Source organism: Camarhynchus parvulus, chromosome 13, assembly GCF_901933205.1.
Source record: "Camarhynchus parvulus chromosome 13, STF_HiC, whole genome shotgun sequence".
Classification (NCBI taxonomy): Eukaryota; Metazoa; Chordata; class Aves; order Passeriformes; family Thraupidae; genus Camarhynchus; species Camarhynchus parvulus.
Genome location: NC_044583.1, coordinates 3,426,378 through 3,490,227, shown reverse-complemented (window position 1 = coordinate 3,490,227; position 63,850 = coordinate 3,426,378). Strand labels below are relative to the sequence as shown.

At 55.0% G+C, this 63,850-nt stretch overlaps 8 protein-coding genes across 10 annotated transcripts; 3 read left to right on the top strand and 5 right to left on the bottom strand.

Annotated features, from left to right (window-relative positions):
* Positions 1 to 7,322: 7,322 nt before the first annotated feature.
* DND1 (DND microRNA-mediated repression inhibitor 1) lies at positions 7,323 to 19,091 on the top strand. Of its 2 annotated transcripts, XM_030957601.1 has the most exons (5): positions 7,323 to 7,396; positions 16,277 to 16,394; positions 17,312 to 17,773; positions 18,379 to 18,489; positions 19,002 to 19,091. In XM_030957601.1, the coding sequence occupies exons 1-5, from the start codon at positions 7,385 to 7,387 to the stop codon at positions 19,016 to 19,018; spliced, it is 720 nt and encodes a 239-aa protein (XP_030813461.1). In that variant the 5' UTR covers positions 7,323 to 7,384; the 3' UTR covers positions 19,019 to 19,091. The 2 variants fall into 2 exon arrangements, with proteins under 2 accessions (XP_030813461.1, XP_030813460.1); XM_030957600.1 differs by lacking the exon at positions 19,002 to 19,091 and having other exon boundaries at positions 18,379 to 18,635.
* Positions 19,092 to 21,139: 2,048 nt separating this feature from the next.
* WDR55 (WD repeat domain 55) lies at positions 21,140 to 23,551 on the bottom strand. The gene is made up of 8 exons (XM_030957306.1): positions 23,513 to 23,551; positions 23,293 to 23,444; positions 23,086 to 23,186; positions 22,931 to 23,018; positions 22,605 to 22,784; positions 22,397 to 22,496; positions 22,128 to 22,297; positions 21,140 to 21,766 (listed from the first exon to the last, which is right to left on the bottom strand). The coding sequence occupies exons 1-8, from the start codon at positions 23,531 to 23,533 to the stop codon at positions 21,439 to 21,441; spliced, it is 1,140 nt and encodes a 379-aa protein (XP_030813166.1). The 5' UTR covers positions 23,534 to 23,551; the 3' UTR covers positions 21,140 to 21,438.
* Positions 23,552 to 24,349: 798 nt separating this feature from the next.
* Positions 24,350 to 32,966, bottom strand: IK (IK cytokine). The gene is made up of 20 exons (XM_030957668.1): positions 32,871 to 32,966; positions 32,128 to 32,194; positions 31,835 to 31,927; positions 31,367 to 31,426; positions 30,684 to 30,851; positions 30,487 to 30,601; positions 30,219 to 30,289; positions 30,062 to 30,108; positions 29,674 to 29,837; positions 29,447 to 29,555; positions 28,996 to 29,035; positions 28,398 to 28,617; positions 28,065 to 28,083; positions 27,513 to 27,591; positions 27,189 to 27,269; positions 26,607 to 26,664; positions 26,143 to 26,231; positions 25,333 to 25,441; positions 24,731 to 24,765; positions 24,350 to 24,587 (listed from the first exon to the last, which is right to left on the bottom strand). The coding sequence occupies exons 1-20, from the start codon at positions 32,884 to 32,886 to the stop codon at positions 24,560 to 24,562; spliced, it is 1,668 nt and encodes a 555-aa protein (XP_030813528.1). The 5' UTR covers positions 32,887 to 32,966; the 3' UTR covers positions 24,350 to 24,559.
* Positions 32,967 to 33,048: 82 nt separating this feature from the next.
* On the top strand, positions 33,049 to 34,608 carry NDUFA2 (NADH:ubiquinone oxidoreductase subunit A2). Of its 2 annotated transcripts, none has more exons than XM_030957681.1 (3): positions 33,049 to 33,178; positions 33,268 to 33,374; positions 34,412 to 34,608. In XM_030957681.1, the coding sequence occupies exons 1-3, from the start codon at positions 33,075 to 33,077 to the stop codon at positions 34,501 to 34,503; spliced, it is 303 nt and encodes a 100-aa protein (XP_030813541.1). In that variant the 5' UTR covers positions 33,049 to 33,074; the 3' UTR covers positions 34,504 to 34,608. The 2 variants fall into 2 exon arrangements, with proteins under 2 accessions (XP_030813541.1, XP_030813540.1); XM_030957680.1 differs by having other exon boundaries at positions 33,268 to 33,460; positions 34,412 to 34,586.
* TMCO6 (transmembrane and coiled-coil domains 6) lies at positions 34,549 to 41,715 on the bottom strand. The gene is made up of 12 exons (XM_030957679.1): positions 41,637 to 41,715; positions 40,602 to 40,726; positions 40,254 to 40,363; positions 39,962 to 40,145; positions 39,074 to 39,178; positions 38,405 to 38,490; positions 37,758 to 37,874; positions 36,992 to 37,103; positions 36,739 to 36,904; positions 36,559 to 36,653; positions 35,637 to 35,804; positions 34,549 to 35,046 (listed from the first exon to the last, which is right to left on the bottom strand). Exons 1-12 carry the CDS (start codon positions 41,713 to 41,715, stop codon positions 34,888 to 34,890), a joined length of 1,506 nt encoding a protein of 501 aa, XP_030813539.1. The 3' UTR covers positions 34,549 to 34,887.
* A 2,878-nt stretch (positions 41,716 to 44,593) lies between these two features.
* Positions 44,594 to 48,707, top strand: CD14 (CD14 molecule). Its single transcript, XM_030957576.1, has 2 exons — positions 44,594 to 45,178; positions 46,589 to 48,707. The coding sequence occupies exons 1-2, from the start codon at positions 45,166 to 45,168 to the stop codon at positions 47,950 to 47,952; spliced, it is 1,377 nt and encodes a 458-aa protein (XP_030813436.1). The 5' UTR covers positions 44,594 to 45,165; the 3' UTR covers positions 47,953 to 48,707.
* Positions 48,708 to 56,585: 7,878 nt separating this feature from the next.
* Positions 56,586 to 58,582, bottom strand: SLC35A4 (solute carrier family 35 member A4). Its single transcript, XM_030957277.1, is given in 2 exon segments — positions 56,586 to 58,329; positions 58,332 to 58,582. Coding segments are annotated over 2 exon segments (948 nt in total). The 5' UTR covers positions 58,549 to 58,582; the 3' UTR covers positions 56,586 to 57,598.
* A 39-nt stretch (positions 58,583 to 58,621) lies between these two features.
* Positions 58,622 to 59,686, bottom strand: LOC115908577 (SLC35A4 upstream open reading frame protein-like). The gene is made up of 3 exons (XM_030957278.1): positions 59,618 to 59,686; positions 59,415 to 59,513; positions 58,622 to 59,268 (listed from the first exon to the last, which is right to left on the bottom strand). The coding sequence occupies exons 1-3, from the start codon at positions 59,630 to 59,632 to the stop codon at positions 59,071 to 59,073; spliced, it is 312 nt and encodes a 103-aa protein (XP_030813138.1). The 5' UTR covers positions 59,633 to 59,686; the 3' UTR covers positions 58,622 to 59,070.
* Positions 59,687 to 63,850: the final 4,164 nt, after the last annotated feature.

Sequence of the window (63,850 nt, the reverse complement as noted above, 5' to 3'; positions counted from 1 at the left end):
GACAGACTTTCATGTGTCCTGCACAACCAATTCAGGCACCCTCCTATGGGTAGGTGCCTTTGCTGAGATTACATTGAGGAATTCCAAGTGTGTCTGTTTTTTAACAGAGACACTTCTTTTGTCCATTCTCCCTTTTCTGGTTGTGGAGCCTCCTCCCAAAGCTGTGCTGCTGTGATCCTTGGGCTCACTCCTCCATTAGGCTGCACTAAAGGTGGCAATTCCTGAGCTTCCTGGGCTGGTAAGAATAGGGGCACAGTTCTGAAGCACTGGGAAGGAAATTTCCTCATCTTTTTATAGAGAAATGAAATGCATCCCTCTTGTCCCCAGTCACTGAGGGCCTCCTAACCTCGTGTCTGCAATCTGCAGGTGTTGCACACCAGTGCATGTATTTGAGATCAAACCTACAAGTTTGCACAGTAAGAGCTTTCCTTTTGAAATTCAGAGTCTGATTTAAAGTAGTTTAGTTTTTTTTTCTGGAGAAATTCTGGTAAATGATGGCAGCATGGTGTTTAAAACTCCCTGAAATTAAACTGCTGTCACGGCTGTTCTAAGCAGAGCAGCATTTATCAAATACATGCTACAGCTGTGTTTTCTGGGTTCTTACTTGAAATTACCTGTGTGAATCATCTGAGGCATGTCCTGACAATATCACAGAAATATTATCACCTCTAGGTCTGGGGATGAAACAGGACTGAATGAACTGGTGCCAAAGAAAGGAAAAGTTGCTTTGCTGGTGCATTGTCAGCAGTGGTAAAGGCAAGGTTACAAAACTGCACCTCAGACATCCCATCACAGCCCCTGATTTCACAGGGAAACAAGCAGGGAGACAGGAAGAAGCCTGTGTTAAATTTCTAATTGTTTATTCTAAGATATGTTTCATTACCTTCTAATCTGGTGTCTATCCCAAAGCCAGCGTAGCAGATCTAATTGCAATTGTGTTACTCCTTATTTGTACTAATACGAAACTAATTAGTCTGGTCAAAATTTATGCTGGTGGTGTTATAGGAGAATTCCAGCATCATTTATTCTGATGCTGAGGAAGGAGGAAAGCTGTTACCTCTGAAGCGGATCTCCCAGGCTCAGAGCAGCTAACACAGAAATTCTAACACATGGATCTATAATTATTTGCTTGCATCCTGTCTGTGGCACTGAGTAGATCACAGCTACGTGCAGACTTCATGCATTTCTTGCAAAACCCTGCTGCACACAAACTCGAGCTCTGTCTTTCTCTACAACTTCTTTTGTAACATCATAAACACATCAGATGTGGTGCCCCAGTAAGGCTTGCTGAGGAAACACCACTTTGGATTTTCTACATTTGAATTTTCAGATATACTCCAGCAGCTGGCAATCTCATGAGATGGATTTTTAGCTCTTAGATTTTCAAAAGCTAAGGAACACTGACTTTACTGCCATTATCAGGTGCATATCTCTTTATTGAGACTTTTTTCCCTCTTTTTAAAGAACTAGGTGTTTCATAGGTATTTTATAGCCTGCAGTGACACAACCTTCACACAAAAAAAGTGTCTCCTCAGTAACAGCTGCCAATGGTAAGTTCTTCCTGATGCAGCGATGGTGTGGTGATTGATGTTTGAAAATGTGAGACTCAAACCATTTTAGGCAACAGAGGGGGGAAATTCACACTGCCAACATTCTGCTGCCTTCAAAGAGCAGCAAATTTTCCATTTTCTCTCACCTCTCTCTGGTGGTCTTCTGCCCCTGTTTTAAGAGGAGTTTGAACCACTTTCAGAAGGGTTTATTTTTCTAGAGTAACTCAGGTTAGTTGTCCATATCCTTAGAGCCAAACAAAAAAAAGGTTCAAACTTTGGAAGATTTCATCTTCATGTTCATCTCACTCCCAAAGCAAAGTGGATCTTTATGAAGGGGTTTTCTTTTGTCCTGCCCAAATTTGTTTTTAAAAGACCGGGGTAGATTCTTCCTTTTACCCTGGAAATGTTTACCCTAGGCAGCCTAGAGCTGCCCTTTGAACATGGCATGCCCTGAGTTACCTACCTGTAACTGTGAGAGACTGCAATGTCAGCATTCATTTGGTGCTTTGCTGAGGCCAGGCCAAAGGGAAGGAGAGTTTTGGATGTGTGGTGGACAAACCTCTGATCACAAGAACAGCCCTGGGGCTGAGGGGGTTTGGATATTTTCTGAAATTTCAGATATTTTCATCACCCACCTTGGGAGGATGAGCACAACAAACTGCCCTTTGCTTAGCTCTGGGTCCAGAGCAGATAAGGGAGATAAGAGAAGCACATTCTGTGAGGTGGGATAATGCTTTTCACCACCTCAGTGTCCTCCCTTACACACCTGGCTCAGGTGAAAATTAAACTCCCCCCTGGGGAAAGTATCAGGATATTCACAGTCACACGGAGGCCAATTTGAAAAAGCAATTTGTAGGAATGGAACTTTGAGGCTTCCTCCCCAGCCTGGTGACTGCCAGGGCAAGAGATGGACCCTGAATATGAGACTTTAATGGGAACAGCAGCTGAGATAAATGCAACCAACCTACCTGCCTCTGCAAGGAATGGCTTGAATAAAGCTGTGTCTGAAACAGTGGCTTCAAATCCAAGTTCACGTAAAGCGAACAAAAAAAAGTGTTCTCTATAGGAACTCAATCCTCAGCAAAGATTTTCCCAGATGGGAAAAAAATTTGTATACTTGAAGAAGCATCTTTTCCCTTGCCAGTGAATTGTGTTCCTCTGAACAGGTGTCAAGATGGAGTTTAGGCAATTCCGAAAGGCCTGAAATCCTAAAATCCAGCCACTGCAGAGTGCAGCTGGACTCTATTCAGAAACCAAAGAGAATCAAATATCTACTGAAGTCCTGTAGAAAATAAGGTAAATCCTTAGATATATTCTAGCAAGAGCAGTTTGCTCAGGAACATGTTTATTCCATTCTGTTTGGGTCATAAGTGACATAATGTGCCTGGTTTGTCCAGAAATGCTGCAAACAAATGCAGAGAACACTTAGGAGACCTCAACAGAGCTGTCTACTCAGGAAAGACTGAAAAAAATGCTTGCTAAGCCTGAGAAAGGGAAGTTGGAGATGAGGGAAGGAAAAAAAGGAGATAAACTTTGTGACAGCCAGCAGTCAGTTGTTCTCATGAGCTCTGAAGGGCTCTGCTAACCAGAAAAGCTGCTGCAAGCTTGAGAAGGAGGAATTGGGGACTGAAGAACTCTCCTGCAGTACTTGGGCTGCTCAGTGCAGCTCAGTTCACAGGGTCAGCTGTCCTGCGGCACAGAGGGGGCCAAAAGGACACCTGGAAATGTGCTGGTTTGGACATGACCTTCCTGAACTAACAGTGCCTTCAGGTACACAGCTCTGCCAGTGAACACACTGGGCTTGTCCCTGAGCTCACCAGTTTGATGGAGACATTGGAGCCTAAGGCAAAGCTGAAGCACGTTAAACACACACCCTTTTGTTCCCATGATATTTTATGAAAAATCCCTTTGCCCGGATTTCTTCACCTGGGAAGATGAGAAGCCTCAGCTTCTCCATGTTTTGCTCCTCTGGAATGTGATTTGGATAATTGTTTACCCAGCATGTGAATTGTTTTTAATTAATGGCCAATCACAGTCCAGCTGTGTCAGACTCTCCGGTCAGTCACGGGTTTTTATTCTTCATTCTTGTCTAGCCTTCTGATGCCTCCCTTCTCTTTCTTTAGCATAGTTTTAGTATATAATTATTCTATTCTATTCTATATCAGCCTTCTGAGAACTTGGAGTCAATTCTCATCTCTCACCTCGTCCTGGGACCCTCACAACACCCTTTAGTCTGGGCTGATGCTCAAACCCTCTCCAGCTGTGCTGTACAAAGCACAGATTCCCTCCCCCAGCTCCAGGCCAACACCTTGGCTCTGCAAGGCTCCAGTTCCCCCTGAGGTTTTTTTCCACCAGCCCAGCTCCTTTTGCCAGAACAGCTCCAGCTCTGGCTCCCGCCCCATCCGTGCCCCTCCTGTCCCCTCTGCAGCATTGGGCTGTGCTGGGGAACCTCCCAGCTCCACTGGAAACCAGTCTGTGGCAGCTGCTGTCCCTGGGTGGAGGTCTATTCCCTGAGGAAATCTCATTCAGTGCTTCCACAACAGCCTTTCCATTTGCTTTGCCTTCTTTTGGGTTTTGGTAGGGTTTGGGGGGGGTTTGGGGTCTTTTTTTTGGTTTTTGGTATAGGTTTATTTTAAAACCTCAAAATTGTTCTCTTTCAGTAACAGCAAAAGTTATGATCTTTGTTTCATTTTTTTAAACAGCAGCATTTTAAGTATATCCAACTATTCTGACCGCTAAAGATAACGATGTTTATTTTACCTCAACCCATTTTGCTATTTTAATCAAATGAACTATTGACACTCATAAGCAGCTCTGACATTGTTTCTAAGTGATCTCCTTTTATTCAGTCAGGCAGTTGTTTTCTAACCTAAACAAAGCTACTTTGTAGCTTCAGTTCTATAGCAACATGCAGAGTTTACACTGTAAACAGGTTGCCAATTGTGGGATTTTGGTCATTGTTGCAGTTGCAGTGTTCCTGTCCACACACAAACTCAGAACTGGATTCTGATCCAACAGATTTCCAATTCTCTAAATATTTCAATAGCTTGATGACCAGTAAGAAAAGCACTTGTGATTTTGCAATGCTGTGAAAAATAAAAAAGTTTCTACAACTTTTCCACTAACATATACTCATTTCAGACCTTCTCAGGAAAAGATTTTGTCAGTCCTGAAAGTTTTCAAGAGTGAATTTCACAGACCAGAAAATACACAGGTGACTTGGAGAAAAAAAAAAAAAAGGTGCTGCTAGCCAACATCACCTTCAGTATAGTTTTGGTTTTAATGTTAGTTTTGTTTTCAATCTTTATGTTTGTCTCTATGACTGGCTTAGAGTTTCCAAAGAGCTGAATTGCTGAACACCCTATGCTGTTCAACTTTTCATTGTTATGCTCAAATTAACATGAATAAGACGCTTTCTTTTTTCTTATAAAGAAGCAATTTGCATATATTTTAAACTGCACACATGTATTGTACTATAAGTGGGTGAAGACAATTCCTTTTATCCCCTGGCTCATGATGAAGGAGGGCCAGCACAGGCCAAGAGTCTTTGTCCATTGGAGCAGTCCTGATCTGTCAGGGCTCTTCTCTGAGACGTGGATTAAAGTGGCAGCAGTAGGATCTCACCTCGATTACACACTACACCTTCCCATTCACATATTGAATACCTGCAACCACTGTTTTCCAGACAAACGGCAGAGAGTTACAATGGATAAAAATATATTAGTGATTTTCTCTTTCATCTCCATCCAAGGAATAAAGTTTGAGATTGTGTAGGAGAGAAGATTCAGTCTCATTTTGCCATCTAGTGGCAACACCTTGGCTTGCTGAGATGCATCCCGGAAAAGGGAGCTGACGTTAGCTAGAGGTGGGAATGAGTTACTAATTCTTTGGAAAAATCAGTCATTTGTCTACTCAAAATACTAAGAAGCCTAGTTACATTTCATAGCAGCACTGCAGAAATAGCCACGTTGCTAAAGTGAGTTTCCATTTGCAGGTGCTTGGGTGAGCAGAGCCTATTTCAGCAGCCCACTGTGTTTGATCATTTTTATGAATCTGGATCACTAGTAATTTTTTTTCCTTGTGGATATAATTCATTAACTTCCCTTTCTAGTTGCTCTTAGATTTTTATCAAGACAGTGGTATAACCAAGCAGTTTATCTTTAGAAATATAAAGGACAGCTCAAGGCAGACTGGCTGGATGATCTACTTCTTCCTTCTTAAGGACAAAACCCAAAAACTTTTAAACATTTTTAAAATAATTACAATTTTGTATTCAATTTATAGTTCTTTGATATGACTGGGGGGCATGTCTGTATTTCAAGGTTTATAGTAGTTATTTTGTTACCTTTTTTTGTGAGATTCTGGTCATTATCTGGACCTGCAAGATCCTATGGTGTTGCTTTGGGGCCTTATGGAATAAGTGAGTATAGCCTGGCAAGTGACAATGCTGTGGAGGGTTGGAATTGTTCTTTGGGATCTGGAACAGGGGGCTGCATCCCTGTGCCAGAAATGCTGAGCTGCCACAGCAGAGGAACCAGAGTTGTGGTTAATGGATCCACTGGGGAGCATCAGAGGTGAAATGACACTGAATGAGTGGTGTTTGTAGATAAAAACATGCAGGGTCTATCTTAGATCTGTTTAGAAGCAGCGGAAAGCAGAGATGTGGCCACTGTGGTTGTTATCTGTAGCAATGCAGCGATATAAAAGCATAGGAATAACAGGTAAGAAAATGTGTGAGAAAGAAAGTGCAGGGAAGGATAAGAGTGGAAAGAGCTCATAACCTGTGGATCCAGTAACTAGACTTGATTGAAGAGATTTGATTGTTGCAGTTTAGATTTCTGGTGGTCTGAGTGATGGTCACAGTCTTGATCCATCAGGGTGAGGGAAAGCCCAAGGAACACCAGGGTCAGTGGGTAAATGCACATTTAGGTTTAGATGGAACACACGGGTACCTGCCCTGGGGAGGGGAATTTTGCACTGTCTGAAGGGTCTTTGGTGGTTTATAACCCCTTTTAAGCCATGACCCTGCCTGTCACTTCAGCAAAGTTAAGCCAGTTATGCCCCATCAGAAAGGATAAAAGCCTTCAGCCCCAAGTGGGTGAATGTTCCTCACCCTTCCTTGCAGGCAGGGGAGGACATGGGCACGAAAACAAACACCAAGGTCTGTCTGGCCTTCTCCCTAACCTGGCTCAACCCCCAGAGCCCCCGGTGCTGGGTGTGCACCCCTCTGGCTCGTGCAGATCAGGTTTCACCACCACGGCTCCAAAAAGTCTGGTCCTTGCCCCGGAGCTCGTACAGCAGAGCACGGGGTGCCTCCAAAACGGAGCCAAGAACAGCTCGGAATCTCACACAGATGCACTTCATAACACAGTGGAGATTGAGGCTAATGCACTCCCCTGTGCATCACTGTTTGAAGGATTTCTTTCAGTAGATGTTTCTGAACCCCCAAAATTCGCCTTTGTTAGCAGGTATTGGAACAAGCAGCACAAAGCCTTCCAGCTCTGCAAGTACGAATAGGTTCAAACCCGGACGTTGTTATCTGAGGTCTAATTACACTGATGATTGGACTACGTGAAGGTCTCTTCCAACCTTGACTCTTCTGTTATGAGAGTTTGGTGCTGCTGCTGTACCTCTTACAGCAACTCCTTGCCTTCCCTTGCGTACAGGTGGACAAGTACAAGAAGAAGAGGCAAAGCAGGACAAGGCAGAGCAAGGCCAGACCGCCCCGGGGAGGGGCGGTTCGGTGCGAGGGGAGGTGCTGCCTCCCTTCCTCCCCCGGCCCGGGCCGCAGCAGCGGCCAGAACGGCGGGAAAGGCACGGCCAGGAGCGGCGGGATGGACGAGAAGGTGAGCGCTGTCGGGGCTGCGGGGAGCGCCGCTGCGGGCACGGCTCAGCTCGGCGGGGATCCGCGCCCCCGGCCCCGGCTGGGAGCGCAGGCAGAGCTGTCCCCAGCCCCAGCGCGGAGCCGCCGCGCCCCGGGGTCACCTTGGCCGGGGGTGCGCGGGACCCCCGTTAGCGCCGGGGCTGTGCGAGCAGAGCCGGTCCTGCCTCTCGGCACAGCCCAGGCACCCGCGGGCCGCTTCCCTGAGCTGGGACCCGTCGCAAGGCCGGGCCACGAGGCTCTGAGGAGGGAATGCGGCGGGTTTATCCCGCTCTGAGCCCGTGTTCCCCCAGTGGGGATTCACACCCTCGTCCCGAGTTGGTTTTTAGTCTTCATAAAGGACGAGACCCCTTGGAGGTGGAGAGGTGCCATCACCTCGCGGCATTCACTGTTTGCTGGTGATCTTTTGTCCCCATTCTTTCCTGTAGAGGTATCTGATAAGGGCCATTGGCCAGTTCCTAATGCTGATAAGGAAGATCGAAACGGATGTTTCAATTAGTATAAATCACTTGTTACTGAGTTTATTTCGTTTGCTAGGACATCCGCGGTGGTTAGTGCTCCCAGCTCTGTTCCCAGGACGGCTCCTACCCCGATGGGTTTGGAGGGTCGGGATCCGGCCATGCCACCCTGCCGACCACCGTGCGCAGGGGCTAGACAGAAATGGCAGGTTTAATTGCAGAGGTATTAACCTGCATTGATAATTCCACCGCTTTGAGGACCACGAAGGATTAAATAGCACTTGTTTTGGCTGGTATATTTGACGGCATAGCATCCAATTTTAGAAATTTGTGGAGATACGATTTCCCAGGAGCCTGGGAGGTAGTGGAAAGCATTGTGAGGTTTAAATTCGTTTTTGTTATGCCAGTATGCATTACCCACTTACAGCTGTGGATGCATTATATCTCCACCAAAATTTCCCTTTCATATTTTGTGTCAGTATTGGAAGTTGAGTAAATAAATTTCCCCCTTTTTGGCTGAAAGTTGTGCTTCACGTATTACGGTTGTATTTCCCTCTGCCAAATTCATGTTATTAGGCTGAGCTCCTAAATTTGTACAATAATTAGCATTGCTAATTATTCATTAGCAGTAGTCATCGAAATGCATTCAGGCTTAAGCATGGTTTCAGCTATTAGCACAGTGGCCATTACAGAGGGAGAAAGTGAAGGTTTCCATCCGGTGGGCCAGGTTTGGTGATTTATGTGCTCAGTCTGGTTCATTCTGGTGCTGATTCCTTCTGTGAGGAGAATTAGCGTTCCTTCAATGGATAACTTGATTTTCAGTGGAGACATGCTGGCATCATTTCCAGTATCATTGTCTGAAAAAGTAAAATAATCCAAATCTCGGCAGGGTTTGCCCGGACAGGTTATTATCCCGTCAAAAACAGGGAAAAGCCACGGTGCACTAATTCTGTTTTGTACTTTTTGGAGACACTGCTATGCGTAGATTCCCAAGTGAGTGTGCCGCGAGGTTTAGTTAGTCTCAGGCATTGTTCTGTGCTACTTTTACCTTAACACTTTGTCCTAATTGCAAAGCTGTCAGACGTTCCCCTTGAATGGAAGGTGGAGCACCTCATTCAGGGTTTGCATAAAATGCACACGCCGGCCACAGCGATTATTTACCCTGAGCATGTCCCTCAGCCTTGTGTGGCTTCGGGCTCTTTTTCAATAGGCCATCAGCCCATTCTGTGCCTCCATTTGACTGGGGTAATATGGGCTATGGAAAACCCATTGAATTCTGCCTTTTTGGCCCATTGTACCTACTTACATGGGAAAGGTGAGCTCGTTTCACTGCTCAGACTAGAGATAAAAGTCCCTTTTCCCATTCAGAACATCTCTGTTCTGTCTCCTGAAATGCAGCCGAGCTAAGCAGTGAAGATGTCCAGGAACACATAATCACAGAATGATTTTATGCAGGTGCTTTTATTGAAGAGCTCTGGGTGTCAGGGGTACAGGCCCAAATCTGACTCTGACATGGGTTCGGGATGAACACGTTTTTATACCTTTATCATTATATAACTACATATTAATTATTAAACTTATATTGTTCTATTGTATTACATTGATTTCATGCAAGCATGGATTTTGTAATTTCCATCAAACCCCCTAAACATCGTTTCTCATGATTCTTGTTACCATTAAACAATAATTATATCCAATTACCAAACAATCATATAATTTATCATAGTCATTAAATGCTTATACAGGTGCAGCCTAACATTTTCCCAGGGCCGACCAGGCCTATCCTTCCTTTCTAACTCCCCTGAATGGTCCATGATTTGAGAAACATTTTATCCCTATACTATCAAAAGTACCCTTGGCCTGGGTCAGTTTGAAGCAAGTTACATTTAGGTGCCATGCTCAAGAAAACCCCATCCTGTTGTGACAGGATCGTGGGGTGTGCTGCTCCCATTGGAAATTATACAGCTTTTACATTTTCTTGCTAACTTTAGTCAGGGGTTGACACCAGCAGGTTATTTACAGACACGAACAGGACGGGGCTGCTAGGAGAACATCTTGAGCTATTTATTTTTCAGCATCAGTCTCATTACATGATTATGATAATGAAGTGATGTGAACAGCTCGCTGTCCCCGCAGCAGGCCAGAAAACTTAATGTTACAACATACCATAAACCCTTCTTAGCCAATGACACAAAGCAAAAGCATATTGACAGTAATTCTATCCAATCACCATAAGCACATGTAGCCTTGGTTAAAACAATGCTTGCTTATTTTCGAATACAATGCCCGTTTATAAGAGCCAATGCACAGAGCCCTATTCATAAGCTTAACCTTGCTAGAGAAACTTTTTGCAACTTAGAAAGCCTATACAAGCACTAATACACAGCTTTTATTGTTCTATTCACCCATATCTTTTCTACAGTTTAAATAATTTTTTCTGCTGCTTTAGCACTGTTCACAATTCTGCTGTATCTGAGGCCTGTCTCTTACAACCTTCCTAAAACCCTCTGATTTTATGGATTCCCACAATTCCCCCTCTGTGTTGACCCAAAAAGAAACCTTCATAACCATGTTGTTTATTACTTGCATTTCATAGCCCTACTGTAATAATTTTGCTTACTATCTGCTTAAGGCCTGTTCTTGCTGCCACTAAGCATTGCTATATTACAACAGAGCAACTTAATGCTGTGAAGGCCCAGTCAGTGAAAAGGATATAAATCATGTCTGACAATAGTTACAAGTCATTGTTCAAAAAACTCTTGTCAATTCCAGGGTCTTAACTCAAAACCCTCCTCCATTTCTATACCTTCATCTACCATCTCCGTGAGATTTTGAACACTTTCTGTGGTTCCACTTCCTAATTCTCTCTCTTGTGTGACAAAAACCTCTTTGACGGTTTTGTTCATCATTCGTCGCACACACTGAAGTATGCAGGGGATTACTAGTAATATTACTACCAGAACACCCAATACATAGAGACCTATCTTGCAAAGTTCCCTTAGCCAAGGTGCAAAGCTCCATTCTTGGAACAAATCATCTAACCAGGACCCACCATCTTCTTTAATTTGGGCTGTCAAATCTTTCAGTTTTTGTATGCTTTTGTGAATGGATTCAGAATGATCTGACAGGTTCATACAACACAGTGCTTCAAATTCCTCACAACCGTGTCCTTGTGCCAGCAAAAGAAAATCAATTGCTGCTCTATTTTGAAGGGTAGCATGTCTAACACTATCAACATCGGTCAACATATCACTAATTGCAGAGGATGTGGCATTTGTTAACTCAGCCAACATCCAACCCGATCGAATTGTTTCAATGCCATTGCTGAAGCCAATTGGGGTAAAAACAAACCTCCTGAAACCCTTTTTGCAGCCTTCCAAGGCATGAAATCACTTCTACAGTTCTCATCATAATGATGAGCAGATCTTGTTCTCCTTTGTTTCTTTTTCATGGCCTCTTTGGCTGTGGGCACAATTACAGTGAGCATCCCAATGCTACCTGGGCCACCTTCAAGGTGTGCTGGAACGCCTTGCCAAGCCCGATCTCCACAAATGAACCAATATCCCTTGGGCAATTGTTGTGGATATTGGTCAGCCTCGGAAAGCACATCCCAACTGTTTGAAAAATTACACCAAAAACTTAAATTTCTGTATGCAATATAATGAGGAGTAACATTGATCTTTGGAGGATCACCTTTTCACCAACCACTAGCTGTGAAGGTAAAGCAAAAATCCATTGTTAAAGAACCAAGGATTTCCAATTCTTGGGGTTCAGATACTGCTCTGGGAAGTTTTTTGGCCCAAACATTCCAATTCGGTGTTCCCATTGTCAGTTTCACCTGGCTTACCATTGGATTGCTTTTTGACCAAAGGCAACTCTTTTACTGGCACACCAACCAGACAGGTTGAGAAAGATTTTTCTGGTTCTGAATTAGACAAACATATAGTATCCGAGCCAGCTGCCTTGGCTAAGGTCACCCAAACATTTGTTTTTGGTTGTTCCACAGGCAAATCTGCATGACAAAAAACAATTAAAACCCACCAACACCAACATACAATTTGATTTTTCTTCATTCTGTTCGTGAGCTAAGTTTTGGCAAAATCCTCACATATAAACCAATTTTAAAAACTTTGCTTTTAGCCTTAAGATAAGATTTCACTTTGAAGATCCAATAGAGGGGATCTATGTCCTAACAAAAACAAAAACCCACACTTTTGCCAAAAATCAACTCTACTAAACAAACATTTGACATACAACTGACACACTTATAAATAACATTAACACAAAATCAGAGTTTGCAGGTTCCACCAATGCACAAGGAACATCAGGCGTGACCCGGGATCCTTCCAGTCGGCTCACGTCTGTGGACTTGCTTCCTCGGTTCTGGACTCGTCAACATGTTCTGGGGTGCGATATGGTTTGATGTTTTTGGCTGGGGCCCACTTAATTCCTGCACCTGTAGAGACAGAAGCATACCCTTTGCCCCAGGTGATTAATCGGAAAGGACCTTCAATTTGTCCGGTCTCAGGGTTTCTAATTAAAACAGGAGGATTTTCTTTCAGTTTTGCCTGAGAGCTATTTGAAAAATGCCTAAAAATCGGTGGATCAGGTTCTGCAACCGAAGTGTTTAAGAAATTAAAAACATACAAAGCTTTGTTCAACCTCATCTGTGGGGTGACCTCTACTCCCCCTCTCTGTTGATCTAGAATGCATTTTAAAGTCTGATGTGCCCTCTCAATAATTGCTTGGCTTGTGGGAGAGTGAGGAATACCAAAGATGTGACGAACAACCCATTCTTTTAGAGATGTGGCCAATTTTTGAGATATATATGCAGGGCCATTGTCAGTTTTTACTTCTTGGGGCACACCCAATGAAGCAAAAGCTTGCAAAAAATGATGGCAGGCATGATTGCCTGTTTCACCTGTGTGAAGGGAAGCAAAAATTGCACCAGAGAACGTGTCCACTGAAACATGAATATTTTTAAATTTACCAAAGGAAGGGTATTTAGTGATATCTGTTTGCCATAACTGCAAGCTTTGCAAACCTCATGGGTTGACAGCTCCTGTAGAAACAGGAGGCTGCGCAAGCTGACAGGGCAAGTATTGATGATAGCCTTAGCTTGATTTTTGGAAATTTGAAACATTTGCACCAGTGCTTGTGTGTTTTGGTGAAAAAAAGCATGACACAGTTTTGCTTGTTCAAAAATGTTTGGCAAAGCGTTTGAAATAACCATTGTCAGTTTTTCCGCTCTCGCGTTTCCTTCCCCTAAAAATCCAGGAAGTGAAGAATGAGCCCTGATGTGAGAAACAAAATATGGATTAGTTCTATATTGCAAAGTTGTATAAAGACATGAAAGCCAATGATATAAAGTATCATTACTAAAGTCCTTTAAAATTGACTCTTCTAATCTCTTAATCACACTAGCAACGTAAGCAGAATCTGTGATTAAATTAAAAGGTTGTGGAAAGAGCTGAAAAGCCCAAACCACAGCAGCAAGCTCAACAATCTGAATTGACCCTTCTACCATTTGAATGTCTGACTCCCAAGCATTAGTTTTTTTATTTAACCAAATTACGACTGATTTGTGACTTTTGCCAGAGCCCATCAGTGAAGAGAGTTATTGTGTTTAAAGGTTCTTCTCTTAACTTAGGTTTCTCCCTAAAACTCAACTTTACTTGCAATAATTTGTGAGCTGGGTAATGAACAGAACAAACACCTGGGAAGTCCAACAATGCATACTGCAAATCATCAGAATTTTGCATTGCCCAATTAAGATAATCTTTTTTCAGTAGTAAATAGATAACTGCAAATTCTTGACCTGCTAAAGTTAGCAGTCTGGTCCTGGCCTTAATTACAATTTGTGCTATCATCTCTAAAACCGTGAAAATAGTCTTTGGAAACCTGTAGGGAAGAAAAATCCATTCTATTATCAGCAAAGGATCTGTCTCAGAAGGGTCCCACTGGAAAATGAGATCTCAAAGTTGCATTTTTTCTCCTAAAATTGCAAAAAGAAAGGCTTGTCCAGAACACAGTGATGAGCTTGTCGTCTTTGAAGAGTTGATGTCGCAGCCTTGGATTTTTGTTGTAGGAATGTCAAGTCCAGCATTTTCAGTCACAATACTAGCACGGGTTGGCTCCATCTCTGTCTGCGTTGGAGCTGCGATGAGCAAATCATCCATGTAGTGTAGAGTCTTGGATCTTGGAAACTTCTGTCGAACTGAAGACAAAGCTTGTACAACAAGGTATTAGCAATACATATACATCATTACAACCATATCTTACAGGTAATGCAAGGAGTTGTTTCTTTGAATCCAAGTCTTTTTCTAAATTTTGATTAATATTAGACCAGTTAGGTAATAACAGAGGAGGTTCCACATCTGATCTAGGCTGCGTCTGATTTTTCCCTCTCATCACTGCTGTCTCTGATTCAGGAGAACAGATACTTTCACTGACAGTAGCTGTTCCGGGAGTCCTGCCAAACTTCCAAGTTCTTGGCGAGGGTGTTGCTATAGCAACAGACTTTCCCGGGAGCTCTGCCAGTATGGGCGGTGGAGGAGAACTCTGAATTCTTGGCAGCAATGCCACCTGAACAACACGCCCCCCCTGGAGTCCTACCAAGAGGGACAGAGGAGGAGTCAGCCAAAGAATGTGGTGTACTGATACCTGGAAAGGAGCCAGAATTCGACTCCTGTTCCCAGTCACTGAATTGGGTTTTGTTAGAATTAGACAAATTGGGCTGCTTTCGAGTTTCGAATCTCAAATTTGTATTTGCAACACTTTCTTATGCACTGTTACATGTTCTGCACCACAGCTGTGCCAGCGGTGAAACAGTTGGAGAGCTGCCAGCGTCAAGCTGCGAAATTAAAATGCTGTTTTTCCCCCCAGCAGCAAATGAAACAGACTTCAAGACTCCCATATTATCAGTTTGCGTTTCTACAGAAGCTTTTCTTGAGTTGCCTACTTCCCCCCCAAGCCTCTGCCTAGGCAGAGTCATCCCGATCTCACCCGGCTCCTGGCTGCCATCCGCTGCTTCTGTCCTCCCCCCCGCCCTGTGATCTGCAGGCAGAGCCGAATCCACAGCTCTCCCACTGCCTATATCTACTGACTGGCGTGTCACAGAAAATCCTGGGAGAGACTGAGGCCTGTCTCTTACAGCCTTCCTAAAACCCTCTGATTTTATGGATTCCCACAAGGGGTTTCTTTCACCTTTGCCCCAGGGGAGGACCATTGCAATTTTTGGAATTCTTGAAAATAACGCTTGATTATATAATTCTTTCCACCTCTGTTTTCTCAATGGATGAGCTGTAAATCCTAGTTCTTGGAAATGGTCAATTAGTGTGACATTGCATGTAGAATTCTTGGTATCACCATGAAAATTACTCTATCCCACATCTCACCCATATTACTGAGATATGGGATGGAGTGAATTTCGTGGTGATACCAGAAATGCATGCAATTAGTGTTCCACAAGTGGGGATTTCCTCGTGTTCTAAAATTTCAGTAGCACTCCTCAACAATTGTTCATTAAAGGCTGTGTCTTTTCTAATTTCATCTGTAATTTCAGTAGCACTCCTTGACAATTGTTTGTTAAAAGCTGTGTATTTTCTGATTTCATCTCGTTTTGTGACAAGACCAAGGATTTGGCCAATCTTCAGGAGATGCAGTTAATTTTCTAATCTCTGCAATGTCAGGAGCACTTGGAGCCCGTGTAAGCATTAGCTAATTTTTTTTCCTCCAACTTTTGTTTTCCTTTTTGTCCTCCTGTAACTGTCTCTGCAGCTGTTCTATTTTCAAGGACAGTAATAATAACTCAGCTGCTTTCCAGTTCAGTGGTCAGTTCTGGTTTCTCTTTAATATTATCTCTTCTGTGCTGGCAGGCAACCTTCCACTAGCCCAAGTTGCTCCAGGCCCCATCCAACCTGGCCTTGAACACTTCCAGGGATGGGGCAGCCACAGCTTCCCTGGGCACCCTGTGCCAGTGCCTCACCTCCTTCACAGGGATGATTTACTTCCCAATATTCAATGTAATCCAGTGTCTTTCCATTTAAAGCTCTCATGATGCAATGGGTCACCTCGGCTCTGTGCTCCAGCTCCCTCTTGCAGCACCAGGCAGCTGGTCCCTGTGTTTTGGCTTTCCAAGCCCTTGCAGGGCTGTAGAAAACTGTTGTTTGGGCTCTAACAGAGTTGCTGGACTTTGTGTCAGGTGGAGCAGGCTTGGAGAACATTGGGAGGCTCCTCGGGTTCCCTGAGAGCAGAGGGGTTCATTTGCCCCTCCACATGCTGGCCAGCAATGGATCTTGCAGTTCCCTCATGGGGTTGGGATGCTCCTGGCTGGGAGGCTGAAAGCTCTTTGCTCACACAATCACCACCACCATCTCCTCCTTCAGACATGGACCAACGGAATCAATGACGCCAGCAAGATGGCCCTGCTTGCCTGGGAGAAGGAGACGGGCATCAAACTGGTGCAAATCAACGGGCAGAGGCGCTACGGGGGGCCCCCCCCAGGTACGGCAGAGTGGGGCCCTGGGAGGGGATTCACCCTTGTTAAAAATAGGTTAGAAACTGCTGTAAAATACTTGATAATTGTTAATAATGTACTATAGTTTGGTTATGGTGAAAGGGGTTAAAAGGGTAGTTACAAGAAATGACACCTAAGTAAAGTGCATCTCTCCCCAAGCGACAGCAGCCAGCCTGGACAGAACTGTCATGGGCCAATCAAGCGCCTTAAACCTTGATGCAAATGAAGGATCCCAACAGAAACCAATCCAGAGGGACAAAAAACAGGATTAAAAGGGGCATCTGATCCAGGGAAGGTGGGTGGCCTCAGTGGGAAGGGGGGTGCTGTTGTACCTGTGTCACAGACACGTTTTATGAAAAATCCTTCCCTTAGGATTTTTTCTCCTGAGAAGCTGAGAGGCCTCAGGTACAAAATGTAAACAATGGTTATCTGCTGCTGTGGAATACAACAGGTGGATCTGTGATTAGTATCATGTGGTTGTTTTAATTAATGGCCAATCACAGTCAGCTAGCTCAGACTCTGTCCGAGCCACAAGCCTTTGTTATCATTCTTCCTTCTCTATTCTTAGCTAGCCTTCTGATGAAATCCTTTCTTCTATTCTTCTAGTATAGTTTTAATATAATACATATATCATAAAATAATAAATCAAGCCTTCTGAAACATGGAGTCAGGATGAGAGAAGAGATGAGGATCTAAGACCCCTGTGAACACCGTCACATACGTGGAACATTGGGACTTCACTGCTGAGCAGCCCCAGCACCGGTGCTGCAGCATCCTCGAGGGAACGCTCCTGCTTGGCCTGGGGCCCCCACACTTTAGGCCTTTCCTTTTTATTATAATGAATGCTGAAATCACTTTTAGTACTGGGAGTGTGGTGTTGTTTTTAACAGCCGTGTCCCCGCAGGCTGGGTGGGCGGCCCACCGCCAGCCGGCACCGAGGTGTACATCGCCAGGCTGCCGCAGGACATCTACGAGGACACGCTGATCCCGCTGTTCGGGAGCGTGGGGAGGCTCTACGAGTTCCGCCTCATGATGACCTTCAGCGGGCTGAACCGCGGCTTCGCCTACGCCCGGTATGCGTCCCGGGAGGACGCGCGCAGCGCCATCGCCACCTTCCACCGCTTCCAGCTGCGCCACGGCTGCGCCATCATCGTCTGCTGGAGCACAGAGAAGCGTGAGCTCCTCATCAACGGCCTGGGCGCCTTGGTGAGCCAGCAGGAGCTGGAGGCCACACTGCGGAGGGTCACCGAGGGCATCTGTAGTGTCACCCTGCACGCCAGCCCCTCCCAGAAACAGGCCAAGCTTGCTGTGCTGAAGTACAGGTCGCACGAGGCTGCTGCCCTGGCCAAGAAAGCTCTGGTGGAAGGTGAGTGGTGCTGAGGGATGCTGCTTGGGCTGGGCTTCCCACCTCCAGACTTGGCTGCAAGGTGACTTCAGCCTTGTGACACTGCTTGCTCTCTCCCTGTGTCCTGTGGGATGCCAGCTGCCCGTGGTGCAGTTGATTTCCAGCAGTCCTGCTGGTGGTGGGATGAAGGGGCTGCTGGAAGTCTCCAGGAAGCAGCTGCTCAGAGCAGGAGCATCACCAGGTCAGGGCACCCAGAACATTACCCAAGTCATTAAACCTTTCCAGTGGAGCTGCCCAAGCCCTCAGTGTCCCTTAAACACTCCTGATAGAGCTGCTCAATCCCTCTGAGTCCTGTCCCCTGACTGCAATGCCCTGATGGGACACACTTCCCAGACATCCAATTGGCACCTCCAAAATCTTGATTTGTACACACTCCTGCCCCAGCTGAGGAGCATTTGGCTTTGATACCTGTTCACCTTGACTCTAAAATCAGCTGCTCCTAAAATCCTGGAGACGGATGGGATGGGATGGGATGGGATGGGATGGGATGGGATGGGATGGGATGGGATGGGATGGGATGGGATGGGATGGTGCTGGAGGGTAGGTGAGCATCTCCTGTCTCCTAGGGAACCTGAGGCTCAGGGCAGCAAAGATGAGGGTGGAATGGCTGGATCCCCAACTGAAGCAGGAGCTGCAGCTGTGTGAGGAGGAGCCACCGTCCAGCTGGGTGCAGGGAGGTGAGAGCCCAGCAGTGCCCCTTCCTCTGTCACTGCAGAACGTGCTGGACTGCCTGAACACGCTGTGCTGGAAGCATCACCTGAGGACACCCCTGTTCATGGCCAAGTGTGTCCAGGTGAACCCCAACGGGTGGCAGCGGTTCTGATACCAGGTGGCCATCCTGGGGTACCAGGTGGCCATCAGTGGCCTCGTGTGGATCTCACCAGATAGGCAGGGCCAGAGCGAGCACGAGAAGGCCAAGGTGTTGGCAGCCCTGCACGTTCTGCGGGTGTTGGCTGAGTCCTTGGTGAGTCCTTGCACAGCCAGCGCCCTGCCTTTCCCAAAGGGTCCCCTGGGAGGGTGGAGCTGTGGCACTTCTGGGAGGGTGGGATGGGGCAGGGAGGGACCCAGGCTGGGTGGCAGGGCTGAACACTGTCAGCGCTGAGCTGAGGATTTCTGATTTAAGCACAGGATGCAAGAGGAGGGGGTTTGGGGCTGAGGGCAGAGCCTGACCCTTCTCTCTCCCCTGCAGGGTGCCAGCTGAAGTAGGCAGCTGCTCTGCCACAGCCACGACTGAGCCCCAGCCTTGCTGGGCTCCCGGCCCTGTTCCAGCTTGCATCGGTTTTGAGAGCTGGCTCTGGAGGATAAAGGCTGCTGTCCTGTTCCACGGCAGCCACCGTGTCCCCAGGCAGCCCTCGAGTTGGTTCTAGTTTTGGGTTGTTGGTTTTCCTGTTGCCAAGTTTGGTTCTGTTAATCTGGTTGGTGTTGCATTGGAGGGCAGATCCTGGAGAAGCAGCAGCAGCTCTTGGTGGGGCTGTGCCAGCACTGGATGCCAGTGTGATGGAGGGAATTCCTCCACTGGCATTCCTGGCTCCTGAGGAGCAGCCTCAGGGGAGAACAAGGCCACGCACAGGGAGTGTCCCAGGGGTCGCAGGCATCCTGTGGGCTGGCGGAGCTGCTGTGTGGGGAGAGGAGTGCCTGAAAGCTGTTTGCAGAGTGAGGAAGCAGCTGTGGAGTTGGCAGCTGTCCATGAATGATTCCTCAGCAGTGGCACATCTGGCCACGTGTTGTTCTTTTGGGATTAAAGAGTTCTGGAGAGCACCAGCTCAGTCATGTCATCTTTTCCTCCTGCATCCTCAGCTCCATGCCTGTCCAGTGCATCTCAGTTCTCTCCCCACACACCAGGAAAGGCAGGGAAAGGGACAGGGTGGGATCTGGAGCCTTCAGAGCCTGGTGGGCCCATTGTGTGGGAAGCAGCATTCCCTAACACCTTGATCTTTGGTGTCTTCTACTCACTGGGCTCTTTCTCACCAGCTTTTGATACCCCTCAGGCTCCTCCAAGTGCCTCCTGATGTTCTCCCATGTCTTTTGGTGGTCCTCTGGGATATCTGGCAGCACCTTGTTGGAGGTTTTTCCTTTTGTTTTTTTCTGTCTTAGGGAAAATTTCCCCCGTTTTTGTTGCTAAGGAACAATAACCATTCCAAGGGAGGCTCCTGCCTTCCTTAGCAGACACCTGTCTTTCAAACCAGGACACCTCTTTATGCTCTCCAGGGACTTCGGGTGTCTCAGTTTTGTTGATTGCCCACCCTCAGCTCCAGGAATGAATCCCTGGGCCAGCAGCACCTGGGGCCTGCAGCTGGTGCTCCAAGGGCTCCCAGGCAGTGCTGGGAATCCACTGGGGGATGTGAGCCACACCAGGAGTAGAAATGCTGGAACTGCACCAGATCCTCCCTGTTCCCCAGCAGGTGCAGGCCATGGCTGACACTGTTCCAGGCCCTGCTGCCCACTCTGCCCATCCCCAGGGAGGGACCCAGCCCGGCAGGGATCCCTCTACCTCTTCCTTTGGAGATCCCCAGGATCCTCCAAGAGCCTTGGGGTGCACTCTTTAGGTGCTTTCTTGCACTCCCTGGAAGTCTGTCTGTCCCTCCTGGCACACCAGGAGTCCGTGCCTCATGAGGATGAACCATCAGCACAAGGCACTGGGAAGTGAAAGGCACTGGGTTTATTTCTAACAGAGCTAAAGTCTTAATTAATTAACAAAGGGTAAATGACCTGCTGGGACAGCAGGGCAGGAAAGTGATGAACCTGTCTGCCCTGGCCAGGCACCCTGGGACCCCATGCCACCCCCTCACCCCTCCTGAGAACTGCCCTACCTCCCCCCACATCCCAAAACAACCCAAAGGATGAAACACAGCACCAAACCCCAGCATTACCCCCTCCCAGCACTGCATCCCCCACCAGAGACCCCCAGCCCTGTCCCTCCATATCTCAGAGCACCCCCCTCACCCACCAGGGATGTTCAATCACGACCCCTTCCCCCGTAAACCCTCCACCAGGAGCCCCCAGCCCTGTCCCCCCATCCCCGCACTGCCCGCACCAGGGACCCTCAGTGGCAACCCCACCCCAGTCAGTGACCAGAGCCCCCAGCCCTGTCCCCCCATACCTCAGAGTCCCCCCTCATCCACAGAGCCCTGCAGCCCTGCTCCCCACCTCAGAGCCCCTCCCCGTCCCTCACGGACCCGTCACGGACCGTTCCCAGTCCCTCTCGCCCCAGCCATGTACCCCCACCCCTACAGGCCTCCCCCGCTCCAGGCCCCTCCGGCAGGACCCTCACCCTCCCCATCCCCAGCTTGTTCCCCCATCCCGGGGCCATCCCCGGCTCCTCCCGCGGGGCCCCCTGACCCCCATAACCGCTGTCGCCTGCGGGACCCCCGCCCGCTCCGACACGCGCTGCGCCTTTAAGACCGCGCCTACAGCCCAGCTTGAGTGGCAGCCCTAGGAGCCAATCAGAACGCCAGCGTCCTGCCCACCGGCAGAGCTAGCATTACAATGAGGCCACGCCCTGTGGGCGGGCACTCCCGGGGGCTACGGCTCTGATTGGCCGCGCCCCGCGAGAAGGACGTGCAGAGCCCCGCCCCCGCGCCGGGCGGGGCGGCAGCGCTGAGGCGCCCCGGGCCCCGCGCGGCCGCTCAATCGCTGTCGCTGTCGCTGCTGTCACCGCCCTCCGCCGCCGCCGCCTCCGGCTCGGCCTCGTCCCGCAGGTCGGCGAAGAAATCCTCCCCGCTGCCCAGCGCCTTGCTGCTGAGGGCGCGCAGCGGCCCGCCCTTCTTCTTCTTCCGGCGGTAATCATCGACCACCATGGAGCCGAGCGCCGACACGTCCCAGAACTTCACCTTCTGGTCGTGGCCGCTGCTGGCTAGGAGCTTCCCGTCCGCGGCCACGGCCAGCTGCTCGATGGGCTCGCCCAGGTGCTGCCCCACGCAGCCCAGCACGCGGTTCGGCAGCACGTTCACCGCCCTGGGCACGGCACGGGGCACTGAGGGCCCTGCAGCGCCCGGGGACGCCGCCTGCCCGCCTGTCCTGTGAGCTGGGCAAGGCTGATCCTGTCCCACACCCTCCTCGTCCCGTCCCTTCCCATCCCACACCTCCCCTTGCACATCCCATCCCATCCCAGGCCATCACATCCTCCACAATTCCCTGTCACCCCCTCCCACCCCACCCCATCTCCAGCCCACTCTTCTCCCCTTCCTATGTCACCACCCTCCCCTCCCTCTCCCATCTCACCCCCCACAATCCCTCCGGCTCGCACGCCCTTCCATCCCATCGCTCTCCATTCCCATCCCACAGCTCCCCATCCCTGCCCAGCTCACCCCCTGACCTGATGACTCCGTCCAGGGACCCCACGCACACGATGCTGTCCGTGATGGGCACCATGCAGTCAATGGTCTCTGCCCTGAGCGCAAAGCGGTCGCTGGCGGCCCCGAAGCCGTCCCAGTTGAAGAGGTAGATGGTGCCTTCGCTGGAGCCACACGCCACCTTCCTCCCCCTCTAGGCACGAGGGAGGGCAGTGAGGCAGAGGCAGAACAAAAAACGGAGCGAGGACAGGGGGCTGTGGGATCCTGCTCCACGCTGGGGAGCGGTGCCAACCTTCATCAGCACCACAGAGGTCAGGTCGCCGTTCTGCGGCTCTGAGAGCAGCTCAAAGCGCCGTCTCTTCACGTTGAAGACGCCCAGGGTGCCATCACCACTGTGGGAGGTGGAAGGGACACGCTGTGAGCACGGGACATGGCACAGGGCACTCCAGCCATGAATGGACACACACGGCAAGCCCGACCCCACAAAGCCCCTCCGGTACCTGGCTGTCAGCAGGATCTTCCCGTTGCCATCCACAGCCATGGCACTGATGTACTCCTCCTGCTGCCGTGCCTCCAGGATGGCGCTGCCCCTGCGCAGGTCCCACACTTTCACTGCCCCACCGTCGTCACCCGTGGCAAAGATGTGGTTGTCGATGGGCAGCACGCAGTTGAGAGCTGCTCTGCAGAGACCCCGGCCCACGGTCACGGCTCCCGGAGCAGCGCTGCGGGCTCTCTCTACGGCCCGGGGCTGCGTGGCCGTGCCGCGGGACGGAAGGGGACAATGCCCCAGCCCTTGTGCCCGAATGAGCCGCCTGCACGGACTTACTCGTGGGCCTTGGGGAAGCGCGTTTCCAGCCGTCCCTCCTCCGCCGTCAGAATGTGGATGGACTTATCCTTGGACACAGTGAAAAGCTCTGGAGAGCCGCGTTAGTGCCCCCTGCCCGGCGGCCCCCGGTGCCACCCCACGTGCCCCGCACTCACTCTGCCCGTCCTGGGAGAACGCCACGTCCCGGCACGACTTGAGGTGATGTCCCGAGGACCAGAGCTGCCGGTTCTCCCCCTCGGTGCAGGAGTACGAGTACCTGCCGGCACGGGAGTGCTCGCCGGGGCCCGCGGGCGGCCGGGGAGCCCTGCTCAGCGTGTCCCAGAGGCGGGACCCCCTCCCCAGCCCGGGCCCCCTGTACTCACAGGTACACATCGCCGTCCACGTCCCCCGCGGCCAGCAGCGGCCGTGCCGGGTGCAGCGCGATGGCGTTGGCCGTGGCCTCCAGACAGATGTCCTCGGGGGTGTCCCGCACCCGCGGCTCCCGCGCCGCCGGCTCCGGGGACTCCTGGGGCTCCTGGGGACAGCGGGGCCGTGGGACCGGGCCCGGGGGCTCCGGGCTCCCGCAGCCCCACGCGTGCTCACCTCCTCCATGGCGGCCGCCATAGCTCCCTGCTCATTTGCATGACCACGCCTTTAACATTTACATATACCCCGCCCTTCTGTTTACAGGGGCCCGCCCGCCCGCGCCGCTCAGCGCTGCGGGACCGGCCCGGCTGCGGGATGGCAGCACCTCGGGGCTCCGGCGCCTCGGGACTCCCTCGCCTCGGGGCTCCGGCGCCTCGGGGCTCCGGCCTACCGGCGCCCCTGGCCCCATTTCACCAGGTCGCTCCCCGCCCGCCTCATGTGTTCCTGTTCTTTAGCGCTTCACCACTGGGAGCTCCACAGGCTCCTGCACCGCAGGCTCCCTAATTCGCGCCGTCATCTCCTCTTTCTGATCCCAGGGGAGGGGGCGGCCAGGGACCAGGTGCCACTTTGGCCCCTTGCAGGGTCTGGGGACTGTAGGGCCCCCCTAGAGAACCCAGCCCAGCCAGGGACCACCAGCACCGCCCCTGCCCGAGAGGCCCTGCCCCGAGGGAACGATCTTGGCCGGGTGCTAGCCCCATCCTACCCTTTGCCAGCGCTTAGAGCAACTCGCACATCCTCTGCTTCGGGTCATTGCTCTTGACGGTACCCAAGCTCAGGGTCCCATTTTTCCTCCCACCCTGAGGTACATAATGCTCAGCTAGGATTATTGCCCTCAAATTTGTTAATTTTATCCAGGGATGCTGCCCCCAGCCCAAAAGGCTCCCACAATAAACACACTGAGCAACGGTTTGCCCTGTCAGCCCCAACAGTGCCTGGTAAGTAGAAGACACCCCTGCTGCTCCAAAGGAGGCCAGAATGTGCCCAGGCCTCTCCTCTCTGCACACACAAACAGATGCTCACACACAAATTTAATGAGGTTTTATTAAGGCTACAACATTTACACAGCACAGGCTCTACAGCAAAGAACAGAGGGAGGGAAGAGCCCCCAGCCCTGAGCAGAGAGTGGACGGTGTGTGGCGCAAGGACAGCACACCAGCAGGCTCCAGGAAGGCAGCTCCCAGCAGGCCAGGATTCCAGGAGAGGGAGGAAGAAACTCAGGAGAAATCAGTACTTGGGACGTTTCACCTCAACCCTGGAAGAGAGAGAGGGGCAGGAGAATGGTGAGGATGCAGGGCAGGCAGCTGCACCCCCCACATCCAGAGCTCAGCACTGACATCCACCCTTTCACACCACAGGAGGTGGGTGCAGCTGAGCCACAGGGACCACTGTACTTACCCATCAGCCTCCAACTTCTTCCTTTTCTCGATGATCTGCAGAGAAAGCACAAAGTCCTGTTACTCTCAGGGGATCTGGCTGCTCACAGCTAGCAGAGGGGCTGGAGGGTGCCAGCTACACCTGGGGAGAGCTGCAGCCAGGCCAGAGAGAGCTGAGGTGAGCTACAGCTGGAGAAGCTTGGCCTGTTTGCCCTTTGCTCTTTTCTGGCCACCACAGACCATTTGTTCTGACCTTCCCCAGCCTGTCCCATACTGCTCACCCTGCCAGGACAACCCCCAGCTCTGCCAGCTGACAAACAGGGAGCCACTAAACATGTCCTGTCCCCTCCAAACTAATGGTTTTGGGCACATTCATCTGCTACACAGCCCAGAGCAAAAAGCCCCAGCCTGGGGCTGCTCCCAGGACAAGGGTCCCAAACAGAGCTCCAGCCACCTGTGCAATACTGAAACCCCAAATAATTGGCTGATGCTTCTGCAAGGAGCAAACCCAGCTGGTAGGAGCCAGCCCTGGTGCTCACACAGCCACTGGCCATGCCAGGACAGCAAGGACAGGGCTGGGTGGCAGCTCCTGGCACAGCAGCCCCAGCCCAGGCGGGCACTCACCGCGCTGATCTTCTTCCACTGCCGGTCCAGCTCCGCCTTGTCGTTGGTCTCCTTGAAGCGGCGCGTCTTGCGCCCCTCAGACATCTTGATGCCGTACTGGAAGGCTGCCCTGGAGAGGGAGCAAGACATGGCTCAGCACTCACAGGGGATCCACAGCCTGCCACAGGAAGGGACACGTCTCCCCAGCCACAAGCACATGCTCCAGAGCTGGCCTGAGCCCCCGAAAGCAGCGCCTGGGCCAGAGTCTGTCACAGACACATTTTATGAAAAATCCTTTCCTTAGGATTTTTTCTCCTAAGAAGGTGAGAGGCCTCAGGAACAAAATGTAAACAATGATTACCTGCTGCTGTGGAATACAACAGGTAGATCTGTGATTGGTTTCATGTGGTTGTTTCTAATTAATGGCCAATCACAGTCAAGCTTGCTCGGACTCTCTGTCCGAGACACAAGCTTTTGTTATCATTTCATTCCTTCTCTATTCTTAGCTAGCCTTCTGATGAAATCCTTTCTTCTAATCTTTTAGTATAGTTTTAATATAATATATATAATAAATTAATAAATCAAGCCTTCTGAAACATGGTGTCAACATTCTCATCTCTTCCCTCATCCTAAGACCCCCGCGAACACCATCACATGAGTCCTCAAGAGTGACACTAAAAGCAAACCACCAGGCCCAGGACCCACAGCTCCTCCCCAGGTTCTCACAAGGGAGCCCCCAGCTTGCTTTAAGCTGTCCCAGCACCCAGGCTTGGCCAGCATGGCCATCCCACCCAGAACCCTCGCTTGGCCCTTCCTGAGGGCTGCACTCACTTGGGCAGAGCCTCTTTGTTGTTCATGTACTCGCTGTACTCCTCCTGCGTGTCAAAGTCCCAGCGGCCCAGAGGCCCCTTCTTGTTACCCTGCAGGGAGAGAACAACTCAGAGCAGCTCCTCAGTTGCTGGGAGAGCTTCTCACACAGCCCTGCAGACCCAGCCACGAGGCTCCATCTCCCACCAGCCCCAGATCAATGGCCTTGGCTCAAGATCCCCCCTCCCCAAGAAGTTCCAGACAGATTTTGTGGAAGAGGAAGTCAGAACAGAGTAACATGCCTGTCAACACCGCCGGGTCAAGTGCCAGTGACACCTGTTTGCTCCCTGACACAACAGGGAGCAGATCAGCAAACCCCACAGCTCACTCAGCACCCAGCTCCAGTGCTGCCTTTTTCCCATGGGATCCTCTCAGCTGGCACTGGTGCCTACTTTGCTGGCTGCTCCTCAAGGCTGGTGCCAACATACCTGATCCATTTTGCTGTAGTCCACCTCCTCATCGCTGTCCACAGCCATATCATCCATTCTGGGGAGAAAAAAAGCAAGGAAAGGGTTCAGAGTGGGTCCATGAGATGGATTAGGACCTCGAAGCTGGTGGGAGTCATGTCTCATGGCCTCAGACCAAACACAGCTCCTGGGGCAGAGGGAAGTGGCCCCAGCTGCATGCCCTGCAGGTGATCTGTACCACAGGGCATCCAGGGTTGGAAATGCTTCTAGGATGACTCTGCAGGCTGAAAGATGTTCCTCTCCCACTGAGGGAGGCCACAGCTTCACAGCCACATGGATTAACTGGGAATGCAGCAGATTCCCTGCCACTTCAGCCTCCCCCTGGCTCTGAGGGGCAGCAGGTTCCAGGCAGCCACCCACAGCAGAGAGCAGCTAAGAAGGGCCAAGGGCTTGGGATGGTTTTCCCAGTCAGCTGTTGCCACAGACAAGGCCAGGCCTGCTCCCCAACAAGCAGTGGGGCTGATGTTCAAGTTATTGCTGCCAGAGAACAGCAGCCCCTCAGCACAGCCTGCTTCCAACCCACAGCTTCCCGCTGCTCCTTACGTGGCAGGGTAGCACTCAGCATAGCTGTTGGACATGCCAAAGAAGTCTCCCAGCTGCTTCTTGTCTTCTGGCTTCTTCAAAGTGGCAGCAGTTAAGGAAAGCACCACATGAGCTGAGCTTTACAGCTGCAGGATGGGCACAGCCAGCTGAAAACCCCCTCCTGCCCCAACACAACCAAACTGGGGGGTGCAGAGCTCTTGTTTGGTGTGGGAGAAGCATTTCCCTGCTACCAGGTGAGGCAGGACAGGCCCCCAGCTGTGCTTGTGCCTGCAAGGGCAGCCCAGCCCCACAGCCAGGCAGGCTGGCACAGACAGTAAAGGATATGCCTCTGTTCCCTCCCAGCCAGCAGCTCCAGCAAACTTCTCATTGATGGACTTGATGAGCTCCTTGGCTGAGCCAGGTCCTGGGGTAAGAAAGCAGCAGGTTACATTTGGTGGGGAGAACAGGTCACTGCAGAACACTGGGGCTGGGCAGAGACACTTTGGACACAGTAACAGACAGGATAAGCTGCCTCACATTAGGTACAAGAGGAGGAGCAAACCAGTTTGGCACTGATAGGCCCAGCTGATCCCAGGAGACCTGGAATCTTACAAAAGTTTGTGTTGGGAGGGATCTTGAAGCCCGTTTTGTTCCAACTCCCTGCCATGGCAGGGACACCTTCCACTATCCAAGCTCCATCCAAGCTCCATCCAACCCGGCCTTGAACACTTGCAGGGATGGGGCAGCCACAGCTGCTCTGGGCAACCTCTGCCAGGGCCTCCCCATGCTCACAGCGAAGAATTCCTTCCTCATATCTAATCTATATCTCTCCTCTTTTAGCTTAAAACCATTCCCCCTTGTCCCACCCCTCTCAGGTACCCACTACACTTGACTCACCTTTGTCAATGTCCGTGGGCTGCAAAGAAGAGGGAGAGACAGAGTCAATGACACAGAGCTGAACCACAAACCCAGCAGGCTGGTGCCAGGACTGCCTCACTTGCTGAGGGACAGGAGAAGCACCCAGCCACCCAGCAAGCTCTGGGGACAGGCAGAGCTCAGCAGGAGCTGACACTGGCACGTGCAGGGGCACGGCCAGAGAGACCCAAAGCCCCCTAGTCCTCATGAAGGACAGTCCCACCTGAGATCTGCCCTTTGTGGGAAATCTCAGGTAGGACAGCCCCACAAAGGGCAGATCTCAGGTGGGACAGTCCTTCATGAGCAGAGACTCACCTCATCATCAGCCTTGGGCTTCTCAAAGTAGCTGTGCCTCTTCTTCTCCTCCTCGCGCTCGCGGTCCCGCTCCCTGTCCCTCTCGCGCTCGCGGTCCCGCTCTCGCTCCCGGTCTCGCTCCCGGTCCCGGTCCCGCTCTCTGTCCCGGTACCTCTCCCGGTCCTTGTCCCGTGGCATCTTGGCAGTGGAGGGCACATAATCCCCAATGTCTTCAAAGATGCTACAAGTGGAAAAGAGCCTGGAGTTACATGTGCTGCAGGAAGAGAGGCCGTAACCACCTCCTTGTCACCTGGAGCACACAGGACCAGCACCAGGAGCTAAGGATACCAGATATGGAAGTGGTTTCCACATCTGTCAGAGGTATCACTGCACCTCTGCTCCCTTCTGCTGCAGGACCTGAGTTGTGTAGTCCAGACAACAGTGAGCCCTCACCTGCCTCAAGCCTGAAATCCAAACCAAAGCTTGCCTCCAGCCTTGTCCTACAAACTGCAGGTCCAGCAGCTCCAAACTCAGTCCTCTCTAAACGTGGTGGGCCAAAAAACCATTCCCTAAGGGACAGAGCTGTGACCCCATAGCCTGAGAGCAGGGAGGCACTTACTTCATATCAGCTTCAGGAGGCTTCTTCTCATCCAGCTTCCCTGCAAGGACACAAAAGCAGTGAGAGGCACATCATCCACTCTGCCCCCTGTGCTGCCCCCATCCCTGTCCAGGTTCCAAGCTGCAGGAGTGGCAAGCCTGGAGGATGTCACATCATATCCAGCCCCCCTAGGAAGCCATTGTGTCCCCCACAAGAGGAAGCATTTCCCCAAGGAACTGGGCCTTCATCAGGAACAGCAGAGCACCACGAGGTACCCTCCCTCACAGCTCTCATTTCCCAGCAACCTGTCCAATGTGCTCCTGCCTTCAGGACTCAGCACTCAGGAAATCACTGTTCTCCAAACCCACTGTCTCATGGCACAGGGGAATACCACAAACCAAAACACATCCCATTCCCTTGGGATATACTCCAAGCACTAAAATCCTATTACTTGGTTCCTTTCATCTCCTACCTTTGTCTTTCTTCTTGAGCTTCTTGTTGCGGGTGCCTTGCCTGAGATAGGAGAGGATCTGTGTGAGCTTGCTGATGACGATGTCGTTGGTGGTCAGCGTGGTCTGGGCCTGAAAGGGAAATCCACGAGGAAGCATCCCGCTCCCTTGACAGGGAACCCCTGCCAGAACAACCTGCTCTGGCCAGCTCAGAGCAGTGAGGTGGAGCAGGTGCAGGCCAGCTGGGTACCTCCATGGTGGGGCAGTCAGCCTTGCTGCGGATCAGCGTGGTGGGGATGTCGGTGTCGGCGTATTCGTCATCCAGATCCACCACGTAGGCCATCCTGCCCGGCAGGAACAGCTCGTTCCGCTCATAGGTCTTGTTCTTGAACAGGATGCGGTAAATGTTGCGGCCTGGGCAGAAGGAAAAGTGTGGGAAAGCAGAGGACAAGCCCAAAGTGAACCATCTTTAGTTTATCAGCAATATGAGATCACGTCCTAAGTACACACTTCCTTCAGTCCTCAAATGCAGGAGTCTCCCCCCGCAGTGGTTTTCATTCCTGCATTCACCCTCCAGGATTTCTCCCACATTCACAGCACAGACAAGGTGGGGAACAGCCACATCAACACAGTCTTACCCAGCCGGGTCTTAAATTCAATTTTGTTCTCAGGATCTTCATCTTTTCTAAACAGAAACAGAAACCAGAGTATTAGAGCCAAGTGAGCCAAGCTCCTCTGCATCCTCCTCTCTGGCAAGCAGCTGCACTCAGGAATGCCAAAGACTCAATCACTCACTTAGTTTCTTTCTGGGGCTTCTCCATCATTTCCTCCTCTTCCTTCTCCTTGCTGGCAATCTCAGCCCGTACCTGGATGCAGAGTAAATCCACACATCACAGCCCAACCCATGCCACTGCTGCCCATCTGTGAGCCCCATCAGATCCCCAGCCCTGCAGCAACCCTTCCCAGGAAGGGAAATCCACGCTGCCAGGACCAAGTGGTAACACCCAGCCTGTGTCTGAGGGAGGGGACAGGCCAAGAGCAGCACCGTGATATCTGCACTCACCTTCTGCAACAGGGCAAAGTCCAGACCCTTCACCAAGTGAGTGTGCTCCATGTCACCACCCAAGAACTTGGACTCCTGGATCAACTGTCTCCTCTTCTCTGCAGCAGATTTATCCCTGTGCAATGAGAGCAGTGGCAGGTGAGGGCCAGCCCCCCAGCCCAGCCTGGCCAGCCCAGGCCCCAGCACAGCCCACATACGCCTCAGCCGTGGGCCCCACAGCCCTGTAGTTGGCCGTGGTGCTGATCAGCTCTGTCTCCTCGTAGTCCTTGTTCACTCCATCCCTCCTCTCCTTGGCTCGGTCCCGGTACTTTTCGGCCAGCTCCCTCTCACGCTCGATCTCCTGCTGCCGCAGCTTGGCGTAGTAACTGCGGGTGGGACACAGCTCAGGGTTAACAGTGACCTGCTCACGTCTTTGGGGTCAGGTAACAGCCCCTGAGGCCTCACACACACCCACTCTGCTCCCAATCCCTTCCCAGAAACGCACTACAGCACCATGGGACACAACAGGCCTGGAGCAAACTGCTGAACTGAGGAGCTCCATCCTCCCTTCCAAAGGGAAGGGCTCCAGTGCAGTCCTGCTGTGCAGACATGTCCCAAAGCACACAGCGATCAGTGCAAGGTCCCACCACTGCCCTGCTCTCCCAGACACCCACAGGGCCTCTCCTGCTTCTTCTGCAGGTGAAGCTTCAGGCCCATCCTACTGCTGCCCTCCCGCAGCTGTTCCCACAAGCAGTGACAGCTCCTCAGCCTGAGCTCTTCTCCAAAACTCTTAAATAATCCACTCAAGGCCCTCTTTGGGAGCACAAGAGACCAGAACTGCTTCCCCTGGCAGGACATGATGCATAATGACAAGTCCTGCTGCATCTCTTTCCCCACTTACCTTTTCTTCTTTCTCCTGCGAGCTGCTGGATCTTCATCCTCATTGTACTCCCGGGGCATCCTGGAAAAGGGTGGAAAAACACACGTACAGTCTGCAGAGCCACACGGGTGACAGGTGGACAGAACAGTCCCTCAGACACAGCAGGGCACTGAGGTGCTCAAAGATGGAACAGAACAATCTCTCACCCTTAATTTCCCCTTAATTCTACACTGTCAGCAGGGAGAGGAAGGCAAAAGACTGATTTTCACTGAACCAAATCTGCCTCCTACACAAAGTGTCTTAACAGCCACAAAGCCTGCTCTTCTCTTTACAGCAGCCCTGACGCACCTGCTTCCCCCTTCCCACGCTCACTGGCAAAAGCCCCTGTAGATATTTCCCTGCAGAGTGCATGGGAGAGGGTCAGCTGGGCCCAGAGCCCCAGAGGGAAAGGGATTGTCCCATGGACCCGTGAAACAGAGCGCTACTCACTCATGGTGGCGAGATTTGGAGGGTGGCGCAGATGTTGGCGCAGCCCGCGGGGTCATGAGAAGCTTCCTGAAGTCTTCATTGGTCAGCTTGGATCTGCAAGGGAGGGAAGGAACAGCAACCATCACTCCCAAAGAGCTCTGGAGGAGGAGCACATCCTGTGTGACTGAGATGGGCACCAGGTACCCATGGAGGGGGCCCAAAGGCTGGAGTGCACCAGTGACTTCCATGGGAACTGGCCTGGGGTCCCTCGGTGCTGCTCCAGCCCCAGCCCAGGGCCCCAGGGCTGTACTCACTGGTGGAAGGAGTGCGAGTCGTCCACATCGTGGCCCTCGGGGGCCAGGGGGTTGGAGAACGGCTCATCTGGGGAATAAGAGAAGAAAGAGAGCTCAGGCACTGCGTGCACAGCTTCACACCCTCCCAGGAGCCGCCAAGGGAGCAGCGTCCGCCTGTGGCTCCGAGCTGGATCCCAGCCTGAGCTCACCCGGGCTGGTCTGCACAGGACACGGGGGTCCCGGGGCCACTGCCCCAAGCCCCGCGGCTCTGGGCCTTCTAGGGGGTGTCCCAGGGCCCCCCCGAGAGTGTCCCGTCCCCCGCACCCCGGGACTGCCGTGCATCCTCTCAAGGAACACCGGACGGTCCCACTCCCGGGGCGCCCCCGGTGCCACTCCCCGCGCCGAGGCCCAGCCCCGCCGCACTCCCGCCTAGCTCCTCACGCTGGGCTGCCCAAGGGTCCCGCGGGGTCCCTACCCGGCCCCGCGGGCTGTGGCCGCAGCCCGTCCCTCACACTGGCCCGGGGATCCCGCAGCCCGTCCCCCCGCAGAGCCGTCCCTCGCACCGGCCCGGGGATCCCGGGGGCAGCCTGGGCCTACACCGCCCCCACTGGGCCTACACCGCCCCCCACTGGGCCGCTGCCGCCCGCCCCGCCACAAGCGCCGCGACAGCCCCGCGCGGGCCAAGTGTCGCGGCCCGGGGGTGTCCGGGAATGCCCCGTGTCCCCTGTCCCCGTCCCTGTCCCTGTCCCTGTCCCCAGACTCACTGTCGCGGTCCGGCATCGCTGCGCTCCCCGCTCCGCGGCGCGACCCTTCCGCTCTGCGCGGCCCTCCCAGCGCACCCCGCGGCCGCCGCTCCCATTGGCGGGTGCGATCACGGCGGGCGCTCGCATTGGTGGACGCGCAGCAGCGGGCGCTGCGATTGGCGGAGGGGCCGCGGTCCCGCCCCCGCTGTTGTCCGGGCAGGGAAGATGGCGGCGGTCGCTGTGAAGAGCATCGGGGGCAGGCTGGGCCTGGCGCTGAGGGAGCTCCGCATCCACCTGTGCCAGCACTCCCATAGCAGCCAGGGCGTCAGGTCAGCGCGGGGATGGGCCGGGCCGGGGCCGGGGGTGCTCCTCCAGGGGAGGAGCCAGAGGGACCCGCCGCTCCTCTTTCCCTCCGCAGGGAATTCATCGAGCAGCACTACGTGACCCTGAAGAAGGCAAATCCCGACTTCCCCATCCTGATCCGCGAGTGCTCCGGTATCCAGCCCAAGCTCTGGGCTCGGTATGGTGAGTGCTCGCCGGAAATACCACGGAATTATCAGGGCATGGTTGGGGTTGGAAGGGAGCTCAGGGACCGTCAGTATTTATGGGAGGTGCGTGGGGAAGGGACAGGCACGGGAGGACGGGGATGGGAGAATCACTGACTGGGTTAGAAGCAATTTTAAAGCTCCCCTGCTGCCATGGCTGGGACACCTTCCACCGAGCCGGCTGCTGTGGCCCTGTCCGGCCTGGGCACTGCGGGGCTGGGGCAGCCACAGCTGCTCCGGGCCAGCCCTGCCGCCCTCCAGGCAGGCAGTGCAGCTGCGGGCTGCAGCACGGCAGTGCAGGGGTTACAGCAGGAGCGTGGTGGAGAGGGAGCAGCTGCCCTCGGCACAGACTGTGGGGTCACTGCAGGGAAGGGACCCGGGGGAAGCACAGCAGGGCCCAGTGCTCAGCAGGACCTTCCCAGCCTCTGGATCTGGCTCATCTCCCACCCCCACCCCAGTCACTACACAGAAATGTGGCTGTTCCTCCTTTATTTTCACTGCCTCCTCAGTGAAACAGCAATAAAAATGCAGAAAAAGCCCCTCTGGAAAGGATTTGTTTTCCTCAAAGGTCATCTGGGCCAGAAAAAATTAATTTAGGAACCTGTTGAAAAGATGCAGTGACTCTTGAAGCACAGAGCAGGGCAGTCTCGTGTGTCTGGGTGGGACTGGCAGGGAAATGGAGCCCGGGGTCAGCCCAGGTCGGGGCAGCTGTACGAACAGGTTTCCAGGCTGCTTTCCTGAGGGGAGCACCTTGCTGGGATGAGGCTGAAGGCCACAGGGTTGCTCTTGGATGTGTGTCTGCCCAGCCAGAGCTAACAAAAGGAGAATGGGAAAGGTGTTGAGCTGATTTGAGTTCTTTCCAAGGGAATAGAGGAGAATAAGAAGGTGGAAATGATAACTTGGGCACTGTGGAGGAACACTGGGATGTGGTGATGGAGCCTGGGCTGTGACATCAGTGCCTTGCAGCAGGAAAGGACCCCACACCTGCCCCCTCTCACCCTGCCTGTTTTCCCACAGAGTTTGGGAAGGAGAAGAGCATCCCACTGAGCTACCTGAGTGTGGATGAAGTAGGCAAGGCCTTGGAGAGTGTCGTGAAAGGCCATGCATGACAACAGACAGGAAGTACACACCTGCTGGAGACTCGAGTGATTATCTTTAATGTCAAAGATGTATCTTTAATTTATCAGTTCATAAACACAATGTGCTTACCTTGAGCTTGGTGGTGGCTGAGAGCCCAAGGAATGGCTGATGCAGCCCTTCAGCCCTCCCTGGCACAGGAGAGTGTCTGCCTGGGCTGCAGCTCAGCTCTGCCCCTGCTCCACGCTCTGGGGGGCACCAGGCTGGTGGCTACTGGGTGGTGACAAGGACCAGCCCCCCATGCAGCCAGCACTGGGCACATCAGAGCCCTGAGCAGCCCTTGGGAAGCTGGGCACTGGGGTGAACAGTTTATTCCTCGCCTGGCAGTTCAGAGGAGGGAAGGGAGGGGGCAAGGCCTAGGAGGAGGCAGCCAGTGTGGCCTGGCAGGCACTGGGGGCTCCTGGGGGCTGCCTGACCATGACCAGCAGTGCCTGTGCCCGCTCCTGCAGCTCTGGGGTGCTCTGGTGCTGCTCCAGGGCCTGGTGCCCTCCTTGCCTGGTGAAATCAGCAGCAGCCTGTGTGAGAGGAGAGGCTGAGAGCTGGCTGGGTGCTGCAGCTGATCATCTCTGCCCAAGCCACCACATCCCAGGGAACAGGGCTGAAGGAATTCCCCAGAGCTGCATTCCCAATCCAGGTGAACCCTGCCATGCTGGTGGTTGGCTGGGAAGGACTTTAAAGCCCCTCTCATTCCCACCCCCTGGCACAGGCAGGGACACCTTCCACCAGGTGCTCCAAGCATCCAGCTGCTCTGGGCACCGTGAGCCAGGGCCTGCCCAGCTCACAGAGAATTCATCCCTGTGAGCTGCAGCAAGGGGAACAACCTCAGCAGGAGCAAAAGAAAACTTGGGGTAGAAACAACCTGCCCCAACACCAGTCCTTGCCAATAAGAAAGGAACTCTGCAGACACAACAAGGGCTTCCACCCACCCTGTGCCCCAGAGTGTCCCTTTGGGCAGGGGCCTGACTGCTGGGGGGTGGAGGGTGGTGTGGCAGTCCCTGAGGGCACTGTGACTCAGATGATGACAATAATCCCACTCCACAACAACAACAACCCCCACAGTAATCATTCCCCATCCCCTCTACAATCCTGCCCCCTGAGCTCTCACCTCTGGGCAGTGCAGGAAGAGGAGGTGCAGCAGCTCCAGGCACTGCCCCACAGCCTCAGGGTCGGGCAGTGTGAGCAGGGGCAGGAGCTGGGCCAGGAGGGGCTGCTGGAGCAGCCGCTGGCACTGGGACTGTCCCTTCTCTGCCATGTTACACAGCACAGTCAGGACCTGTGGGAAGGACAGGAGGGAGCAGTGAATGCCCCATGGGCACATTCCTGACAGGCTTGGGAGGGATCCCAACCACTGCCCATGCCATGGAGTTGTGGAATGGTTTGGGTTAGAAGGGACCTTAAAGCTCACCCTGCCATAGCCAGGAACACTTTCCACTATCCCAGTCTGCTCCAAGCCCCATCCCTTCTCTGGCAACCTGTGCCAGGGCCTCACCACTCTAACAGGAAAGAGTTCTTCCCAATGTCCCATCTAACCCTGCCCTCTCAGGGTGAAACCATTCCCTGTTTTGTCACTCATGTCCTTGCCCAAAGTCCCTCTCTCCACCTTTTTTCTTGCCCTGCCAGGTGCTTGCCCACCAAACCTCTGGATTTGGGAAGCCTTCTCCACACCCACCCCAAGGCACTGTTCATCCCTGTGCCAGGCAGACCCAGCCTCACCACCCACTCCTGGCAGAGTCCCCAGTCCCCTAAAGCTTTGGGGTCTTGCAAAGCAAAGGCAGGAGCATTCCCAGGCCTGCTCTGAGGTGGCCCCAAGCTAACACCTCCCTTGGGACCACTCTTACGCTGGGACAAGGCACACACAGCTGGAGTGGCTCCAGGGGAGGTGGCTGGTGACTGCCACCACAGAGACCTCCTGCCAAGCTGTCACTGCTGCCCCATCCGCCCCCCAACTCAGCACTGCCAGTGTGGGATTCATGTTCCTGAAACTCCAGCGCTCCCCCAGCACTCCCAATGCCTGGGGCAGGGTCTACCAGCACTGTGCCCATCTGGGAACATGTCAGGAGCTGCAGCAGGGCCGGCAGCAGGTCCAGGGACAGCAGAGCAGAGCAGCAGGAGGGATCATCCGCTGGGTGGGCACAGAAGGAACGTGTGAACAAAACCAGGGCAGTGCCAGCAGTGCCCAGCTGTGCCAGCAGCTGTGGGACACTGACCTGTGAGGTTGTTGAGCAGCCACAGGCACTCGTGGACGAGGAAGGGGTGCTGCTGCAGGAAGCACTGCAGGATGAGGAACAGGGCGATGAGCAGCCGTCTGTCCGGGCTCTGGCAGTCTGTCTGTGCCAGCAGGTTACTGAGACACCGCAGCACGGGGCACACCAGCTGTGACACAGGGACACAGCAGGGCTTTGGCTGAGCAGTGTCCCCCCAGCCAGCCTGAGAACAGCCTGCCCCCTGCCCACCTCTCACCAGCTCCAGGCCCTCGGGAGCCTCCTGGGGGATTTGGGCAGCCAGGTCGAGCAGCAGCGAGGTGAGCGCGGGCACGGCCCCCAGTGCCAGCAGCAGCTCGTTGTCTTGGTGCCTGCACAGGGAGGGACAGTGCAGTGCCCTGGAGCTTGGAGGGGGGAAACTGCCACATCCCCACACCAAACAGCGGGGCCTGGAAGTTCAGAGTGCTCTCCTGAACCACCACAGGGCTTATTTCATGTTGGAACAGTGACTTATTTCCTTATTTCACATTGGAATAGCAGGGTTTTTTTCCTGAGCTTATGAGAAAATTTAAAAGCCCATGAAAAACAGATTCACTGGAATTATCTGTGTGGGTCTGGGAATAACAGCCCTGACCCTTGAGTATCTACTCATTCCTTGGCTCCAGTGGCAGGCAGGGATTGCTGGCACAGCCCAGATGGGTGGCCCTGGGCCAACCCCACAAGTGTGAGGATTCAGGGAGCTTGCCTTGGGAAGGGTGGGGGACAACTCCAGGCATGGGAAAGCAATCTGGGGGCATTTCAGAGGACTAGAAACAGCCTCCTCAGGTTTATCACCCTTTACCACCCTGTAAAAGAACTCAGTGATCCTGCTCTGCAAACAGCACGTGCTCACACAGGAGAGCTGGGACACCCAGGCTGGCTGGGGAATTCTTTCCCAATCCAGATCCCCTCACAGGACCATGAGCCTTCATGCCTCTGTTTGGCTGCCCCCCGGGAACTCAAAATGAGGAGAAAACTGCATTTACCTACAAATGATGTAGTGGAGACACCAGGCAAACTCCACAGCTGCTCCCATGGCAGCCTTGAGGCCAGAGCAGACCAGCTGGAGCATGTGCTGGGGCAGAGCCGAGTCCAGGACCAGCCTGGGGACAGAGGGCACAGTTAATGGAGGCACAGGCTGGAGCACAGGTAGGACACCAACAGGGACACACAGACCCTGAGCAGGGAACTGCTGTACCCATCCTGGGGGCCACAGGGTCCAAGCACACACCTGGAAGGGACTCTGAGCCTAGGGCTGCAGCCTTGGGCTCTCCCTGTCCAAGGCAGGGCCTGGGGACACTCAGGACACTGACTGAGGTCACATTTTTGGCACTGGGGGCTGTCAAGTTGATCTTTTCCTTTGCAAGAGGAACACAGCCAGAAGTCCCTGTGAGCCTTCCCTGCTCCATGCTGGCCTTTACTGAAATACCAGAGCTGTCTGCTCAGATGAGGCTGAGGGAAAGGAGCCAAGCCCTGCTCCCTGATCTGTATCAAAACTTGCACAGTTCTGGCAGGATTGTGCCCTCAACTATGAATGTCACTGGGATGGGGAAGGCATCATGCCCCCAGTACACAAATACCACTGGAGACCCCAGGGCCTGTCCTGGTACAGGGTTCAGAGGCTCAGACTCACGGGATGATCTCTGTGGGTGCTTCCTTGGCTTGGAGGAGCTGTGAGAGGACATAGCCCACGCCTTCCAGCACTGCCTCGTGAGGGGACTGCAACAAAGAGAACAGAGCTGAGAGAGGACATAGCCCACACCTTCCAGCACTGCCTCGTGAGGGGACTGCAACAAAGAGAACAGAGCTGATCCCCCCTGGCACAGCCAGGGCCCCAGGGTGCCAACCAAACCCAGCTGAGTGGCACAGCCCCGCTGTGCTTGGAGAAGAGGGGGCACACAGGGGACCAGGAGGGACACAGGAACCTGTGACCACAGCAGAGCTGAGCTGTTCCCCTCCCCACATTCAATGGGCTTAGCCCAAATGCAGCAGACGTCCTGGTTTGAGCATTTGGACCTGCAAACCACAGCCCTGCTGGACCCAGGCCAGGCAGAGGGGGCAGCTGTGCTACAAACTGTCCCAGGCAGCCACTGGATGAGGGGATTCAGCTGGAGAAGAGCACAAGGTGCTGAGCTGAGCCCTGAGAACGAGCACAGGGAGCCCACAAGTGACCCTCAGGCTCATGGGAGCAGCTCCCTGCAGAGCTTCCCCAGAGCTGGAAGGAGGGCTGGTGACTCAGGGCTGTCAGCCAGAAAAGTCTCTCCAGGGCACAGCAGAAATGTGGCTGAGCTGTTTCACCCACCTGGATGCAGGATGCCAGCACTGGAATAATGCCCTGAGGCAGCAGTTGCTTCCTCACAGCCTCACTTTCTACTACGAGGTTCCCCAGTGTGTACAAACACAGCTCCTGCAAGGACACAGCAGAGCAGGAGGTGACCCCTGGGCAGCCAGCACAGCCCCAGGCCCCACACAGTTTGTTCTTTTTCTGGCTGAAGCTGGGATCTGATCACTCCCACTGTGGAGGTTTTTCAGGGTGACATTTCCCTGAGCCCCCTCTGGCTCTCCTGGAGCCTGCCTGTGTGCTGCACTCAAATGGGATCAGCAGTGGGGTCACTGCCCACCTCCCTCCTGAGCTCTGAGGCTGGCTGCTTCCCCATGGAGCAGCTGGAAAACCCCTGGCCATCCCACAGCTACTCCAGCTGTTGGCTCCTTCCCACATCAAGCTGCACAGCGCATTCTATCTACTCTTATCCTACTCTTACCCTTTCTTTCTTTTCCTTATATATTTTCTTAAGTGACATCTTTGTACTTTTATATTGTGTCATTTCTACAGATAACAACCAAAATGCTTACATACCTATAAACCTACCATATATATATATATTTTTTTAATACACATATATGTACACAAACATGGGTCACTCAGTGTGGTTCCACTCTACTCCAACCCAAGGGATCTGTGATGAACAAGAACTCAGTTACCCCAGCTCAGGGCAGGTTGTAACACCTGGGCAGTGGGAACAGTCCTGCTCCAGGGGTAAGGCTGTGATGCCAAAAGATTTTTGCCTCCAGAGGCTTCCAGAGGGCCCTTCCTCAGCAGCTCCCATGTGAGCCACGTGTGACCAGAAGAGATCAACACCAAGCACACCAAAGAACTCCCAGGTGGGAATGGATCTCACATGGACCTCACCGTGAGCTCCAGGCTGTGTCCCGACAGGTAGGTGAGCAGGTAGGAGGTGACAGGCAGGCACGCCTCAGCCACAGCAGGGACACTGGAGTGGGACAGCTCGTGCAGACAGCGCGCAGCCTCCAGCTGCAGCTCGGCCAGGCTGCTGGTGAAGAGCCCGGTGAGTGTCCGGATGCTGCCATCCAACCTGGGGACCCAAAGGCTGCTGTCACCTCCCAGCTCAGCCACCCAAGCACAGGGACACAGGGCCCTGGAGACATGCCCCTGATAAGAGACACAGCAGGCCTGGGCTGACCTGACAAACTTCTGCTGAGTGTCCTCGTTCTGCAGAGCCCAGCGCAGGCGGCCGAGCCATCGCTTCCTGTCCTCAGAACCCCTCTGCACACCCCTGAGCAGCTCCAGAACCTGCCACGGAATTCAGATGTGGGTGAGCTCCCAGCACTGCCAGCATTAAGATTTCACCCCATTAATCCTCGAGGCAAAGGAGCCCAGGGCATAAAGGTGGGCACAAGGAGCCTTAACTGTGCCTGGCAGTGACCCAGAACCATTCCCAAACCCAGCCCTGCTCAAACTCCTTCACATGCTGAGTCTGGGGAAGACCCCCCAGGACCCCCATTGCCACGGGTAACGTCAGGTTCTTCACCTCTTCCTCTGAGAGCGGGTCTGGCACACCATCTGCTCCATCCTGTGTCCCCTCCTGGGCGGCGCTGTCCTCCCGCAGGAGCCGCTTGCTGACCAGCTGCTCCTGCCGCCGGGCCCTGCGGAGAGCTGCAGGGCACGGCACAGTCACACCTGCCCTGCCCGGGCAGGACGCTCCTCCAGCCCCCCAAGGGCATCACTCCTCCCTTAATCCAGGGAGGAGCTGCCCATTCCTCCCTGGGCAAGCCTGGAAGGGATGCACGGGCAGGGCTGCGGGTGGGGCACACAAAGTGTGAAACCACTGCTGGGATAAGGGCCAGCTGGAGGGACCTGAGGCAGGATTTCACACAGGATCAGAAAATCATTAAAGTTGGGAAAGACGTGCAAGATCATCAACTCCAGCCTTCAACTGAACACCACCACGGCCACTAAGCCATACCCCAAGTGCCCTATCTATTTGGTTTTGGAAAACACTTCCAGGAATGGTGACTCCACCTGTTCTAATGCCTGACCAACCTTCTGATGAAGAAATTTTCCTTAATATCCAACCTAAACCTGCCCTGGCCCAGCCTGAGGCCATTCCCTCTCCTCCTGTCCCTGTTCCCTGGGGCAGAGCCCGATCCCCCCGGCTGTCCCCTCCTGGCAGGAGCTGTGCAGAGCCACAAGGGTCCCCCGAGCCTCCTTTGCTCCAGGCTGAGACCTTGGAAAACCCAAACAGTGCGGGGGCTGTGGGAGAAACGGGGAATTCACGGCAGAAACAGGGAATTCGTGGAAGAAACGGGGAATTCGTGGAAGAAACGGGGGAATTCATGGAAGAAACGGGGGATTCATGGAAGAAACGGGGGATTCGTGGCAGAAAGCCCAAGGGTTAAAGCCCGAAGCTGTAAAACGCTTCCCCGAGCGGGCAGCGGCGCCGCTCACCCGGCGCATCCCGCGGGACGGGGATGGGATGGGGATGGCAAGGGCTGAGCTGGGGGGTCCCTCCCACCCCCGGGGGACCCCGCACACCCCCGGCTGTGCCCGCTGTGCCCGGCCGGACCTGCCTCTCGCTCCCGCCGCCGCGCCCGCAGCTCCTCCGCGCTGTGGCCGCCGCGCCGGGCCCGCCGCCGGCCCCACATGGCGGAGCGGGGAGAGGAGGAGGAGCAGGACGAGGAAAAGGAGGAGGAAAAGGCCGTCCTGGGGCCGTCCTGGGGCGGTCCCGGGGCGGGGAAAGCGCGATCCTGCCCCCTCTTCCCAAGCGGAGCGTGCAGCCCGCTCCGGGCATGGGCGGCTGTGCCACGGAGGGGTAGGATGGGTGGTGGTTGTGCTGAGGGCAAAAAAAGCCCTCAAAGGTTCACCAGAAATGCGGAACAAGGCGGGTCCCTGCCCAGGGACCGAGGGCAGAGCAGTTCCCCAGCGAGGTGTTTGGGGAATTTGCAACTGGAGGGCAGAAATTGAAGGTGCCAGCCCGGGCAGAGCTGGGGCCTCGTCTGACGGGGCCAGGAGGAGAGCTCAGAGGGCAGCTGGCGCTTTTCCATCATCACTCAGCAGCAGTTTCATGGAATTCCAGACCCTTTTGGATAGAGACCTTAAAAGCTCATCCAGTTCCAACCCCTCCACCATGGGCAGGGACACCTTCCATTATCCCAGGGTACTCCAAGCCCTGTCCAGCCTGGCCTGGGACACCTCCAGGGATGGGGCATCCACAGCTTCTCTGGGCACCCTGTGCCAGGGCCTTCCCACCCTCACAGGAAGAATTCCTTCCCAATATCCCATCCATCCCTGCCCTCTGGCAGTGGGAAGCCATTCCCTGTGTCCTGTCTCTCCAGGCCCTAATCCCAAATCCCTCTGCTGGAGCCCCTTTAGGCCCTGGCAGGGCCTCTGAGGTCTCCCCTGAGCCTCCTCCAGCAGCTCCATGTCCTTCCTGTGCTGAGGAATTCCGTGTAACGCAAGGATGTAGGAGAGGAATCACGGAATTGCTGAGCACCTCTGCACAGGAGTCCCAGAGAGCGAGGGACCCCAGCCCAGCTGTAGAGCCACATTACCTACAGCAAACTGGGAGTTGCATTGTCCGGCCCTGCAGTTTCATTGTTGGAACCCTGGATGGTGAGAATTTTAAACTTTCTGTGCTGAAAGGCACAGACCCTTAGGAGAACACTGCATTTGACCTGGGGCTGTGGAGAGGGCTTCCAAAATTTATTAATAGCGCTGGGATTATGGGTGTGTAGTTGGTTAGAAGTGTGGTCTCACAGGGCAAAAAACTTAGATTTGGGGTTTTAATATATGGTGATAAATGGGAGCCAAGATGGAGAATTTGGGGTGTGGGTTAGTTGTTTTTTGCACCTTCTTCTTCCTTCTTCTTCATGAATCTGGGTGCTTTTCTCTAATTGGATGAAGGATGTCCTCATTGTGGGTTTTGGGTGATCATAATTCGGTTAAAAGCATAAATAATATAAATGTCAGCTGTTTATTGGGTAATTGGGACTTAAATAGCCTTGAACAGACACCATTGTAGCTCACTTTCCTGACTTGTTAGAGAGAGCTCGCATCTCATGAGTTTGTAATAGATAAGGATAATAAACTTCAGAGTGAGACTTCAAAAACAACATCCCCTGAGTTTTATTCACCCTGACCTTGGAGCAAGAAAGAGCCGGAAATTCCAACATTTCCTTACTTTTCTGAAGCCCTTTCTGAATCCAACATAGGCAGAGAAATCTCTGGGAAAGAAAAAATTCCTGACAGATCATGGAATCACAGAACCTTTTAGGCTGGAAAAGATCTCCAAGATCATCAAGTCCAAGCTTTGATCACCACCTTGTCTCAGAGCACTCAGTGCCACATCCAGCATTTCTGGAGCATTTCTGGAGCATTTCTGGAGCACTTCTGGCTCCTTCTGGTGCAGGAGTGCCCTGTGCAGCTCTGGATACTCAAACAATGGATGGGAATCGTGTCATCCCCATCCTTCATGGAACACAGGCCCCTGGGCATGGTCTGGGTGAGAAATACCTACTCACTCCTCATAGTTTAGGAGGGTTTATTAAACCTTATCAAAAATACAACAGAAGACTGAAGAAAGAAAAAAGGTTACAGCGCTGGGAGCAAAAGATTTTCCTCGCCATGTGCTCAGCCCTCTCACAATGGAGGTTTTCCCTTTTAACCCTTTAACCCCTCCCAAAGTTCTGTCCATCAACCCCTTCTTCACTGTCCAGTGGTGGAGATCTCTTCCTCAAATCTTGATTGAGGTCAGATGTCACCACAATGACAAGCCAGCCCTCCCAGATGTCCCAACCCCGGCTGTCCCTTGATAACCACGCAAGGGGGTACAACATAACTACAAATCTATAAACTTTTCTTAACCTAAATACATGATATTTGTCCATTAACTGTGAGAGCCAATCATGGCATTACTCATCTATCACAGTCTGGGTGCCAGGTGTGACAGTCCTGTCCCTTCTGCATTGCCTGCAGGGTGCCCAGCACCTGGGGAGCCCTGAGGTGTCACAGACACGTTTTATGGAAAATCCTTTCCTTAGGATCTTTTCTCCTGAGAAGCTGAGAGGCCTCAGAAAAATGGTTATCTGCTGCTGTGGAATGCAACAGGTGCATCTGTGATTGGTCTCATGTGGTTGTTGCTAATTAATGGCCAATCACAGTCCAGCTGGCTCGGCCTGTCTCGGTCTGTCACAAGATTTTATTATCATTCCTTTCTATTCCTTGCTAGCCTTCTGATGAAATAATTTCTTCTATTCTTTAGTGTAGTTTTAATATATCATTTTCTTTTAATATGATATATATATCATAAAATAATAAATCAGTCTTCTGAAACATGGAGTCCAGATTCTCGTCTCTTCCCTCATCCTGGGACCCCTGCGAACACCATCACACTGAGGCACAGCAACACCAGAGCATCTGTAAGGGCCGGTCCCGACGATGCATTTGGGGAACCTTGGCCACGCTCTGTTCCCTCCCCCTCCCTAGGAAAGCCAGCGGCGCCGGCGCTCCGGCCGCAGGGAAGCCGAGCAGAAGTGCCTCGGGTGGCTCTGTCCTCTCAGGAAGCCACTGAGGGAGCGAGGGCTGTGCCCGGGAGCCGGGCTCGAGTGGTCTGCCAGCCCCGGCCCGGGCAGTGGAACACAGCTGCACACACCTGGACACAGCTGGAGCACAGCTGGAGCACAGCTGCACACACCTGGAGACGGCTGGAGCACAGCTGAACACAGCCGGAGCACAGCTGGAGCACACCTGGACACAGCCGGAGCAGCGAGGGCTCCCCCGGCGGGGCCCGGGCAGCAGCAGCGGTGCCGGACGGGGCTGAGCTGAGCTGAGCTGAGCTGAGCTGAGCTGAGCTGAGCTGAGCTGAGCTGAGCCGAGCGCTCGGAGCCTTTGGCGGCTTCCGCGCGGGGTTTGGCAGCGGCTGGAGGAAGGAGCGGAGCAAGGAAGCGTTGGGGTGTGATCTGGCCGTGAGTCACCGCACAGACACACGGACACACGGACACACGGACACACAGACCCGGCCCGGCGCTGCTGCCCGCGGCGAGGGGCGCTGCTGCAGGTGCGGGCAGAGCGGCGGGGCAGGGCGCTGCGGCCCCGGCATGGCACGGACAGGTAGGGACAGCTCCGGCCTGGGGGGGCTCTGGGATGTGGCCAAGGAAAGCTGTGCCTGGTCAGGGCTGGTGCCGGCGACAGAACTGCTCGGAGCTGGAGGCTGGGCTGGGGACCCCCAAAAACTCCCTTTGGGCTGAGTCAGCATATGTTTAGGAGCCTTTAATCTTTGCTTGCTGCTTCTTTTGCAAATCTGGTGATCAGGGATCAGACTGTGTCAGCTGACCGGCGTCTGGCGCTGGCAGGGATGTGTTCACACCTTCAGGGGTCATTTTCTAGCACCCCTCTGGGGGCTGGGGATGAATCAAATTGCTGGGTGAGAAAGGAGAAAACATGAAGCCGCCTGTTGCAATTTCCTGCCCCAGATTACAGAGGAACAAACAGAGCTGGGGCTCTCCCTGGTCACGCTGATACATCTGGCTTTGCTGTCTGCAACTCCGCATTTGTAGTTCCTGCAGGCATTTCCTGCTCGGTCAGGAGCGGGAGCCTGGAGCGAGGCAGGGCAGGCAGAGCCTCGGGAGGCTCCCTGGGCGGGCAGGGTGGCACAGGTGGCACAGGTGGCACAGGTGCATTCCTGGCGTTTGGCTGCTGGCCTGAGCGCTGTCCCAGCCGTGGCTCAGTGGCCAGGCGGGAGCAGGAGGGACGAGGGCAGTGCCCCGTCCCCAAGGGGTGGCTCTGCAGGGCTCAGCCTGCCCCAGCCACCCCTCCAGTCTGGGCCTGTAAGAGCTGAAATGAGGGATGTGGGACTCCAGGTGTCTCTTCAAAATGCAGTTTATTCTATTTAAGAGGTTACAGCAGTCCAGGGTCGTGGGTGACAGAGCTGTGCCCACAGCTGTCAGCTCCAGCTGCAGGCAGGCCTGGACACCCTTTGGTTTTGGTTACATTGCATTATAGACTTTTCTTTGCTTAGCATTTAATACAGTAGAGCCAATCTATACCTTAACTTTTACCTATAGCCTATCATAACTACTATAATTTCATATTTATGTTACTATTCTCCAATCACTAAAAGTTAGTACATTACAGTTTAAGCTAGAAGTTGTTCTTCAGTTTTCTTGCAGTGGAAAATTCTGAGACCTTTTTTCTCCTTGCAACTTTGCTGCCTTGTTTGCCTGTGCTATTTTTCTGCTTGGTAAAAACATCTTCTTGTTTGAGGTGGGTTTATCCTTTGCTCTAAGCCATAAAAACCCCTTCTAACTAACTTTGCCTCCTTAGTTATCCAGTAAGACTGGCTCAGCAATTATTTTCTTCTATATCAAAATTTGCTTCCATCTCTGTTCTTTCATCAGATTCTACATTTAAAAATCTTTCTGCTAAGCACACATATCTGTGAGACTTTCTTGTCAAACTTTCATCCTTCCCAACATGGGGCACAGTGCTCCCCTCAGCTGCCATTCACCGTTTCTCCTCCAGTTTTCAGGCTGTTCACCATGAGCGTGGCTGTGCTCCTGTTGCTGGGGCTGCAGGTGGCTGCAGAGGGCAGGAGGAACAGATGTTTCTTCAACCGCACCCAGGAGATCTGTGTGTGCTACAACCTGTCCGAGGAGACGGCTGGCAGCATCATCCAGTGCCTGCCAGCTCCTGTGGTGGAGTTCTGGGGTGGGGATCTGCAGAAATACGCAGACTTCCCCATCGGGGACCTGGATGACTCCATCATTGACACTCTGGGCTCCCTTATCATCCAGAAAATCATTATTGGAAATGTCCTGGTACCTGAGGTGCTCCTGGCCCGTGTGCTGAGGTTCTTCTCCTACACCCACGTGCGGGAGCTGGCCTTTGACAGCTGCATTTTCCAGGGCACGGGCGACTGGAGTGACATGGATGGGCAGGACTTGCCCATCCTGTCCCTGAGCTTCCACAACGTGACCTGTGCCCCTCTGACGGGCCATGAGCCGGCCTTCTCCAGCCTGGGCAGGTGGCTGGGGACCCTGGAGCAGCTGGCTGTCACCAGCTCCCGTGTCACCAGCCTGCCCTGTGCCATCGGGAGGCTGCTCAGAGCCCTGCACTCCCTGAGCCTGGCACACAACAGCCTCGGGGACGGGAGCCTGGCCCCTGCCTTCTGCCAGGGAGCTTTCCCTCAGCTCCAGCAGCTCAGTCTGCACCACAACAACCTCAGCTCCTACCAGGGTGTGTGTGAGGGCGTGGGGCTGCTGCCACAGCTCCAGCACCTGGATCTCAGCTACAACGAGCTTAGGGCAGAACCATCCTCCTCCTGCCAGTGGCCACCATCCCTCCTGCACTTCAACCTGTCCAACACTGGCTTGGATGAAGTGCCAGCCCCGCTGCCTCCCCACCTCCAGGTGCTGGACATGAGCCACAACCACCTCCACGCTGTAGACATCTCCCTCAGCTCCATGAGGAAACTCTTCCTGAACCAAAACCTGCTGCAGGCCGTGCCCTCCATCAGGAATTACCCCATGCTGGACACCCTCCACCTGGACAACAACTCCATTTCGGAGCTGCCCAGGGCTGAGGTGAAGCTCCTGGGGCGCCTGCAGGACGTGGCTGTGGCTGGGAACCCCTTCAGCTGCTCCTGCTCCGGGGCCGGGGGGCTGCAGGCGCTGGCAGCCATGGGGCACCTGGGCCAGGGCTGGCCCGGGGACTACAGGTGCCACTCCCCAGAGCAGTACCAGGGCTGGCAGGTGGCACAGGTGCCCGTGTCCGTGCTGCACTGTGACCCTGCCGCCGTGGTGGCCCCGCTCTGCGTGGCCCTGGCCCTGCTGGCTGGGGCTGGGGCCATGTGTCTGGCCAGGAGCAGGTCCTGCCGCAGAGCCTGACGGGCACCGAGACCCTGCCCGGCAGTGCTGTGCCCAGAGGGGCTCCTGGGCAGGCCCTCAGCTCCTGTTCTGCTCTTGCTGCCCCACAGGGGCTCCTGGGCAGGCCCTCAGCTCCTGTTCTGCTCTTGCTGCCCCACAGGGGCTCCTGGGCAGGCCCTCAGCTCCTGTTCTGCTGAGGGGCTGAGGGGCTCCCTGGTGGAGCAGAGCTGTCCATGGGGTTTTCCTGCTGTGCCTCTGTCATAGCAGAGCCCCTGCATGGGGAATAATGAACGTTGACTCCATGATTGCAGAAGGCTGATCAATCACTTTATTCTTCTGTATGAAACTACACTAGTAAGAAAAACCCCATTGCCCTTGCAGACAGTCTGATACAGCTTTGGTCTAACTGGTCAATTAACCCAAACACCATCACCAGTGGCCAATTAAGGATTGGTAAACAACCTCCGTAACACGTTCCACATGTGCAAAACAACAGGTGCAGCAAGTGGAGATAAGGATTGTTTCTTATCTTTTTTCTGAGCTTTCTCACAGCTTCCTAGGAAAATCCTGAGAGAGCTGTGTCTGTCTGTGTTCAGGGAGCTGTGTCTGTCTGTGTTCACAGGATATGTGATTAGCACATGCCTGTGCCCAGCAGGTCCTGGGGCACCCCTCACCTCAGTCCTGTGCCATCTCCCACTGGGGATGTCCCTGTGGCCAAGTCCAGCTCCCCAAGCCCAGCACGCCCCCCTGTCCCTGCCATGTCACCTGGCCTGGACAAGCTCAGCTCCATCAGATCTCACTGGCAGCACTCAGGCGTCCCCAGCCCTGCTGGGCTCTGCTGGTGCCTGCCCTGAGCTCCCCACACATTTCAGCCCCTCCAGTCCAGGCATCCTTGGAGCCTCCATGGCCCCTGGGCTGATCTTCCCTCTCCTCACCCTGAATGTCAGGTTTGGCAGGATGCTGCTTGGCTGCTCTCATGCCTAAGGGAAAAACCAAAAACCCATGAAAACCAGGAAAATGACTAAATTAAACACCCTGTGCACAAATGCTAATGGGCTGGAGCAGCTCCTTACACCTCGACCTGAAGCACTGGAGGATGGGTCCAAGTGGGACCTTGAGGAGGTGCAACCAGAAGCTTTTTAAGTGATTAAAAAGGAAATTAATTTGTTCTGGGTTATTCAGAGAATCTCTCATAGTAAGGAGAAAATGGATTATTGGGATGCAGGACTGGGGAGTATTCAAAGGAAAGGGGTGGGTGGGGAAGGGACAGGCTTGGGGAAAAGGGGATGGGGGAGAATCATAGAATCACAGGGCAGTTTCAGTTGAAAGGAACCTTAAAGCTCATCTCATTCCCACCCCCTGCCATGGCAGGGACACCTCCCACTGTCCCAGGCTGCTCCAAGCCCTGTCCAACCTGGCCTTGGGCACTGCCAGGGATCCAGGGGCAGCCACAGCTGCTCTGGGCACCCTGAGCCAGGGCCTGCCCACCCTCCCAGGGAGGAATTCCTTCCCAATATCCCATCCAGCCCTGCCTCTGGCAGTGGGAAGCCATCCCCCCTGTCCTGTCACTCTGTGTCCTGGGGCTGGTGGCAGGCAGTGCTCACCTGGCCAGCCCTGCTCCTCTCCCCAGGGCCCGTCCTGCCTCTGCATTAAACCCTGTGCCTGGGTGTTCCCTGTGTCCCTCCCTGTCTCTGTTTGGGCACAGGTACACCTGACCTGAGGGCAAACACAGCCTGGGCTGCCTGGGGGTGGGGGAAGCACCAAGGCTGGAGCTGGGGAGCTCCTGAACAGGGCAGGGGGTCCAGGTGTGGGTCGGGAGGGACTCAGGGTGTGCCCTGCCCGGGTGGAGGGGCTGTGGGGCTGTGCCAGCAGCGCTGGGCAGCCCCAGGGAGGATGGGCAGTGCCCTGGGCTGTGGGAGGCTGGGCAGTGCCCTGGGCAGCCCCAGGGAGGATGGGCAGTGCCCTGGGCTGTGGGAGGCTGGGCAGTGCCCTGGGCTGGATGGGCAGTGCCCCTGGGGGGGGCTGGCAGGGCCCTGTTGGGAGGAAGGGCAGTGCCCTGGGCTGTGAGGCTGGTGTTGCCCTAACCCAGGGTGCATAAGCAACAGGGTGTCCCTGCACCTGGGGAGTGCTGGGCTGGCTGGACATGGAACAGGGAGCAGCAGCTGCTGCTGATGGATGAGAAACAGAAATCAATCTCTGTCTCCTGAATCCTGGGCTTTGCTGTGCCTTGGGAGCACCGACATGGGGACAGCTGCCTGGACAGGGCCAGACCCTGCCCCAGAGCAGGAGGGGGTGTGTGACCCTTCCCACCAGTGCTGGGGAGGCTCACAGGACCCTCCAAGTGCTCTTGGAGTCCCAGCCTGGGCTCCCCTCTGGAGCAGGGCTTTCCCCCAGCATTATCCCACTGTGGCTGTGCCCAGCCAAGGGCAGGGGAACCCCTCCCAGCCCTGTGCCCTGCTCTGACCCAGGGCTCCACCCTGCCTAGGGGTTTCCTTCTGGCCTCCTGCAACTCCCCAAGCCCCAGCATGTCCCTGCTGTCCCTGCCATGTGAGCTGCCTGCTGCTGATGGAGCCCCCAGTGCTGCTCCATCTGTGCCCAGCTGGCATCAGGCTCACACCCGAGGCACAGCTGAGGGACTTTTGGGGGGCAGGGGCGTTGGTCTCACAGGGCAGAGGGACTCGTGTGCATCTGCTCCTCCTGCTCCTGCCCACAGCAGGGCAGGGGCTGCCCTGGGCCCTCTCTCCTGGTGCCCACCTGTGGTGGTGTTCACAGGGGTCTTAGGATGAGAGAAGAGATGAGGATCTGATTCCATGTTTCAGAAGGTTTGATTTATTATTTTATTATATATATTATATTAAAACTATACTAATAGAATAGAAGAAAGGATCTCATCAGAAGGCTGGCTAAGAATAGAAAAGGAATGAAATGATAACAAAGGTTTGTGTCTCAGACAGAGAGTCCAAGCCAGCTGACTGTGATTGGCCATTAATTAGAAACAACCACACGAAACCAATCACAGATGCACCTATTGCATTCCACAGCAGCAAATAATCATTGTTTACATTTTGTTCCTGAGGCCTCTCAGCTTCTCAGGAGGAAAAATCCTAAGGAAAGGATTTTTCAGAAAATATCATAGCTACACCCACCATCTGCACTGTGGGGACCCTCAGCGCTGGCATTTCCTTCTGTGCTCCCTTGCTATGGCTGCTCTCCAGTGGTTCTGTGCTTTGTGGTCACTTGGGACACCCTGTATGGCAGCCCAGGGTCCCTCATGTCCCAGGCATGGCTGAGATGTCCCTCTTGGAGCTGGGAGCACCCCAGTGGTGTGAGTGGCACCACCTGCCCTCTGTGGCCCCGCTGATCCTTGGCCAGCAGGCTCAGCCCTGCAGCAGGGTGTCTCCAGGCTGGCTCTGGCTCTGGCTCTGCCCACATCCATCAATAATGCAGGAGAACCAGATGCCCAGGTAACCCCATCCCTGCCCTGGCCAGGCAGCAGCTCAGGGGCTCTGCTGCCACACTGCCCATGGAGCAGGTGAGTGCTGTGCTGGGGCACAGCCCAGCTTGGCTTGCAGGGATCTGCCAGGGGTCTCCTCCAGCTCCTGCTGCTGCTGAGTGTGTGGCTCCTTCCCCCTCTGTGCCTGCAGGCTGAGCAGGATGTCAGCGTGCGAGCAGCCCTGGGACTGCAGCAGGCAGCAGGTAGAGCTCAGGGCACCCCAGAGCCCTCAGCTGGACACCAGGGAACAGGGGACAGGCTGGCATCACGGCTGTGGTGGCACTGGGACACCAGGGAACAAGGGACAGGCTGGCATCACGGCTGTGGTGGCACTGGGACACCAGGGAACAAGGGGACAGGCTGGCACCACGGCTGTGCTGGCACTGGGACCAAGCTGGTGTGGGCAGTGCTGACCGGCACAGGGTGTCCTCCCCATCCTGGTGGCTCCGAGTCATCCTGGGAGGGCTCAGGAATGGGGTGAAGCTCTGGGATGTGGCTTCAGGTGCAGGGGGGGAGGACAGGGCTGGGATGGGGGGTGACCCCCCACACCATGCCACCCTCGGTGTTTGCAGGGCCAGGACAAAGCTGGCTGGATGGCAGCAAGGATGCCCTACAGCTCCTGCTGGCTGGGAAGGAGCCCCAGGTGAGAGCTGCAGGCAGGGACAGCTGGGGTACCAGGGTCCCTGGGGCACCAGGAGGGAGCAGGGCTCTGTGCCACCCCCTGGGACACCCCTGATGGGAGCTGAGGCCCTGGGCTGACCCTGCCCTACCCCCCTATGGGCCCCTCCCTTGTAGGGACTCCTGGGGGCTCCTGGGGGAGGGGAGGGGGTCTCTCCTCAGCCCTGCCCATGCCAGGCCCTCTGTGCCACCCCTGCCATCTCCATCCCAGCGTGCCCAGTCCCTCTGCCCTGCCCTGGTCATGCTGGCATAGGGGAAAGCTGAGCATTATCCCTCTCCTCACACCAGCAGAGCTCCCTGACTGTCGATGGGGTTTTCCACATGGATGCAGGACAGGTACCCCGAGCCCCAGGTCCTCCCTGAACCCCAACCCCAGCCACATGGGCCATGCCATGCTGTGCCATGCTGTGCCATGCTGGCTGTGCCATGCTGTGCCATGCTGGATATGTCTCTCCTACAGGAGAAGGTCCTGGATCTGGCAAGGCCCCAGCTGGCCCTGGTTCCCCTTGGCTACAGCGTGTCCCTGCTGCTGTGGGACCCCCATGGCCCTGGGACACAGCTGCCCTTCCAGAGTGTCATCTGGCAGGTGAGGGCACAAGGGACAGCTGGCAGGGAGAGGGGACAGCACAATGTGCAGTGCTGGGCTCCTGGGTCACCCAGCAGAGCCCAGTCCCAACAGGGCAGGGCTGGGATCCAGCCATGGGTCTGGGAACCAGCAGCTCCCATCTGGTCCACAGGTGATTGACACCGTCTTCCAGGAACTGGAGGCCTTGGGGGATGACACTCAGAGCCTGCAGATGGTCAGCCTGGTCCAGGTAGAGCAGGAGCAGGGCAGGATGGCCTGGCATGAGGGTCCCATTCCCTCTCTGCCACTGCCCAGCCCCTGCTGTGCCATGAGCACATCTTGCCCTGTGCTGGCACGCAGTCCCCCTCATTCAGAGGGTGACCAGGGACTGGAGACCTTTGGATCCCAGGTGTTCTCACCTCTTTCCAGGACATTCCAGATGTGGGAAGCCTTAGCTGCCCACAGAGCACCTCCTGGGCTCCAGCAGCATGGTGGGACCAGATCACCCTCTAACCCCTTCCTGCTCCCACCACAGCTGGGCTCTCCAGGCCAGTCACTGCTCCAGTGTGGCCTTGAGTGGCACAGGAGTGATGCCAGCTCCTGCCCCTGGGCTGGCTCCTGCCCTTTGGCTCTGGGATGCTGCCAGGGCCTGATAAGCTCCACACAGGGCTCGGGTGTTCCCAGGGCTCTGCCCTTCCCTGGTGCCAGGGATGGGAAAGCTGGGAGTTACCCCAAAATGAGCTTCCTCAACCCTCACCTGTGCATGGCCACAAGCAGTCTGGGCCCCTGGTGAGTGTGGGGTGCCAGCAGCCCCTTTTCCTGCCCCTGCCTGATGCAGCCCCCTCATTCCAGGTCAGCAGCCAGGACAAAGCCTGGGACCTGCTCTGTCCCGACGGCCGAGCCCTGCAGGTGGTGGATGTGGCACCCCTGGGCCTGTAGGTACCTGATGCCCCAGGGCTGAGCATGGCTCCTGGGGGTGGTACCCCACCATCAGGGTGGGCTGGGCAGGGAGCATGGTGCCCAGCCTCAGCATGGCAGGGTGTTCCTCAGTGAGTCCAGGGCATGGGTGTGACCCTCCTCACTTGGTCCTGTCTCCCTCTGCTTCCAGGATGGTGGAGGAGGTGACAGAAGTGGCTGTGCCCGATGCCCAGGCTGCCATCAGTGCCTATGCCAGGGGGCTGGGTGCCCTCCCAGCCCTGTTCCAGGGGTGTGCTCAGCATTCCCTCACAGACAGGCACTCCGCTGTGCAGGGGTGAGGGATTTGGCCCAGATCCCACAGGTTGGGAGGGGCTGGGCCATGGGGTGCTGGGCCGGCTCTGCTGCAGCCCCAGTCCCACAGCAGCCCCTCCCTCTCCCCAGGGCTGGCAGCCTCTTCACTCTCACCGTGGAGCGGGAGCTGGGGGGTGGCAGGCGCCAGCGCTCGGCCCTCAGGATCCTGCAGGCCCCAGGGGCCAGCGGGCCCTGCCCCAGGCTGTACGTACAGGGCTGAGCTCTGCTCCCCCTCCAGCACTCCCTGTGCCTGCTGAGGGCCAGGGAATTCCATCCCTGCAGGTGAAGCAGGAGGGACACCCCAGTGGGAGCCGTGGCTGGGGGCCAAGGGGGTGTCACTGCTCCTTGGGGATGTGGGCTTGGGGATACGTGGGGCCAACACATCCTTGGGTCCCTGCCTGGCCTGGTAAGAGCCAGCCCTCTCCTGGGGTGTCCCCTCACATGCAGGGAGTGCAGGGAACCTGGAGCTGTCTGCCTGCCCTGGATCGTGGAGCGGCTGCTGGAGGGGAACAGCCTGACCTTCCTGCTGCTGTGTGTGTCACTGCCAGGTAGCCCCTGGGACTAGGACACACTCTGGGTGCCCCCTCCCTGAGGATTCCCCCCATCCTGCCCCACACCTGGCACTCAGTCCCTGCTGCTGCCCGGGGAGGGGACACCTGCAGTCACTGGAAGCTGGACACAGCTCCATTCATCTCCATGGCACCCCCTGTGCTGGGGGCCCCCATGGCCCCTGCCCAGGGCTTGCTGTTCTCCCAGACACCTCCAGAGAGGAGATCCTGGGAGCTCTGGGACTGGCTGAGAGGGTGAAGGGGCTGGCCAAGACCATCTCTGCCACACTCTGGGACCCTGAGGAGGAGATTGCGGCGCGCCGCAGGGAGATCCGAGGGCTGCGCATGGAACTGCTGGCTGGGCCTGGCCACCCTGAGCAGAGGAGAGCTGTGGCCCAGCTGAGGAGAGCCCTGAGGGAGCTGCAGGTGGGGAATGCCCCTGGATCCACGGGACTGGCATGGCCCTCGTTCACTGGGCTGGGTAAGGTGCAGGCTCCTCACCCATCCTGGTGTCAAGGCCCTTGTCCAGCACTGAGGGCAGGGCTGAAGCTGCCCCAGGGGAGAGATGTGTCCATGGAGCCATGCCAGGCCTGGAGCTCTGAAACACCCCAATAAGTTCCTCTTTTCCAGGTGCTGAAGTGTCAAAGGTGGGAGAAAAAGCAGGCAGTGGCCAAGGTGCTCGGGACAAGTGAGATGCACCAGCCCAGCGCTGAGGTAGGCAGAGATCAGGCCAGGCCCCCTCACCCAGGGACAGTCTGGTGCAGGAAAAGCCCTGAATCCCAGCTCTGTCCCTGTAATGTCTCCTTCTCTGACAGGAGCAGGTCTCTGCAGGGAATACAGCTCCAGGCCAGCAGCCTGGGACCCAGACACCCCTGGAGCCAGCAGAGCCGGAGCGTGGGGCCAGGCGCGCATCCCGCAAATGGGTGGAGGACATGTGGGCACAGAGCATGGCTGGACACGGTGGGAAGGGCCTCACTCTCCACCTGAACGTCCTTCTTCAGCCCCCCATGTCACACTCATCCTCCTCCCCTGTCCCCATACTGCAGGACAGGCTGACAGCAGAAGCCAGGGAGGGGACAGCCGAGCTCTGGCCAGCGCAGGGCAGGGGCTGCTGGAGGAGCCATCCCAGAGCAAGGTGTCACAGCCACGGCCATGGCCTGGGTGTGACAGTGTGAGTGGGAGCCTGCAGGGTCCCTGCCCAGGGCCAGCTCTGCTGCCAGCACTGGCTCCTGGTGCCACCCGAGCCCCTCTGCTCTCCTGCAGGCAGGGAGCCGGTGCCAGCCGTGCCCATCCCTGGAGGTGCAGCGGGCCCTGGCCAGGGCACAGCGGCAGCGGCTGCGGGCTCAGCACTGCCGGCAGCGCCAGCGAGAGCTCGGGGCCGGCTCTGCGCCGGCCCGGGAGCACAGCGGGGAGGTGAGCACAGGCAGAGCCCAGCACTGCGAGCTCCTGCCTCTCCTCCCCTGGCACTGCTCTGCCAAGCGCAGCCCAAGGGAGCAGGCACACCCCGGAGCTGCCCTGACCGTGTCCCTGTCCCCGCAGTGGGACACAGAGCGCTGGCAGCGGGAGGTGACCGCACTGGGCCTGAGCCTGGAGGCAGCGCTGCGGGAGCGGGAGGCGGCCGAGTGGGAGCTGGAGGCTCTGCTGCTCAATCACCAGCAGGAGATGCAGGGCTGCAGACAGCACCTGCTGCAGGTGGGCAGGCAGGGCTGGGGACACCTCTCCCGGCTGTGCAGGGCTGTGCAGGGCTGTGCCAGACCGGCCCGGGCATCCCCAGGTGCTCCGGGACCAGCAGCGCCTGGCGGAGGAGCAGCGGGCGGCCCTGGAGCGCCGGCACCGGGAGCTGCTGCAGGAGGCGCTGCGGGAACTCGCCGAGCACAACCAGCGCCTGCGGGACACCCCACGGGCAGGCACAGCCGATGGCCCCTCACAGACCCCCTGAGGCACCGCCGGGGCGTGGGGACAGCTGGCCTGGCAGCACTGGGTCCCTGCACCGAGCCACCTGCCATGCCAGGAGACTGGGCAGCCCCAGGCACAGGAGTTATCCCAAGCCTCTGGCTGTGCTCCCGAGGGAAAACCTGCTCTGTGCTGGGAAGCTGCCTGTGGGAGCACAGCTCAGCCTGCTGGGAGGGATGCCAGCCCCACTGGAGCCACAGAATAAAGTGGGTGCCCCTCAGGCGTGAGTGTTGTCAGGCTCAGACACACCCCTGGTCCCCAAATCTGCCCCAAGAGGCACAGCCATCCCTCAGGGTGGGCAGACACAGGACAGACACATGGATGCTGTTGAACTGCAGCTTTAATACCCTGGGTAGCCTCTGCCTGCCAGAGACTTGGTACAAATTTGGGGGGCATCCCCCTTTTGGGGAGCAGGTGAAGGTTCCCACATGCCCCAGTCCCTGGCAGCTCTGCAGACAGTGCCAGGAAGGGGAAACGGGGCCTGAGGACAGCAGGGCTCCAGGCAGGGCCAGCCTGGAAAAACGTGGAGGTGGGAGAGGCCCAGGGAAGCAGCACCAGGAATGGCAGGGATCAAGCAGCATCCATGGGAGCTGAAACAGCACCAGTCCCATGCTGGGCTGGCAGGAGGCACTGCCAGGGCACTCCCCAGGCCACTGTGGTGTGGGGAAGCAGCTTGAGGACAAGGGACACAGAGTCCCAGAATCATTTATGTGGGAAAAGACCTCTGGGATCACGGAGTCAAACCTGTAACTGAACATCACCCTGTCACCTAGACCATGGCATTCAGTGCCATGCCCAGTCCTTAAACACCTCCAGTGATGGTGACTGCACCACCTTGCTGGGCAGCCCCTGCCAATATTTCATCACCCCTTCTGTGAAGAAATCACTCCTAAGGTCCAACCTGAGCCTCCCCTGGCACATCTTGAGACTATGAGACATGCACAAGGGGTTCAGGACCCCCCTAAGGCTGGGCATGCCTGATCTGGAATGGGAACCTGGCTGGACTGGAGCAGGGCAGTTTCCCTGTGGAAGCAGGGGCAGGGTGCTCTCCCCCGCAGCATTCCTTGGGGTATCCTTGGAGCTGTGCAGGCTCCCACCAGGAATGATTCCAGCCCTGAGGAAGGGCTGGGGCTGCCCAGATACGTGGGAGGAAGGCAGTGACTACGTGACTCCATAGTACAGGTGCACAGCCAGGCCAATGCATGCCACGGCCACGAAGAAAAGGAGGGTGAGCTGCAGGTTGAAGAGGGCAACAGAGAGGAGAGCATTGACCAGGATGGAGCAGGAGATGATGAAGAGCCTGGTGATGTTGCTGCTGTGCTTCATCACCACGGACATGATGAGGCCATTCAGAGCCTGACTGAGCACGACCAGCAGCACCCACGGGGAGAAGCCCTCCAGGAACCCGCCCTCCATGCCAGTCCACACAGAGCCCATCAGGTTGAGCAGCACCCCAAAGAAGTAGAGGAAGATGTTCTGCAGGCCGAGGGGCAGCGCCTGGCTTTTCAGGATGGCTTCGGTGTAGACAGCAGAGAGGCCGGAGATGAGGCAGTACACGGAGAGCAGCAGCAGCCCCACGGGGGTGACGTGCAGGCGCGTCCCTGGGGTGTCCCCGTGTCCCCGCAGCCCCCCGCAGCTGTAGGTGACACCGGCGGCCAGCAGCAGCAGCAGGGCCAGCCAGCGGCGCAGGCCCAGGCGCCGCCGCAGCAGGAGGCTGTAGAGCAGCGCCGTGCTGACGATCTTCAGGTTACTGAGCACCTGGAAGGTGCTGGGGTCCATGAAGAGCTGCATGTGCACCACCAGGTTGTTGTTGGCAGCGTAGAGCAGGGCGGAGAGGGCGAAGGGCGCGGCGTGACGCCAGGACAGCGCCGCCGGCAGCGGCTCCCACGCGGCCCCGGCAGCAGCGACAGCACCGACAGCAACAGCTTGGTCAGCTCCACCAGCACCACCACGGACGTGGAACTGAAAGGGATGGCCCCGTCCACCTTGCACAGGGTCAGGAGCGGGGCGTGGGAGCCGTAGATGGCCACAGAGAGCAGCAGCATCAGTGCCCACAGCCCCCTGTGGAGCAGCCTGTTGGCAGAGCCAGCAGCGTTCCCAAACACCTCCATCTCGGGTGAGAGCCAGCAGTGAGCTGCTGTCAGCAGAGAGGGCACACAGACTCTCACCCTGCAACACGGAAGAGACCAAATACCAAGAATTTAATGAGCCTGATTCAAGCAGGATGTTCCCTGCAACACTGGTGATGCAGCAGGTGAGCAGGGTGCTGTCTCTGGTTAGGAGGAGAACTACAAGCCTTCCTGAGAAGCCACACAAAGCACATTGCCAGGGCACACAGGTGACCAGGCACAGCAGCCCCTCAGTTCACAGGGAAAGGTAAGGGGAAAAGGCAGCTGGCAGCCCCTCAGTGCTCTCAAGCTGCTGTGGGTTAGTGCAGTGATCACTGCTGCCATGATGCCCAACAAACAGCCATCACCAGCCCCCTGACGTGTGGCAGTGGTGTGGTTCAAAACCCTTTTCCAGGGAAAAGAAGGGTGCAGGTTATGTGCCTCCCAGAGCCCTAGGGGTGCTCTGTGCCTGCTACCTAAGGAGCACGGTTCCTGCAGTCCCTGCTGCCTCCGGCCTCCTCCTCGCTAGTCCCGACCTTTTTTCAGTGAATTCACATAGTCCCGAATCGTCTTCTCAACGTTGGGCACGGCATAGTTCTGGGCGGCATAAATCCCGGTGCAGGTGCCGGCCACGAAGCCCAGGACGGCGGAGAAGCGGAGCTTGGCCACCAGGTATCCCGCCAGGAAACCTTTGAGCAAGGGCGATGCCAGCAGCGATCCGTCCTGAGGGGAGAGCGCAGTGAGGCGGCATCGGGGAGGGGGCGACACAGGACATATCCCAGGGGTGAGTTTTTACCCTGGGATTTGTTTTTCCCCCCACCAGTCCCGCTCAGAGGTGGCGGTGGGCCCGCCCTCAGCCCGCACGTTACCTGCCCCACGCCGGCCTGCACCTCGTCCTCCACCCTGCGCTGCAGGCTCTCCAGCTGCCCCTTCAGGAAGGCGAGGTCCTTCAGCTTAGGCAGCGAGTCCTGCGGGAGACACGGAGGTGATTCCCGCCCCCGTCCCGCGGGAGGAAGCGGCGCGGCCTCCCCGCAGCCCCGGCGGCCCCTCAGCCCCGGCCCTGCCCGCTCACCTTATCGTCCGCCATCTTGGCGCCGCCACCGCCCGCCGCTGATTGGCTGGCGAGGGGCCACGTGATACCTCCGCCGCTGATTGGTTGTCATGGGGCAGCGACTCCTCCCGCGCGCCCCTTCCCGCCACGGAGGTGGCACCCGGCGCTGATTGGCTGGAGCGGAGTCACGTGACAGCGCCCTGCTCCCTCACGCCGCCCGGTCGGCGCCATCTTGAGGGGGCGGTGTTGGCTCTTGAGGCGCGGCCTGGCCTGGGAGCGGTACCGGCTTCACACCGGCCCCGCCGGGCACCGGCACCTCGGGGCCAGGCTGACAGAGCTCATGGCCGCCCCTCAGCGCCGTCAGGGCTTCCAGGACCCAGCCACCGTGTCGCTCCTGGGGGCAGCACGGATGGGGGTCCCAAGCTCTGCAGTTCCCCTGGGCTCTTCCTCTCTGAGGAGTCTGATCCAGCCTCAGGCTTGGCCAGTGGTTTATGTCTAAAGCTATGCAATTGAGCCTTTATACAACTTTGTCTTTCAGGATTAAGGATGGCAACACAAAAATATAAATAAAATAATTAATGATTGAAAGGATTATGCGAAAAGATCTCATTCAGAATTCTTTACCACACAATGTAGGTAGCTCTAGCTAGTAGAGGAGTGCAATATCTTTGAAGCAATATTGATAGTAAATTATATTAAAGGTAGTAAAGTGATTACTGATCAAATATTGATGCATTTCACCTATCTCAATGCCTGTGGGAGTCCCTCTGATGGGCACTCCTCAGCTCCAGGGAGGAATTTCCACATACCCTCCCAGAAATAACAGAATAAGGAAAGAACAAAAATGACTTCGGAGTTCTCCAACCCAGACAATTCTGTGATCCAACCATCAACACAGCCCTGCCAATCCAAAAAAATGATTAAAAAGCTGCCAGCTCCCACGAGCCACACCCAGATGTGCTTGGAACACTTCAGCAACCTGACGTGACTCCAACATGGCCCGGGCACCTTGGCGCAGTGCTACAACCTTTCAGTGAAGAACTTCTCAATATCCAGTCCCTGGCACCCTGGCACAGTGCTCAACTGTCACAATAGGACACAAAACAACATGAGCACACACTGCTGCTCTCAAGGTGGAGAAAAGGGAAGTTTATTTTCTGACTCCAACATTTATGGTTTTCCAAAAGTGACAGTGGATTGGAGGATGAAAGTGGCGCCTCTCCAATGACACTGGGCAAACCAACAGTCCATCAAATTTCTCCTCCTCCATAAAAGAATGCAAAACAATAAGTTATTTACAGAAAGTGTGTGAGAAAGTTCATTACAAGAATGTAAACATCAGAAGGCTTAGAAAATCTTAAAAAATCGAGGCGACACTCGACCCTTTCAGTGAAGAACTTCTTAATATCCAGTCCCTGGCACCCTGGCACAGTGCTTGCCCACACTTTCAGTGAAGAACTTGTCCTGAATATCCAGTCCCTGGCACAACCTGGGGCTGTTGCACCTCTGGTGTGAGCCCAGAGCCCCACGGAGCTGTGCTGGGGCCATGCTCCAGCTGACACAGCTGCTGAAGGTGCCAGTGAAACCCCGACTGCAGCACTTCCAGCTCAGAAAACAGGCCCTGCAGAGCTGCAGGCACGACTGAGCAACTGTGGGGAATGTTGGTTTCAGGGGCTTGGCACAATTTAATTAAAGCCTGTGGTGCTGGGGGTTATGTGTGTGATACTCTCGTGAGTGCTACACCAGCACCGAGGCAGCTCCGTGAAGCCTTCTGGGCTGTGGGGCTGCTGCTCTCCAAGTTCATTTAGACACATTCCCAGTGTATGTTACACTGCTCCCCCTAGCACTGGGAAAAGGAAAGAAAAGGGTCTCGGGAGGCAGTGCCAGGTGCAGCCCAAAGAAGCAGCATTAATATTGTTATTAATATTAATAGCCAGTTTAAATCCAACCATTGCTGAAGGCTGAGCTGCTGTTTCCTTGCTTTGCAGGATTCCAAACTTTACCCAGAGGCAGGTGTGGATTTAGTGAACCTGACATTTTCCTCAGCCACTTCAAAGCAGCTGCTTTTCAAGTAGGATTTTTACTTCATGAAAAGATAAAATAAAATAAAATAAAATAAAATAAAATAAAATAAAATAAAATAAAATAAAATAAAATAAAATAAAATAAAATAAAATAAAATAAAATAAAATAAAATAATAAAGTGATGTGAGTGAATTCAAGGGCCTTTCTTGGAACACAGTCACAACACTTGAAAAGTGCTGCTTAGTGCAAGGCTGACTTGGAAAATCTGGGTGTTGGTAAAAAACATGTGAGGGCAGCAGAGCCCTGTGATCAGTCACTGCTGTCACCTCCAGAGAGGTGAACCCATGGCCAGCCTCACCAGCTGCAGGACAACATGGCAGAGAGGAGGTTTATATATCTCTCTACTGGAGAAGGAATTGTTCCCTGTGAAGGTGCTGAGGCCCTGGCACAGGTCACCCAGAGCAGCTGTGGCTGCCCCTGGATCCCTGGCAGTGTCCCAGGCCAGGCTGGATGGGGCTTGGAGCAGCCTGGGATGGTGGGAGGTGTCCCTGCCATGGCAGGGGTGGAATGAAATGATCCCTTCCACCCCAACCCATTCTGCGATCTTTGAAGATGAGTTTTTCTAGGTGATGGTGGGAGCTGAGCATCTGCCCTCAGAGGGTCTGTGAGGGAGCTCAGCTCTCAGCCCCCCAGTCACACATTAAGGCTCTGTGCTGTGTGGGGCAGCACGGATGGGTCACTGCTGGTGGCTCCTGGGATTTCTGGTGGGAAAGCAGCTGGGATGTGAGGGAGGGCTGGGAGCAGCCCTGTCCTTGCTGTGTCTAAGCTGAGCCTGGCCCCAGCCCTGGCTGGAGGGAGGTTGCAGCCATTCTGTGCCTTGCTCAGCAGGATCCTGGCTGTGAACCTCCCTCCCTGCTGCACCTGGGACCTGCTGGGTTGTGGTGGCCCCTGGACCTGCACAGCTCCCCTTGCTGAGCTATGGTGGCCTTGCTGCTCCCCATGGACCAGGATGGGTCTGCCTCCAAGCAGAGAGCCTTGATCTGAGTCAGACCTGCTGTGGGATGCTGTGATTAGCACTAAAACTGAACTATTTGTGCTGTTGGAGAGCTCAAGGGGAAACTGGTTAGCCTGTGTTTGCCAGCTTAGCAGCAAGCTGCCACTTCTGAGGTTTGATTTTCCTGCCTCTGATCCAGCCCTGTCTCCAGTTCCTGCTGCCAGCAAAGCCTTTCACCTTGGCCCTGGCTGTGCCCTTGAGCTGAGCCTTTGGCTGGCAGCATGGCTGCTGCTGGAACAAGGTTGTGCTGTCAGATTTCCTCTGGGCTTGTGCCTGCCTTTCAACCTGTCCCCTTCTAATATGGCCTGAGCTTATCAGCATCTCCAGCCCGGCCTGGCTGCAGTGATGGGCGAGATAAGAAGTTTCCACGTGAGGAGGGAGCAGGGCATCAAGGAGGACATGGAGCTGTGCCCCACAAGCAGGGGTTTGAAGGTGTGAGCCCTGGGGGGCTGCAGTGGCTTTGCTGCTCACACAGCTGCTGCTGGCTGTTCCTGTGTTGCTGAGCTCGACCCTGACACATTTCCCGTGCATCTCAGCACGTGCCCACAGCTTTAGCAAATTGGGAACGCTGCTCAGGTGACCAGGACCCACATCCTGCGCACACCCCAGGGCCAGACCCCCAGTCAGCTCCTTGCCCTCTACCAGGTCCCTCACCCGCTGTCTTCCCTCTCCAGTAAGTCCAGCCCCAGAACTTGGCTCATCCTGGAGGCCTCAGCAAAGATTCCTGATTCCTCTGCAAACCAGCTGTCTCTTTGCAGTGGCCTTTGCTGTCCCAGCCCTCCCTTCACAGCCCTTTCATCTGTCATTTTTGCCATTTTTGCACAGATGCAGGACCCAGAGATTAGGCTGCAGATTAAGGTTTTACTGCATCCTGAAATGGGTTCCAATTCCCAGTCCCAGCAGGACCAACATGCAGCCAAATCTCTCCTGAAAGCTCACTGGGCTGGAGCTGGGGAGAGATCTCCCACCATGTTCTCCCACGTGCATGAAAGGTGGAGTCCTACATATACAACCCAGGTGAGGCACCTGGAATTCTGTGTCCAGTTCTGGGCCCCTCTTGACAGGAAAGACATTGAGGGGCTGCAGCATGTGCAGAGAATGGAGCTGGGGAAAGGTCTGGAGCACAAGATGAGGAGCAGCTATGGGGGGCTCAGCCTGGAGAAAAGGAGGCTCAG

What these genes read in the sequence shown, in the direction of transcription:
- DND1 (XM_030957600.1), top strand. An exon ending in CTACGGGGGGCCCCCCCCAG is followed by an intron (nt 16,395 to 17,311) that starts GTACGGCAGAGT and finishes GTGTCCCCGCAG; the next exon opens with GCTGGGTGGGCGGCCCACCG. An exon ending in CAAGAAAGCTCTGGTGGAAG is followed by an intron (nt 17,774 to 18,378) that starts GTGAGTGGTGCT and finishes CCTGTCTCCTAG; the next exon opens with GGAACCTGAGGCTCAGGGCA.
- IK (XM_030957668.1), bottom strand. An exon ending in TCCAAATCTCGCCACCATGA is followed by an intron (nt 31,427 to 31,834) that starts GTGAGTAGCGCT and finishes ACCCTTTTCCAG; the next exon opens with GATGCCCCGGGAGTACAATG. An exon ending in AACAAAGAGGCTCTGCCCAA is followed by an intron (nt 25,442 to 26,142) that starts GTGAGTGCAGCC and finishes CTCCCTCTCCAG; the next exon opens with GGCAGCCTTCCAGTACGGCA.
- NDUFA2 (XM_030957680.1), top strand. Translation starts at nt 33,075, where the DNA reads ATGGCGGCGGTCGCTGTGAAGAGCATCGGGGGCAGGCTGGGCCTGGCG. An exon ending in CATAGCAGCCAGGGCGTCAG is followed by an intron (nt 33,179 to 33,267) that starts GTCAGCGCGGGG and finishes TTCCCTCCGCAG; the next exon opens with GGAATTCATCGAGCAGCACT. An exon ending in ACCGTCAGTATTTATGGGAG is followed by an intron (nt 33,461 to 34,411) that starts GTGCGTGGGGAA and finishes GTTTTCCCACAG; the next exon opens with AGTTTGGGAAGGAGAAGAGC.
- LOC115908577 (XM_030957278.1), bottom strand. An exon ending in TGCAGGCCGGCGTGGGGCAG is followed by an intron (nt 59,269 to 59,414) that starts GTAACGTGCGGG and finishes CTCTCCCCTCAG; the next exon opens with GACGGATCGCTGCTGGCATC.
- TMCO6 (XM_030957679.1), bottom strand. Translation starts at nt 41,715, where the DNA reads ATGTGGGGCCGGCGGCGGGCCCGGCGCGGCGGCCACAGCGCGGAGGAG. An exon ending in GCGGCGGGAGCGAGAGGCAG is followed by an intron (nt 40,727 to 41,636) that starts GTCCGGCCGGGC and finishes CGTGCCCTGCAG; the next exon opens with CTCTCCGCAGGGCCCGGCGG. An exon ending in CTCCACTACATCATTTGTAG is followed by an intron (nt 37,104 to 37,757) that starts GTAAATGCAGTT and finishes CTCCCTGTGCAG; the next exon opens with GCACCAAGACAACGAGCTGC.
- WDR55 (XM_030957306.1), bottom strand. Translation starts at nt 23,533, where the DNA reads ATGGCGGCCGCCATGGAGGAG. An exon ending in CGCTTCCCCAAGGCCCACGA is followed by an intron (nt 22,785 to 22,930) that starts GTAAGTCCGTGC and finishes GGGTCTCTGCAG; the next exon opens with AGCAGCTCTCAACTGCGTGC. An exon ending in CCTCTGTGGTGCTGATGAAG is followed by an intron (nt 22,298 to 22,396) that starts GTTGGCACCGCT and finishes CCTCGTGCCTAG; the next exon opens with AGGGGGAGGAAGGTGGCGTG.